Genomic DNA, 72,089 nt, shown 5'->3' with positions numbered 1-72,089 from the left:
ATTGAGTTGTATTAAGGAAATGAAAGGGTGATAGAAAGAAAGTATCTAAGTTATTGTATGTTTTATTAAAAGAAAAATAGTATTTACATAAAATTAAGTTTTGTTTACGTTTTGAAATATTTTCAAGTTAAAGCTAAAATACTCAAATTATCTCAATTCCAATGTTGTTATCCTCAGCCATCAGGAAAACCTTGGGCATGCTAAATTCTGCTGACTGTTCTGTAAAAGGTCTGATGCTCAGCAGGTATAATGGGACCTGTTGATCCTACTGAATTGGGTTGACACAGATTTTATTGCTAAAATAGCAGGAAATTCCTTTGAAGGTTAAATTGTTTTGAGAAATGGTAGGAAAATCAAATTTTGTGGAATAACTTATTGTCAAAGTGAAAATTAATAACTAGTCATCATCACTTAATTAATGAATGGAATAGTACTGATATAGTAATAGCACTCAAAGTAATTGAAAAGGATGAAATATATCATATAGCATTTTAGTCTGTCTTGAGCAATCAAACCAAATATAATTATAATATAAATATTTTAATTTTGAGTGCTAAATTATCTACAGATAGTTCAGTATATCTCATGGAAATTTCTTTATAAATTTCAGTGCTGTTGTCTGGATTACAGAAACAGGTTCATTTGAAAACAAACATACTTAAATGTCATTTTTTCAGTTGTTTTTAAAAATTTTAAATGCTATATTTATAAGTTAAGTTTAACTGAAATCTATCTTATTAATGTTTCATAGAAACAAGGACATTTTAATCATCACAGTAAAGAACTTCATATTCATTAGTTATATTATATTCCCTGCAAATTTATTATTTTATTTTTTTTAGGATATGGAGCCAAAAGACAAAGGATTTTTAGAAGCCCTTCTAAGAAGGATAAAGAAGTTGATTCAGTTTGTACCTAACTATTAATACAAAGCTTGTTTGTTGTGCTTTTGTTTTGTACGTTTCATTGTCTTTGATCTTTCAAATAGACATTTTACAAAAGTGGTCAGTCACCTATTGTATTTTCAAATGTATCCATACCATTTCAAGGGTTTTGGGTGTGATACATTGCATTTAATAAATGCATTGGTCTGTTTTCCAAGTATACATAAGATGTACTAGTGTTAATGATTTTTTATTTTTTTCCTGTGTATAAAACTGTTAATAATAAAGAGATACTTAATAAGAACTTTTTACTTTCTCCTCCTTTATTATATTCTAAGGCTAATCTTTTCAATTTTTTAATGTATAGATGGCTCATGAAAAACATTCCGTTATTTTAGTTAATCACAGGAATAACTGCTTCATCCCATGGCCCATAAATATTTTCCTTGTATCTTTGCCAGCTTACAAATAAGATCGGACAAATCACATTAATAAACAATATAGCTCCAATAAACATAACTGTCATTAGAAATGAAATACTATACAAACCAACAATACACAGTACAACCATGATGGCCGGGATAACTGGTTTGCTACCAATCTTAGAAAAAAATATTGGGCAAAGCACGAATGATTCTACTGCTGTTGTCAAAATAACAAATGTATCGAATGGTGTTGGAAGTCTTGAAGCCAAACACAGAGATCCAAAAGTAGTAGCATTAATTGATAAAGAACTAGAAACGATAAGAACTTTAACACCATAGTCAAAAAATATGAGATGAACAGTCATCATAAATACAGTCATTGCATATATTGTATCAGTGCTAATAGTAGCGGTGAGGGTTTGCAGAACAGGAGATAGAAGCCATCCCAAAAACAAATAGAACACAATATCATATAAATGTCTTAAACTTGGGGCTTCAATTGAAATATAAATTAAATAACCACACAGTGTTAACAAACTAGTTGCTGTAAACACAGCTTCAGCAGAATACCACCCATTGTACATATAAACAAAACTAAAAATGAAAAAAATCACTAAACAAAATTCCTGTGTGACTAAACTTGCTCCAACAAACGCTTTTCTGTATGTTACCTCTTGGAAATGGACGTTTTTTTCCATTCCTTCTAGGAAAGATGAATCAGTATAATTATCTGGATAGTCTTGGTTCTCATACAGTATTTTTCTCCAAGGTTTATTTAGGTTCACCATGGTAGTTTCAAGTTTTTATTATTTAAAACTAAAATATCACATATTAATACGTCGATGTTCCCCATTCATTGTCCGCCATAGTTACAATTGACCTTTTCACACACACACTGCTTCACTTCTTACATCTCTAGCAACTCGTAACGTAAGTTGGTTTTAATCAAACTAACTGTTTCTTAACTAAGATTTGAATTATACAATAGTTAGTATCGAGGTTAGTCAGTGACTAATTATGCATAACCTAAACTTAATTACAGGACGGGTCTCGATCATGTCGAAAGGAAACTGAGCAACGATGAAATTTTGGACTTAAAAATTCCGTAAATGGAGCACTCAGTAACTTCAGGACAGAAATCACCATTTTCAACTGGAGAATCAACTTCTGGATCCTTAGATCAAACTAAAGTAAAATATTGCAAGATAGAAAGCAAGGACAGTTTCGTTTCTGATACCATCAAGGGAAAAAAGAAATCAAGAAGGAGAACAGTATCTTATAGGAAAAGCAAACCCAGTCCTGTTTTAAAGGTTGATGAAGAGACCAATGCAACTAGCACGAGCGAAAATACCACTAATACCCCAGAAGAGCTAGACTTCTTCAGTCAAACTAGCCATAGCCAGAATGGCAGCAATTCTTCTTTAGGAGATGATAATTGGTTAAATCACATTATCCTTTCACATATTTTAAATACAAAAAAGCTGGCAAGTAAATACAATCTTATATTACAAGTTAGTTGATGAATTGCTAAGATTCAATTTAATGTTTTAGGAGCTGATGGAAAATGAAGAAGTGATTAATGCGTTGACGAATAAAATATGAATAAGGTTTCAATTAAAACAAAATAGAATGTCCAGTAATACTACGAAACAGCTTTGAATTAACAGTTATTGTATATACGATTATCAGAGCGCTCTAGGGACCACAACGCTGAGTTAGTTGTGTTGCCTAATCCAGATGTGTCCCGAGGAACGCCATATGTTGAAGACAAACACCATAACGATTGTATATACTGTTGATTGTGTGTAAACTTTTGTGAATGGTTCTTGCGTGTATGATCTGGTGCATACGCCGCCACGGTCGAACTAAATGAAGCCAGAAAGCTGTTTAACCATTGTTTTATTTGATTTTATCAAAAAAAATTGTTGAATTTTAAACTAGCTATCATGTAGAGAAATAATGTTTATTTTGTTGTTAGTGTTTTATTTGGAAGTTTGCTAAGGTAAGTCTGTTTTCGTCACAAATTAGTGAAATTCAGCTTTTCAGAATAGTGTTAATTAGATCAAAATAAAGTCTTAGCATTTTATAGCTACCTTTAGGCTCTTATTTCCAGTTTATTATGTCTTTTAAACTTTTCATCTAATTATATTGTAGAGACATTATAAATGAAAATGGATCCAATGTTTCATACATACAATGGTGTTCCTCAAGAATCAAAGCTTGCCACCTATATGGTATGACCCTGAATTTTTTTATTTCTAGTATTTGTGTTTGTTTATGTTGTAACATATGTCTTTTATTTTAATTATTAGTAGTATTCCTGTAGGTTCACAAAGTACTTTTGTGTAATTTTTTTTGGTTTATTCTTTAATAGTTGGTTAGTTATTTTTTATGTTACCTTATTAAATTAAAAGTTTAGAAACTTCTCTAAAGTATTAATTAACTGCATGGGTATTATTCTTTATATGGTTGCTAGAGAAGTAATGATTCTGGTATTTTTTGTATGTGATTGTAGAATCATAGTACCTAGTTGATTATTTGTTAGAAAATTTCTTATTCCCGATTTTGTTTTGTAATTTCAGAAAAGGCAAACAGAAGGCCCTCCAATTACAAATTCTTTAAACAAAACTTTATCTAACTTATCATTGAGTGATACACTACCAGTGACCTTAAAGAAGGTATTCTTTCAATTTTATTTTGTAACATTTTCAAAGTATATATAGGCTAGGTTGTGTGGTTATCTTTTTCTCTTCAGATTTGTTTCTCACCATTATTAATTTGTGATGTACTTTTAAAATATAGCTGTTTAGCATATTCTGTACTATTTCAGTTTTATTTGCCATAGTTGTAAATGTATCAATACCTTTGTAAGACTGATTAGTATTATTACCGTTATACCTTTTTAAGACTTCAAGTACTGTTAAGGCTTCGTATAACTCTGATATATAATAATTAACCAAGCTTAGGTTATTATAAATTTCTTTTTCATATGTTTTGATTTATTTGGATAAGCATTTGAATCATGCCGAATCTGTTAAGGTAATTTGAAATATGCTGGGATAGGGTAATTGTTTAGAATATCTACTTCTGACCCGCAACACACCAAAACATGAAAGCAGTAATTAATATTGATCATGTTTATATATTGCTAAGATTAAGTTAATATATTGCTAGGATTAACTGTAAATGTAATTTTAATTATACTGTTGCTCTACTATTGTATTATCGATTTTTAAAAATTTAAGTCTGCTATTTCTGATGTTCCATCCTGAGCTAGATTCAACTGATGTTTTAGGGTTGGGAGTGTCTAAAATTGTAATATTGAATGGATATAATTGATTGAGAGTGTTAAAAATCATGGTCTAATTTTTAATAATTAAATGATTGATATATTAACTGTTGACCACAATCAGGACTTATCTTCTTAACATTAAGATTTCATTTTATTTCCTTCATCATCCTCTAATATCTAGTGATTATGAATATGTTATCCCATCAAAATTCTAACACCTCCTTACCCAATTACAACAATTTGCCTGGAGATACAAAAAACTCCTTTATTTCATTACAAAAATGATAAGGATGTGTTATGTTTTTTATCTCAGTTCCAGTGTCTGTAGCTTATTGGCATGGTACTTAAATGATTTTTATTGGTTTTATATTCTACTAAATTTAAAAAATACATCATTATGACCGAAGAACCATTACCAATTGGTGATTTCATATTTTGGTCTATTGTGGGTATGGGTTTAGAATTTTTAACGACTACCATAGGTAATTGGAAGGTTTCAATTTGATTATTTGAATTTATGTATAAATATTATAGTATTATGATTTATACAGTTTTCTTACTATTATATTACTTGTCAAAACTAATAGCAATCAATATATATTCATCAACCTCTACATGAAGTTTTATATTATATAAATACAAAATCATTTTATAAGAGAAAAAACTTATTATTTCTATATTTTCTTATTTTAACTATTTGATCCTTGGAATGCACCTAGGAAATTACCGAGACTATAATGTAAATTTGATGGAACTAATCAACTTCATTGGCCATAGCAAATACTAGAGAAGATTGTTTTTGTTATTAACATCATTTCAAAAAAAATATATATATGAACACCTAGGATTTTTATTATTATTTGATATGGAGTAGAGATATTAATTAGTAAAATACTAAATGTAACCAAACCTCATTAATTAGTTATCAAGTCTGAATTGGTAAATTTACTATTATATCATCCATTTAGATTGTTTTTTTTTTAGTAATTTGGCAGCTTACATTTAAAAAAATAAATAAAAATACCTACTAGTCTTAAAACTTTGGGTACCGAGAATGGATAACTATGTTAGTAGGTCTAATTAAATCAAATCTAATATTTGGCCATTGATGGGGTTTTGGAGGGAGAAGGGGAAATACATAACAAAGAATCATTCATGGTTTAAGTTTTGAACCTTAGAGTTTTATAAGCCATTTGATTAATTTTTTTTTTACATATTCATTATAACCAATCCAAAGTGACTGACCTTTAAAAATGCAATGTCTATTATTTTGCTTGATCTACTATCCATTTTGTCTGCTGCTAGTATCCTATTGCTTAGGAGTAAGCTTAAGATACTAGTGCTAGCTACTATAATAGCCACTAACATAGATAACCCCTGCTGCTTTCTTTGCAAGCGAGAGGTTTTCCTCATCTTGAAAACCATTGAGATCCTTCATTAAGCAATCTTTCCAGATTTCTGAATTTAGTTTCAGGGTTTCTTATCTTTGTTTAAAATATATACACTTTTGTGGTCCAGCATCTCAAGCTTGAGTATCTTCTCAATTAAAAGCTCAAGATTTACAATTGTTCCAAGTTTTAAACTTATGATATACCATACCTTACTTATTGTTTGTATTCCTTTTATTTAGTATTTATTATTACTTTCACTAATGTCCCTTGAGGACTACTCTTGATAATTTATTGTATTTATATTTATACATTAGTTTTCCAAGAAGTAGTAATCATTAATTTTTGCTACCCATTTATAACCCATGTTATTAGTTATACAATTTAAAAGCGATATAATTTTATTTTAAACATCTTTTTAGTATTATAAAATCCCTAAAACTGGTTGTTAATCTAGCAAAAATTTGCTGGAAATCCAGGACAAAAGCCCATGCATTCATTATTCCAATGGATCCATTATTCAAATTTTCTTCATAAAGTTAGGTATTTGTTTTGGTTTAAGTTAATATATTTCTCTTTCTTTAATTGTTTTTTTATTTATTTGAGATTTAATTTCCTTATAAACTCCACTTAAGCAGGAAGGCCTCTTGTTAATCTATACATTATCAGCCTACTCTAGCTAGAGAGAAAAAGTCATGATTTATTCTGTGATTCTGCCATATGAATTGTATAATAGATGATTAACAAAGATCAGACTAATGTAAATATCACATCTCGCCTCAACTTGTTAAACCAAGACAAATTGAGAGATGGCATTTAAACAGATGATCAGTGTATCAGAAAAATATAAATTTAAACATATATTAAAAACATTATTATGGTTATATATATATATATATATATATATATTACTTTATAACAATAACTAGTCACATATTATGCTTATCGTTTTATGCAATGGTGTAAAGTAACCTACTCTACCTCTTCCACAGTATTGGATATCAGTTTATTTTATTATCGATTACTTTGTCCATTTTATCAAATAAATTTATAGATGTATAGAAAGCTTTCTTTCAGCTAACAAAGCTTTTTTTTTTACAGGAGTTTTTCTTCTACTCCCTTTATTTATTTTACTGAATTATGTTTATAAAAAAAAAATTAAGTCATATGATTAAAAATACATAAATTAAAAAACCTAAGCAGCATTTTTATTTTATGTTTTTTACCACAAAAATGTTTAGAACCTTAATATTCGTATTGAAAATGAAAAACATTTTTGTCCTCAGAATTGAAAATTTCCAATCACACATTGAGGAACAAAATTGGCTCTATGTCTGTAGTGAATCTTTCTGTTAATCCAATTGTTATGAAATTTTGAGCGATTATGTTAGTATTTTGTTGATCCTATATCAGTTTTATTCTTATATTTATTATTATTATATTGCATCCTCTACTTTTGCTTACCTGTGCACAAACATATTTTTCTTGGTCCATCTTTAGTTCTGATACAAATTTGGAGGAAAGTTGGGAATTGATGTCAAGATGATTCAGTATAAATTTTATCTAATGCCATCCTCTACTTTCACTTATCCTTGCAAAAAATAGTTTCCTAATGGCCACACTTATATTTCAATAATGGTATATCCTGTGGATTTTATTCATACTTTAACTTTTACTTGAAATTTAAGAAATTATGTGTGCCCAATTAAAATTAGAAAAATAAATTAAAATCAGCAGAGTAGTAGTAAAGTAGAGGATTCAGACAGTGATTTCTTTTTGTTCTATCACTAATGTTTAGAAATCCTAATAAATTAAAGAACTTATAAGACCTGTAAAAGGCAAATTATGAAGTGGGGAACTTGGGAAGTGGACCAGCATATATTTTAACTCTTTAGGTTCTATACGAAGAGAAGATGGTTGGGGGTGCAGTCAAAATAAAACACAAACAAGTTGATGTAACTTATTTAATCGTGCCGTTTCGGCTAGAGTTTCTACCCTTCATCAGGGCTAAGAACAGAACAAGATAACAATCAATGAATATAGAAAATAAAATATAAACAGAATGACATAAAGTGAATAATTTTACAGAATGGAATTAATAAAATGAAGTGATGAGAGAAGTGGAAAATAAAATGTATTCATAGGTAATTGAATAAGTAGGTAAAATAAAATAAATAAGGAAATAAAATAAAAGTGAAGTTATATAATGAAAAGAAATATGAATATATTAGTTATTAATAATTTAAAAATTAAAATATGGAAAGAAAATATATATAACCTTAATAATTGATAAAGAGGGAAGATATAAGTAAAGTTTAACAAAATAAATGAATAGAGAGAAAAAAAATTATTTTGAAAACAACAATAATGATATATGGTGAACATAGCTAATAACGTGGGTAAGGAAAATTGAGAAATGAAGGGGTGGTAAAATAAATATAGGGAAAAAAGAAATAGAATAAAACGAACCTGTTAGCTTGAAATCTAACCGCCAAGTGGTATTCCGAGAACAGCCAAACTCCGAATTAAAAAAGACACTACAAGAGTGACTTAAGTGTTTTTAAGAGGAAACGTTATGCGTGGGTAAAAAATTTAGGTTCTATAATTTTTTTGGGAAAGATTACCAGTAATTCTTTAGGTTAAAATGCTAGCATATTTCCAATATTGTTCTTTTGTTTGTTACATTCAGAGCAGAATGTAAATTTTATTAAATTGTTATACTTATTTATTTATTTCTTACTGTTGCAAAGAGAAATGTTAAAAGTACTTTTCTGAAAACTGTTAAAATTTGAGTTTGTCATCTGTCAGTTGTTCGGCTCATTTGAAAAATTAATAAATTAAAGTATTACTATTTTGAATAATTTAGATAGAAGTATCTGTTCTCAAGTGAGCGAAGATTAATTTCAATTTAATGTAGATTGGTAAGTGAAAATTGTCCAATGCACACACTGCACCAAACTGGCATCTTTCTCCTAATATACCCTTTCCCCTTATATACCATTTCCCCTAATATACTCTATATAATTTGAATATACCCTTTCTTACTATAATTTGTTAGAGAGCTTCATTATTCCAAGTTCACAAGAATAGGCCAAATCACTTACCCAATAACAACATTTTCATGGAAGTTCGAATGTGCCTCTTTATGGACAGCTGTAGTACTTAAGTGGTAAATCATTCAGGATCTACTCTTCCCTTTGCAGGGTTTCGTTAGGGCTAAAAAAGAAAGCAACCCTTAAACGATGTAAACACAAGTAAAAAAGTAAATGAAAAATTAAAATGGTATATAATGAAACATAAAAATTCAATAAGAATAATAAAAGTTGTATAGTTATTATTAAAGACCACACCTGGACCATTTTCCATTTATTATTACACACAGTCAATCAGTGATCTTCCAGTAATAATATTTTCTTTATGTTTATAGATTGTGAGTTATCATGAATTTTTAGTTAAGTTTATTACATTATTGTTGCTAAAATAATTATCTATTTATTTTTTTTATTGATTGATAAATTATGGTCAAATTTGTATTTAAACATAAGTATAAAAAAATTAAGGTAAGTGACTGTAACATAACTAGTCTCAAAGAGGATAGGTCACAATTATTTTATGATATATTTTGTCTTATCCAATCCATCATATTATGATACCTTCCTTTACAAAATCCTCAATTTCTTTGATTTGGTTTCCATTGTTCCCTCATTCCAAGATAGATCTGAAGTTTAAACATTTTGCCATTGAATATGTTTCAATTCCTATCCTTAAAAAGTTATTTTCTTCATTTCTTTGCTGATAGGCGCATTGCTTCTGTCATGTTTAATATTATTGTTGACTATTGATACATGCAAATCTTATAATAGGTATTGAATTTTATACTGCTTGTTTATTTGTATCTAGTATACATATAACTAATTTCATTTCTGTATACCGTGAAATTTCTCCAGCTTCTCTCTCTGATTGATTAAATATGTCACTGTCAATATGCTGTAAATTGGTAAACATAAATTGTCATTCAGGCGTTGCTTGATTAAATACTTTTATTTAAATATTGTTTGAGGGTTGGTTGTTGGTGTTGAATTAGGTTTGTTCTCTTTTTCAGACAGGAGCTAGTGAATTTATTCCTAGAAGCTCACCTGCTCTTCATTTTTCTAATTCCACATCCCCACTCACAGTTACTGCTCAGTTAAAAAATTCATCACCGACTCCGACAGTTCCTACTTATCAAGTATGTTTTAATATTAGCTTAAGTATATATTTAAGTGCATCACTGTATTTTTAAATATGGTGGTATACTAGCCTCCACATTATTTGTAATATATCATGAATAACATTATTTATATCTAAATATTATAAGTATTTGAAACAATTTAAAATTATAATAAAATAAATTTTTTGTTAAATCTAAAATCTTAAAAGTTTCCTGTACATAATACATTTATGGTTAAGTTAAATGGTTTGATATTTTAATGGAGCTTAGTAAGTGTTGAGTAATAGCACTTGAAACTGACAAACTGATTGTTTCTTATATGTATGATAGAATTTTAGTATAGCTTATTATATTTTTTATAGGCTTCAGGATTTTAACTAATAACTTAGTCACTGATGTTTTTATAATTGTTAATTAATATGAAGAGAATTCTTCTATATACAATAAACTATTCTTAGTGTGATGTTGCTGTATAAGTACCGTAATGACCATTTACCTACAAATGAGCTGCCATTGATTTTGTATTAGACTCACTGATTAAAATTTAAACTATTGACTTTTAAATCCCCATTACCTATTGTCAACCATTTATGCCTGAGTGTTTGCAAAAATTTTATTCGAGATTTTAAATGATATTGGAAAATAATGTGTAATATTTTTTTTTTTTTTTCAATATTTAAATTCATTTCATTTTTGGTATAACTAGAGGTATGCAGTAAAACACCCAACATGTGCATAATTCTGCAGTAAAAGCTCAAATTGTATATAAAACACCGAAATCCTTAAAGAATCAATTCTATTGTTTAATTTATAATATTAATACATTCAAAGCTAACCTAACCTTGTTTGAATCAAATCGGTAAAACATACAAGGCACTTTAAAATTTTTCTTTCTAACAAAATTCTTTTTCTTTTTTTTTTATTTCAACTATAATTTAATATAACATGTTTACGTTAAAACTTACGTTTTAAATTGTGTATTTACATATGAATATACCATTAACTAAAAAACTAATAATAAGTCAATTTAGAAAAGCTTTAAAAAATTTGATTAAACATTTATATGCATTAGGGTGTCCCATAAGATTTGTCCTTTTTTTGATGCAAAATCAATAGAGTATCTGTTGTTTAAGGATGATTTATTGTGTTATATATGAACCACTCTGCTCTATTACCTTCTCTTCCTTCCAGGAAAACTTATTATGACCTCTTTCCAAAGTTGTTGAGACTTAAACTACCTTACTTTATTATTTACACTACAAATTAAATAAGGAAAAAAATAATAAAATGTATATACATTGACATGCATACACATATATCAGTATAATATGGGAAATTCAGTTCAAGTTTTAAATTTTATGCTATATAAATCAAAACTTTGTCCAAAAAGAGTAAAATGTGCAATTTTATACAAATTAAAATTAGCGTTATTTGAATGTTTATTATGATTTGAATTTCTGTCAAGGTTTGATAGAATTTGAAGCTAGGGAAAAAAAGATGCAATTGCATGAAAATCTAATCTCTAGTTATAACTTTTGATTGTTAGTAACAGTAACTGTTGATAACATTAGTTTCTTTTGAAAGTGTTGACCTCAATTAAATGAAAACTATGTTTAACAAAACCTCTATTTGACAAATGTTTTCCCTGAAATTATTTATTTTGGGGTTCTTTTACACTGTAATAAATTAATTATTATTTTCTGTTATGTTTGTTGTGGCATGTTTTTATTGAGTCAAATCAATAATTTAAAAATGTGCATGTCTGATTCGTAACTTAGTCATTCTACACTATCTCTTGTGATGTTAGGTCCCTGGACAACATAGATAAAAATTCTTGTAATTACTGGAAGTTACTCTTCTATATTGGGGTACGTTTGTATAACCAGAAGTATCGTAACTGATCAAAAAAAAAATATATATATTAATATTGTTTTATTATAATATATTTGAATATATTGTAATGGTTGAAAGTATGTTGACTTATACAGTATAAATAATTCAAGGGGTTTTGGAGGATTCGGTCTGGAAAAAAACAAATATGCTGGTACATTAAAAATATTTCATTGTGTGTCAACATTTTAGCCTGAATGGGGTAAGCAATGCACCAACTAAACCTGATTCGCCAATGCACTTTTAATTGCTTGCAATGTCCTTTTAATTAATCCCATTTATCAGTGAAATTATTCAGAAGGGTCGGGTTATTTCATAATATTTTTTAGATTGCTAAAGAATTAACTTTCAGAGAAGTAATCCTTTTGTTGATTGTTTATGTGGTTATAGTAATGATAGCTTAATGTTTTTCTTTACTACCAACTCTCTAGTGAGTGCCTCAGTATTCATGGACAGGTTCTTTATACCAGCTGAATGGAAAGCCTCTTGCATATCTGGAGATAATGCTGCAGCTATAGATTTTTTGGGGGGAGAGAGATATGAATAGCACCTGCTCTGAACCACTCTCTGACAATACTTTTTCCCTTATTTTAAGTTATTAATCTATTTCCAAATATATAAAATTATGTGTATTCTTAATGATATTTTAAGGATTTTTTTTTATTAGGTAATAGAGACCATTAATTTAAAGTCATTAAATTTTAAGTTGCGTATTTTTTTATTTTTTTTATTGTAGAAAGATAGTCTGGAGTGGCGGTCAAGAAAGGTACAAAAATAGCAGAAAACTACTTATTAGTTTCTTTTTATTTATCTGTTCTTTTTATACATTTTTTAACCACTACTCTACAATCCTACAATCAATTACAAAGGATCAGTCATTAATCTTCATATTTTTTTAATGTATTTATTTATCACTTGTTAAAGTGTATTGTTGTTTGAAGGAATACGTAGGAGGAACAACATATTTTTATGCACCTCCTGAGGCTGTTTCTAACGATGAGGAAGTAGTAAGCAATGCAGCTGTCACATTATATCCTGGGACGCCTGCTCACGCTAAGACAGCCATGGCACATCTTGCTCCTAATGCTGATACTTCATATTACATTTCTAATCAATTGAGGTTGGAAATTCAGCATAAGAATAATCTGACTTTAATGCAACCAGATCCTAATTTATGTCCTGGTAAATGGTTATTTCTCTTCATTTCCCTCTATCTATAATATGTAATTGTTTTTGATAATGTAATGTAATGAATCAACGAGCTAAGAGTTTTCTTCACATTTCGTTGTTCAAGGAAAAATAAAAATAACTTTATTACTGTTTAATCTTTTTTTTTCTTTTTTTTTTTTTTAATTGAGGCATAATAGGATTCACAATTACAGCATGTTCCTGGAATTATTTTCTGGCATATTTTTTTGTACAAAGTCCTGTAGAAGATAGTAAAAGATTTAAATCCTTGGTGGTATTGAAATAAGTCAAAATTGACTTCTAAATCTTTATTACATATGTACACATGTACTTCTATGTGGATTATTAATTCAAAAAGACCTAATTCAATTACATAATTTTCACAATGTTTCAAATAAATTTAGATTGTTCAGGTTTTTTTCTTTTTCCTTACTCCTAACAAATTGATTTTGACCCTGAAAAGTACTGTATATGCCATAATATATGATGAGATATTTTTCAAGAACATTTTATCGAAAATAGATACTCGCTTATATTCAGAATTGCTGTATATTCGGGATTTTACCAGGTATTGTGTGGGCTTATTTTATAAAGGCATCTATAAAAAAAAACTTATTATTGAAGAAAGACAATAACGTTTCTATATATTTTTAAAAATTTATTTTAAATAACAGTATATTATTAAAATTTAATTTGTAAAAAGTTTGGTAAAATTTAGTAGTTATTTACATAACAAAATTGGACTTGGCTGGTTTTGTAACCCAGCAATCATCAGAGCAACTATTTTTAACCTTAATTAAATGCGAAATAAATATTAAACAAACCTAACAGCTGCTATATTTAACTTCATAGTTCCATTTAAAAAATTGTGGGTTTTCTAATGTATTGATTAATCATGGTGGGTATTCATTCATCATTTTATCATAACAGGAAATATTCAATAATAAGTGTATTGAGATTTTTTTTGGGGGTGCAAGTGGTGCAAATACTTGACTGTGATTGACTCCAATGGACTTGGCCATGCTTGTAACTAAGCACCTGTGAAGTTAGTTATTTTTGTAAAGAAGTTATGTACTTGGAATGTATTGTTTATGCGTTTCTTTTCTTTTTTTTTTTTTAATGTAAGAGTTTTAGTATTGTAGAGAGGATGAAATCACCTGACAGGAGCAATTTCTATCTTTCTACATACCAAGATTTTTACATATAGAATTTCCTCAATGAACCTTTTTGTTCGATGTATAGAGTGGTTCAACTGTTTAAATAAAAGTGTATTCTATTTTTCAAATCACTTCATACTTAATTTATCATTGCTGTATTTAGCCTGTACATTAAGAATAGTTGAATTTTGTCAAAAATAAACTATGTTTTTATTTGAATTTTTTAAAAAAGTTTGTCATTAGAAATTTATAATGGATAAAACCATCAAGTACAATCTTCTAAACTTCTTAAGATTGTAACAAATTATTTTTTACTTGTTACAAATGTTCATATTATTGGATGAAAGCATATTTTTTTTATTTTCACATATGAAATTTTATTATATATTTCTGTTTTTTTTTTTCAGATCTACCTTTAGAAGTAGACAATTACCATGAACTAGTCCCACTGGAACCTCTACCCGCTGTACCAAAAGCTCATTTAATTATACCATATCAAACCTCTACTTACAAAGCTACTCATATCAAGACTGGTATGAGGTATTGTCTTCGACGGGTACATGGTAATTTATTTTATCTGTTCTACATCTTATTAATAAAATAAATTAGTTAGTGGATTTTAAAATTTCTTCTGATATATAGTAAATATAATATAATCTAGACCATAAGTTAATCATCTGACTTCACAAAATAATCAGGGCTCTGATTAATTTATCAAGATTAGTATTATTAATATATCAAGATTCATTTTAAAATGTCTGGTATCTCATGGTCCTAATAATAATTAGATATTCCTTTTAAAAAAAGCAATCCTTCCCTACTGGACCCGCCCCACTAAGACCCCCAGGGAGGGATGGTTCTATTTCACTTTTAGTACATTACCTTAAAATGGGAAGAGGAAACTTTAAGAGAGTTAAATCGAGCCATATTTAAAAAGCACCTGTAATTGAAAAACATATTTAATTAATTATTATAAAAGATCATACATTTAATGCACTCTGTTTTAAGATATTTTTTTTTTTTAAATTGCAAGTTGGTGGCTGTATATTGTTTTATTATAAATTCTTAAAAAAAAAAAAATTAATCATTTCAAAATATTGTCGAGGTCAGGTTTTGTCGACCGAGATTAATATTTTTATTTCTTAAGAAACATGACTTTGTTAACTCTTATGGTAAAATAATTTCGAATTAAATTTATTGGGCTTCTAAATAAATTATATTTCCAGTTTTGTCTCCCTATGGTGTATTATCATATAACTTTTTGTAACCCAATAATGCCTGGTAATTATCAACCAATTAATAATGAAGTTATTTTAGTGAACCTACTTCTATAGCTATGAAGTTGTCTTTATTATTATTTCCTAAATAGATCAACATTTGTAGTTACTATTCCATTTCTGTAAATATTAGTGTGATGTGAAGCCTTTCTAAATAACGCAAACAGAATTTTTTTTAATCAGATTATTTAGTTCCTAAAATAACTGCATTCAAACTATCAACATCTTCAGGGACCATAGAGATGCTATAGTTAAAATTTGGTAATGATTGGTTCAATAGTTTTAGTTATAAGTGTTTATTTTACATGCATAATGTGATATCCAATGGTTGTTTGACGACTCTAAAAAATGAAATATTACAGGTTTCAGATTGGCCAATTCGAAATGTATGGTATTAGTCGATATGTGGAAAAAATTAAATCATTCCAACATAGTTCAGCTGCGTGAAGTTTTCACAACAAAGGCCTTTGGTGACCAGTGTAAGTATTTGAGAAAGTAACAATATTGTTCATTTTAGTTTTAATATTATTCATGTACCATTACAAGTAATATTTTTATAGATTAATATTTCATTGAATAACTTAAAAGATTTTAAGCATAAAGCACCAATGTTTTGTTACAGTATGATACTCTATGAAAATTTAGCCATAATCTGTTGTACATTGTTACCAGAATGGCTTATGAAATAGTTTGCTAAGATTTTGTTTGTTGAAAATTCCTCTGCTAGACTGAGAAATCGTTCTTTTCATTTGTATTGTATCATTCAAATACCTTTTGATCCTCGATTTCCCTTAATATTAATGGCTTGTGAGAACTTATATCGAGCTATTAGATCTTTTGTTTCATATTTTCAAACTGTTTGGAATTTTGTAAATTTACTGGTTTGATGATTTTTAATGAGTCCTGCTTATACTGTTAATTTTATTCATTCATCCCTATGTTCTGAACACAGAATGTTTTAATAGATTTTGATGTTTGTGGAATTAATTTATTTCAGCTTGAGTATTGTTCTACTAGTTCTTTTATCCTTTAATGTCTCGTTTACATTTTTATGGTATTAATTATATATTAAAATACAGTGGTTGTCTGGTGAATAAGGTAGCTATTTATTATGGCATGTCAACGATTTGTTATAGATAAATTTCATGAGGTCTTTTACTAATGTTATAGCCATGGTGTTTGTTTATGACTATCATCCAGACTCTGAAACTCTTTTGGCTCGTCACTTTTCATCCCCTGAAGCAGTAAATGGATATACAGATTCATTTTCGTCTAATCCCAATGCACCCAGACCTTATTCTCATAGCAAAAATTCTCTTCTCAGGCAACAGCACACGTAAGTGCAATTTATAAAATAGTATGATTCTTTAGTTATGGTAGTATATTATCAATAATAGCATGACAAATCTAATTAAATATTATATATTTAGTAATGTTAATCAATGGTTTACTATAACCTATTTAATTTACATGAACATTTTTATTATGAAAGTAAGATGAATTACTATTGTTTGACCTATAATGATTTGTTTTATCTATAGTAATTTGTAGTATAAGTAAAATATTTGTAGACTGATAATGAGTAAAAAATTCATTACCTCATATTTTCTGTGTATCTATCAACTTATTCTTCCAGTTTTCCTAGTTATCTTTTATCAAAATTTTATTAATTTTTTTCTAAGGATATGGTTTAGTTTTTAATGAATAAACAATATTCTCTCATTTTCTTTTTCCTTACCTTGCCTGAGCTTCTTCAAAAGTAGTTTTTGAAGACTTGGAACTCTTCATCTGTTTATATCCTTATTCTTGAGTAGACCTATTTTTATGCTGTGTTTTTAAGTTATTAAAGTTAAAATAATTGCTCTAAATTTGATTAATTCCCTAAGAAATGTGTTTACACTTACAAAATTAATTATACATGCACTATCATAATTATGTATACTTATAAAATTATAGTGGCACTTTAATTGGTCCATCCATATTTATAATGAATAAAACTTTTTTTTAAGGTTCTATGAATACATCTTGGAAGATCTCCCTTCCTCTATATATAAAGTCTTAAAAAAGTGACCATCATTGATTTAAAACATGTTTCATACCATCTGACTTAATACATACTTCTAGAATTCTTGAATGCTTTGAGCTCGAAACTAACAGATAAGAAAGAATTAATAAATATATAAAAGTAATAGATTCAGGATCGGCACCTAAGATTTTATTGTTGGACCTTTAAATTCCTATAAGCATTGAAGTGGGCCTGTAGTCTGTGAATGTGTACAAATATTATAATGGCAGTGTGGAAAAGTGAGCTAACTGTGTTTAGGTTTACAGTTATGCTTATTTATATCAAGAATGTCATTAAAGTATTTTTGGACAGGGCCTCATTCTAATCTCTCGTTCTAATTTTTCACAAAGCTTTGGTTTTTGATAGATTCTTTTAAAATAGGATTAATTTATTTTTAAAATCTCAGAGAAGATATTAAGTTGAGTTAAGTCAACATAGATTATTGATTTTGCTTATTTTCCATTGATGAAAAATCCTCTATTAAACTATTCATGTATTCATGAATTTATTCTTAAAATGCCTTATAGGCTATGAAGAGCAGAGCAAACAATTTTTCTTCTAAGTAATATATAGACTTAAAAGAAAAATTGTTTGCTGTCTAAGCCTTCTAAGTAATATATGGACTTAGATGGCGGGACTGGACAAAACATGTTACAATTTCAACAGTAGAATAGAAAAAATCTTTTGTTACCAATTATTTTTTAGAAGAGGTAAAAAGAATTTGGTTTTTAACTTAATTACTTGAAGCTTTCATATAGCTTGCCAGGTCGAACTGTTTTGTTTAGTGTTCAATGTAAGATCTGAAGGCCCCGGTTGTTAAGTTTTTCCTCTATGGGTTTTCTTATGTGGATGCTCTGTCCTTAACAATGTAGTCAGTATTAGAAGTTTTGTGATGTATTTTGTCATTTGGTTAGCCTTAATAAATTATTTACTAAACATGTTTTAGCCCAGTCTTCCCTGAATCCTGATGCTGTTTTTAGATAGTCTATTTCAGAAGGGGTTTTGAAAGTAGAAAAAAAAATTATACAAATTAAAGTGATGTATTGAAATAAAGAAAATAATTATGTCAGGGAAGTAGGCTGAAAATGTATACAATAGTTAGTTGTTAGTTAATTTTAAAAATGAAATTGTAAATCTTATTTCTGAGATGATTTGAAAATGAAACTGAATCTTATTTCGTATAAATGGGAGATCACAGTCCTGCTGTGAGATGTGCACTGGTTGAAAATCATGCAGAGCTTTACTTGTGAGTGTCATAAACCCAAAACTGAGATGGGTTCCCTGAGATGTCCCGCTATGCTATGAAGAAGATATGTGGCCACCTCTGAGCTGCATGGTTCTTATATCAAATTTAGAATTGTTTGTCATGCCGGATGTTGCTTTTACAAAGGTTTGAAACTTAGGTGTGTCATCCTATCAAGTCAGCAGGTCAGAACTGGCTGGGTATTAGCCTCAGGTGGGGGTCCCCACCGTGCTTGATAAGTTGAGCCTGGGCCTGTTGGTCTTTATACCAGATTGGGTTTCCTGGTCCTCAGGACTATAGATTTATCTCTCTGTCTCAGTGCTTTCACAAAATAATAATACTTAATGCTTATGAACTGAACTAAGGGTTTACATTTATAAGGATTGATACTTTGCAGAGACCTAAAGAAAAAAATCATTGAATCTTTTGAGTTTGCCTAAATGAATTTAAATTGAATGATTTCTCTTTTTCTTCAATATCTTACATTAATTTTATTCATATTCAGAATAAAGTAGTTCTGTTTTCATAACTTGAATAAAAATATAAAAGTGTTTTATTTTGTTGGTACGTGAATTCTATTAGTTAGGTGATAAATTTAATCAGCTATTGTTGATAATATATCCCTTAATTAATAGAATCACATACTTGTAACTGTGTGTTAGCTCAGTTAGTTGATGATTGTTCCGGAACGGTGGTAGGAGCAGTATGCTTCCTGAGACTACTATCTGGTCGTACGTGATCCAGCTGACAGGGGCTTTGGCTGTTGTTCATGCTGCGAATTTAGCTGTTCGAGTGATAGATCCGTCTAAAGTACTACTCACTGGAAGATTGAGGTTGCAGCTATCTTCAACTGGTATACTTGATCTTCTGACGTTTGATTCGTCCTCTAACAACCCTCTGTCACTCATACCACATTACCAGGTATTTTATTTCTATATAATTGGTATTATTGTTAAAACTGTTTCAACTAGTGTTTTTTTATAATTGGACTTAAATATTCATTAAAATTTAAGTATAGGGTGTTGGAATGAAAAATGAGGATTTCTTATAAGTTTGTAATGGACAGCTGTTTTTGTTTCTTAGATTTTGGTAAGTTTGTTAACAAGTATTATAATTATTTAGTAAAATGTGTTGTCTAACCTGTTTAATAATTTTTAAACAGAAGGTTTAGTGCTTAATATTGTTCATTCAAAGTGGTGTAAAACTCATCATTAGTTATCAGTGGTGGATCTAGTAATTTTCTGAGGGTTGCGCACCTGGGTGCCTGATGAAATGCCTACAACTAAGTAAAGGATAGTTGACTCCCCCACTACTCATAAATATATAAAATATTTTCTATTGTTAAAGTGGCCTGTTTTCATGGTCCTCTTTTAAAACTAAGTTCAGACAGGACCGCTGGACCGACCCCTGGTAGTAGTAGATGTGCTGTAGGAAAATTTGCAATTCCATTGGAACGTGTAACTGGTAAAAAATGTAGATATAATTAAATATATGTTAAATAACTTAAATTTTGAAATACAGTTTATTTTTCTGTTAAGGAAATGATAATAAAAGTGCTTGTTATATATGTATTAGGAAGCCGTTTTCAAGAAAACAATTTTTTTCACCATCCAGGAGGAGGGGATTCCACGCCCTAAAAAGATAATTCTATTTTATTTCTGAGTTTCTTATAATATATATTTATATTTTTTTCTCACTTTTGCACTTATTTGAATAAAATTAATGCAAGTATGTATAATTAATTTTAGTAACAAATTGTTTAGTTGATAATACATATTATTTGCAGCAAGAAGATTTAACAGCTTTGGGAAAGCTTATTCTTGCATTGGCCTGCCGTTCTCTGATAGCTGTTCAAAGGGACAACCTACAGACGTCACTGGATCTCATGTCAAGAACGTATAGTGCTGACCTAAGGAATGTTATATTGTGAGTAGTTTACTTTTTATTTTAGGCTCTTCCATAATTTTTACTTTTACTAATTATTGGTTGACCTGTATCTTTTGTTATTAACAATTTTTTTAGGTTTATTACTTCTGTAGTCAGTTCTTCAGTTGACCTTTACTTTTTGTTATTAACAGTTTTCTTAGGTTTATTTCTTCTCCAGTCAGTCCGTAACTAAGTTTGTTTAATATTTTTATTAAGTACAGTGGACTCCTGTTATAATGTGATCAGTTACATCACGGATTTAGATAAAATATGGATTTGTTAATATCCTGTTTAATTTAAAAATTGTGATGAAATAATATTGAGCTGAAGGATTTGTGGTTTAGTACAGGGTAAGGAAGTACTGCTTCAAGACCTATGGTTGTGGAAGGATATAAGGATGATACTTATAATTCACCTTATATCTTTTTTAATAATAAATCCTATATCATACTACAATAAATAAAATAAACCCTCTTGAGATGGAGTGGTGGGTTGGTTTGTATTTCAATAAGCTCGGTGGTGTCCAAAAACTCATATTTCATCACTTCTCTTCCATCTTCAAAATTCTGAGTCTCTGCAATTATAACTTTGAACTATTGTCTTTTGATGAACTTTCTTAGTTATTTTCAGTTAATTTTTATGATAAAAGACTTACTTGATTCTTCATTAATTAAATTAATAATTATTTCTAGACTGGTTCAGATTACAATTGCAATAAATTGATTGTTTTTTAATTGTATGTTCTTATAGGTTAAGGAATTAAATTAAAGGAAGTAAATGTGCTATACAAATAATTTAGCGTGTTCTAACCTCAAATGATTTTTACTTTTCATATCTCCGTGTTTCTTCGTTTTACTGATGATAATAAAATACACTCCCTTTTATATTTCTTTATTACCAGATCTAGATGGGAGGATTGCGTTAAGACTGATTTAGTAGATTGGGGTGGGGTTTATTGGGAGAGTCAAAGGATAGATGTGTGTAGAGAACAATTGGTGGTATCAGCATCAAACCTTTGGATCCACCAAGCTTTCATTATTATTATTAATTCCATATCGGCCTGTTGGGTTTTACATGGTTATTATAACAAATTTTCTTGTAATAAACTAAAAATAGGTCCACTGTACTGCAATGTGTGTAGCATTTAACTATCTATTTGGATTGATAAATTATTGTGTTTGTATATATATATATTTGAACAATAGGATATATTCAATGAAAAATTAACATGCTATTTATTTAGTAAAATACACATATATGTACAGTAATCCCATAACATTTTCATGACAGCTGTTCATTTGCAGACAGTTTTGAACTATCATCATTCACATGTACCTAACTTGGTTATTAACTAATTTTTAAAATATATATTTATTATACTAAATTGACATATTCAGACAATTATTAGTACTATCTGCAAATAATGGATTGCATACAATTTTGTTCATTTTAAGTTATGTTTTTCAAATCCATTTTTTCTCACTTTCTTTGACTTGAAATCCATGAAATTTTAGTTAACCAACTAATCATCGATGCAAAAATAAGTAAAATCCAAAGGAAGTTCTGGTAAAAATTATTGTTAAAATTTTTGGTCTCATATTATACAAAAGAGAAAACAAGATTTGGTGCATACATCGCACAACTTACACTTACCAATCTACTTAAAGTTAAAATTAATCCTTAAATCCTTTAATAAGTGGAAGTAAAAAAAAGATTTAAATAATTATTTTAGATGTAGAACAGCGTAACTTGTTTATCATATTAGAGGTTTTGACTATTTTGATTTGTAATGGTGTTGATAAATTTATTAGATTTTAAGAGGATATGTGTTATAGGATGGTCTTTACTTACAACCGATAATCTTAAAAAAAAAAAAAATAAGGTAAAACTTTTTTTTTCTGTAAGCATTCTTATTGTTTAGTTTCAATTTAAATTTTTTATTGCAGGTAAACAATTTTTTTTAAAGTTATTAGAAAAGTCTTAAAACTTAATTATAAAACATTCGTAATGATGCTTTATGTGTGATTAGTCAACTTTTAAAGGAAAACTGAAGCAGCATTCTATTCTTCTCCTTCACTGTAGTGTGTGTATTAAACGGTTTGTTCAGCCAATCTGAAATCACGAAATATTTCCCGACTTCATCAAGAAAATAAACTTTTTCTATATTTTAATAAATAAAGTTAATTAAATATTTAGATTACTTCAAATTAATTTTTAACAAGATTTTAATATATTTTTTATTTAAAGCAAAGTTTTACAGAACCCTTACCCATTCTTTAGTCAGGAAGATTACATTGAGATTTTTGACCCCATGAATCTTTAGGGATTATTGTATTTACTTCGTGAATTACTGGGATGTATATAAGTTTTATTTCATTACTTTTTTTTAAGCTTAAGTGTTTTATAAGTTGCAAAGTATTTTATTAATAAATAGCATCAGATTTAGTTGTTTCATGTGTAATCCTAGTAAAGAAATAAATTCAGGTATGGTTTGGGATCAACCAAGAAAAATATTACTACTTTTTCTTCTACCTCAATGTTCCTGTTTTTCTCATTTCATATATTTATGATATAAGGGGAGCAAAACTTAAAAAATAAAATAAAATATTTCTAAATAATGGAAGATCGATGATTGATGCTGTGTGATAATAAAAGGAAGATAGTCCGAGTGCAGTCAGATAAAATCTCAAATACTCCTAATTTATTATGAGCCAATATTTCGCCCAATGTTGCTGGGCTTTATCAGGGCTAAAAAAAAATACAAACACGTATAAAAAATAAATGTCTATTAAGAATTTAAAAAATAAATAAAAACTGCACAGTGAAGCTTAAAATAAAATAAGAATTAACAAAAGGTTTTAGATAATTAAGGAAAACTGAAAGAAAAACAGATAAAAAAGAAATATAAAATACAGGCATTCAAGAGATGGGAAAAGGGAATAAGAGTAAAATCAACTAATTAATATAATAAGAGTAAAATACTCGTTATTTCCCTTTTCCAGCTTTTGTATACCTGTATTTTTATATTTCTTTTTTGTCTGTTATTTCCGTTTTCTTTAATTGTCTAAAACTTTTTGTTATTATTTAATTTTAAGCTTCACTGTACAAGTTTTATTTATTTTTTTTTTTTTTATTAAATTCTCAATTGACATTGTTCATTTATTTCTACCCCATTTAAGTGTTAGTATCTTTTTTTAGCCATGATGAAGGCCTGTAACGTGGGGTGAAAGGTTGGTTCACAATAAATAGTTTTATCGACTATTTGAGTTTTTCTTTGACCACGTCTGGTCTATCTTCGTTTTATTTCTGAATAAATTGTTCATAAAGCCTTTGCATCCAGTATTATTTGTTTTAGTGGTCATTAAAGAAAGCAGGGCATGAAATTGTTACTAATTCCTATTTTATTTTAAAATATTTATTCAGTTGTGTGTTTCAAATACAGTACTACTAAATCATCTTCATTGATCTCAAGTATCCTTTTTTGTATAATCTTCATTTCTAAGAAGGGTCAGTATAGTTTGGACTCACTCCCCCTTTGGTTAGCATTTATTTCTTAGTGGTCGCATAAAATGATTCCCTTTTTCTGGTTTGGATTGGACTTAAAGTCACTATTCGTGACAAGCTAAGAGAACATAATAGACCTACTTGTCAGATCAATTTCTATCAATATTAGTACAATTACAAGTAGGTACAACTCCCTTCTTATAAATGAAAATATCCCATGAGGGTATCATATTTTGCATAAAATATTAAATTAAATATGTTCAAAATATTTACATGCAACTACAAAGATTACTACTGGAACCTTACTAATGGAAATAAATGTTTACTAGCTTCTAAAGGGATTTTAATTTGTCAGTCAAACTTATTAGGACTCACCTAACATTCTTATCAATACTGAATTAGAGAAGAGAAGACTAAGAAAAGAGTGAATTTTGTTATGGCTATTGATTTTGAAAAAATATGTATATATAATAACTGTAAAAAAATAAAAACAATGTGAGCAATGATTATGATGATTACTCTGACCATCCTTTTTCTTTAAAAGTTAATATCTCAAATAATTACGTATAAAGAGTAAAGCTATTGAATTTATAGACATTGTTCTTATAAAAATAATTTATTAATAATATCCTCTAAAAAAAATGCTCAAAATAGTTGATAATTAAAATTTGATCTAGTAAAATTAAACATTATAACAACATTACAAGACAATTAAAAAAAATACAATGAAATCCAAAAACATATTAACCTAGAGATTAATTATTCATGAAAGCAAAATAGTTAAACCATAACAGAATTTTTTCAAGATGGTAATAATAATAAAAAATTACATATGTTGTATTTAACATGACAAGAACAGGGCCTTGATGTAAGGTAAAAAATAGACATTTTAAAAAAATGCAATATGTACTGGTACTGACAAAAGAAATGAAAATTTTTTTTTAGGAATATGATCATGTTGTATAAATTAGTCCTGTAAATGAACACTCAAAAAGAGGTTACTCCAAGAAATGGAAGGTAGTGTAACAGACGTAGTGTTAATAATTTAGAGATAATAATTCTACATCACAAAATGACAAAGGAAAGAAAACTTAAATATTAATTACTTTTTTGTTAATTACCTCTATGGTTTACATTCCTGTTAATAATAAATTGAACTGTAATAAGAAAGAAACATTAAAAAATAAAACTATATTTTTTTAATTGTAGGTACCTTCTTACCACAAAGCAGGTTAGAAGTGTTGTGGACCTTATGCCAATGATTGGAGCGAGATATTATTCACAATTGGATACAGTTCAGTATCATAACGATATTCTTCAGAGTGAACTTGCTAAGGAAATGGAAAATGGCCGTATCTGCCGACTTCTAGTTAAGCTGGGAACTATTAATGAGAGGCCAGAGTTAGTATATCTCCCAGTTTTCTTTTTATTTTCAAGATTGTTTTATTTTATTTTTCTTCAAACACAATAAAAGTTATTGGCCCAATATTATCGAAGATACACACAATTTTTATATTGGACTTTAAACCCAATTAGGAAAGTCACGTGAGTAGATATACCAGATATTGTATTTTTGGTTATTTACTAACATAATAAATTTATTCGATAAGTTTAAGTGTTTCCCTGGATTGTAATGCAGCAAAATTTCATCCCTCATGGATTTTTATTCCAATAAGTAGCCTTTGCTAGATCAATGAGAGTTCCATAATAGTCAATATTAACCGTCATAATAGTGGTCTCCTTCAATAAGACGACTAATACCTTTAATATATGATTTTCTTTCAAACTTATCCTCAGTCGGCAAATTGTTGAACTCATATTGCTGTCATTTTCATCCTTCAGAGAATGATGAAATTGAGAGAATGAAACACTTTTGACGGTGTTAACTGTAAAAGATTGTTTTAATTAAACTGCACACAATCTGCAAAATATTGGCAAGATGGATGCCTTATCACATCTAAAACTTTATTATTAAGTGTTACAAAGCTGGATTACTCCCTTCTTACTTTCATAGATCTCTACTGTTCTACCTAGATCTAAGTTACCCCACTCTTTTGTTGGGTTGCCAGCTCAACATTCTCGTTTATATTTGAATTATGATATGTAATTATATGGTTTATATTGATATTTAAAATAATTTTAAGGTTAAATATGGATCCTTCATGGTCTGAAACTGGAGATAGGTACATGCTCAAACTCTTTCGAGATCATATTTTTCATCAGGTCACTGAAGATGGTCGGCCATTTTTGGATATGGCACATGTAATTCATTGCCTCAATAAACTTGATGCTGGTACTCATGAAAAGGTAAAATATATATATATTTTTTAATTGGTTATATAATACATACAATATTCTTCAGGAATTAATTTTATTTCAGAGCTTTTATGAAGAGACAATATCAAAACTTGTTAATTGATAAAATTACATTGAAGCCAAGCAGTATATTTTAATTAATTATTTTATTAAATTACAGTAAAAATTAATATTTTTTCTTTGCAAATTAGGTGTTATGTCAACTTTTGGTTATTTTGTAATCATTTGTAACATATAACTGAAATCTGACTTTAACTGAAATAATTGATTTGTACCTAATTACCAAATTTGTTTTCAGTGTGAATTCCTTGTCAAAATTAGGGTAAAACCTCATTTTTATATCTCTTATGTGTTTATAATATGGAAAGTTTAAAAGATTAATTAATTTGTAATCATCTCACTTAATATGGTATTTAATAAATATTCAATAATTTCTTGAAGAATAATTTCAAAATTGATGGATTAAGATAAATCCCATCACCTTTAACCTTCATTGCAAACCTATGACTTCCTACCTACATTATCTTTTAATAATACTCCTACTCTACTTATTCCAGTTGAACAGATCCACTACCTAGGATTATATCCGGACAAATGACCAACTTGTTACGGTTGTATTAGCTAAATCAAACACTGGCGATATCTATGTAGATAACGGGGTGATGTTGAGTAGGGCAACCATATGAGTGGAGGGAGATAGCAGGACAGTGACCGGCGAGGGACCAAGGAAAGCAGGTGTGGATTGCTACTTTCTTCAGTGTGTTCTGGATCATGTGAGTTGGCAGGTGTCATCTTTATACTTCTGGGGAAGGTGAGGCAGCAGCCGAAAAGGAGACATCGAACTAATCTTTTTTCTAAATTTTTATTTTATGTTTTTTTTTTTATGTGTGTGTGTAAGAGTTTAATTTAGTTAATCAGGTTGAGCTAGGACAGCAAAGTTAAGGTGAAGTCAACCTATAAGTTTTGTTGATTTTACTGTTGTTTATTTTTAATTGGTAAGATATTTTTTTTTTTTCCTTTTCCATTCTGTGCATTTATTTCTTTTTATTATTAAACCTTTGTTCATAGAATTCAGTTATTATTTCCTATGCATATACTTTTAATTTACTAGTGTTTTTTGTTGTTCACTTGATATTACTATAATTCCACAGGTGGGAAGGTATCACCCCTATTTCCTGATGTATTACAGCCAGTGGTCATAGTCCAGTAATTGTCCATTCTGTGGTATATTGCAGATATATTGGGGTTTTCGGTATTATTCCTGGGTTTTCGTTATTTCCAAGGAAAAATAACATTGTGCCTAATGAGCGATTGATTCTTTATTTATTTACTCCCTTTTTCGATTATATCTGCTACATTAATTCACCACCTTCTCCACTGAGTGGTAATCAAAGTTTTACTGTATAACCATAACTGTTTTATATATATATATATATATATATATATATATATTTGTTTTATATTTTGTACTTAATGCAATTTTCACTAATTAAAATTTTATTTTCAAATAATCATCAAATAAACTTTTTTTATTACAGGTCTGCCTAATGTCAAGAGACGAACAAAGTGTCCTCGTGGTCACATATGCAGAGCTAAAAGCCTGTTTAGACCAGTCATTTGCTGAGATTGTTGCAAGTACTCACAAAAGCTCTCTTGAGTAAGAGATTAATAGGTCACAAATAAACTATTAATAATTTTTAATCCCAACTGTTTTGGAGGATTTGGAATAAGATAATCATTGCATTCCAAGAACATTTCCTCTTGTAAGTGCTAAAAAAAAAAAAAAAGAAAAAAGAAACATAACACATAATGAAAGAAATACTTGATTTTAATGTGATTTTGAGTACTTACTTATTTTATTTATTTTCAATTGTGTTGTTTTAATTCTAAGATATAATTTTTAAAATGTGTTCTCCCTTTGTTGGAAATAATTGCATTTTAGGAATTTAAAGTATTTGATGGTCGCAGAGGACAGTAATGAGGTTTAGTGAAAGCCAATGACAATAACGTTGATCATGGCCTAAGTGATTGTTTATGTGCTTTTGTTTACAACTGACATTGGTGCTTTGACCCGGGGCTCTACTAGCTGCTGAAGTTGTTCTGGACGACTGCTAACCAACCTAATTTTAGATTGTTTATTTAAAATTTTGTTCTGGTCATCAGCTTATTACATATCTTATTGAAATTTTAGTACAACAAATTATTGTTAATTTCTTTTTCTCTTTTAGTTTATTGCTTTAAGTTGGCGGAAGCAACTTAACTAGGTGTATAAAATTAATAATAGATTACTTTATTTAGTTTTTGAATTTGCTGGTTGTGAAGTCATAAATAAAGGAACATTTGTTAAAAATTGTAAAAATATTATTTATGGAAGTCTAAGTAAGAAAGTACTATTATTTTTTATATTTGAACAAAATTATTAGATAAGAAATCGTTTAAATTTGAAATGATATATTTCTATTCTATGTGTAATAAAGTTTAATTTGAAGATATTCCATCCGATTAAGGCTGCAGTGTTTTTTTAAATGTTTTCTTCTTTTGAGCATAAATAGATTGTCATATTTTTTGGTGCTTTTCTCGCTGTATGGTTTCATTTATTGTGTATATTCGTACCTATGTGATTTTAAATGTGGCACAAAAATGTAATAAAACTTTTAATTTAATATCTTGTAAAAAGGTGAAACTTTGTACTGTAATTTTGTTCTTATTGAAAATTTTCATTTTCTATCAATTTGGACTTCTATATTGGTTAAGGAGAGCTGTTTTATTTTTAAAACTTCCTTTTATACATTCCTTTCTTTGATGAATGGAGCTGAATGTCATTGTTTTATTATTGATAATTATTAAGACTTGAAAGGGTAATAATTTTGAGCTTAATATGTTATACCTAAATATTCCTACAGTTGTATTTGTATGATGAATTTCCTTGAATGTTGTACATGAAGAATAACACATGATTTATTGAAATGTCCAAGGGATGTTGATGTTGGTTGACAAATTATTTATTTTAGGAACTGATTCATAAATATCTTTTTATTAATGATTTAATTTAATTTATAACATTGCCATGACGATTTTGTAATGATTAAGTGATATTATTTTTAAACTCAATAATTTTAGGATATGGATGGCCTCTTCATTAATTTTATTAGTGCGTGTCTTTTCAAATGTTAATTTGAAATATACTTGTTTTTATATTCTATTTTATTTTTCAAACAAACATAATTTCGATGGTTACTATAGCATTATTTTTATAACCTGATTAAAACTCATTAGAAATTTTTAAAGCCATCAATCCCATAGCTCAACTTTATTACCTCACATGTTATTGATAGTCAATCTTACATATAATAGTTCTTGTAAATTTATGTATAAAGTATCTTAATAAAGTATTTTATGATTATAGATTATTTTCTTTTATTACGTAGAAACACTTTAAATTGCAAAACTTTTATTTTAACATAAAAATGTACTAATTATATTTTTAAGGTGCTAAATAAGAAACAAGGCATGTACGAAATTGGTTCCCAACATTGATACAAACAATTTCTATTAATTTGTAATCAAGGCTCAGGTTTTTAGACAATTGTATTTTTTAGACAGCTAATCAAAAATCTTAATGAATCAATGTGCCCAGATGCAGGTAGCCAACTTTTATCTTGCATATTTGATGATAAATACATATGTTTGCATATTTTGGAGTATAAATTTTATAAAAAAAAAAAGAATGATAAATTAAAATACAAAAATGAAGATGAGATTACAGATTATAATCAAAAGATTTATTCATTCAACAATGACAAACGCTGTCTTCAGTAATTCACTTCTATCAATAGACATGTACTTTTCATTTTCCAGGGTTCCATATCTCCTTCATGCCCCTTTTTTATATTACACTCTCTCCCCTTCAAGTTTAGATTGTTGCTTGCTTTCCTTACCAGTCTTAATTTGTATTTTATATCATCCTAGATATTCTGTTTCGTATTAGCTATTTCGGTTACTAATGTAGTTAATTTTAGTTATCTGATTATATATTTGAGGGTTTTTGTATATATTTATTTTTTTACTGCATATTATATGGCATGTTCTGGGTTGAGGCATCATCATGTCAGGGATTCGACTACTCTGGTAACTTAAAATTATGATGACTGATTATCAGTGGATATTGAAATCTGAAATTTTATTTCCAGATGCACACTGTTGTTAAGAAATGTGAAAAATTGTTTGCAATTTATGCCTGCTGGACACATCTTATCTAATGGGTAGCCAATATGAATGTGTCTATAAAAAAAAATTACTCTATTATATTGGAAATTTGAATGAGATGAGCTGGAAAAGGTTTAGAAAACAAAATATGGACTACATTTCACTGTTATGATCCAGAGAAAATCAAATTACTATTCCAAAAACTGGGACACCCTGCTACTCATTTAGTTTCTGGAAATAATACTACAGATTTCTATTGGGTATATGAACTACTACTTAGCAGAGTAGCTCAGTAATAATACTAATTCCAAGAACCAGGGTTTGAATTCTGCTATGAAATGATTATTCTGTTACTGTAGCCATGAGTCAACCCTCCAGAAAGTTTGATGATTCTGATAAAATCACCACCTTTCACTTCTGTTGATCTAGCTTGTACTTTGTAAGGAAGTACTGACCCTTCCTGGGTTGTAGAACTAATTTTAATTACGTTTGCGCACGCCTAAGTGAAGTTAGTGGCTGGAAATTTCTAAAATTAGGACAATGTCTCATTTGACATTAATCCTCAATGGATTAGTGTCAAATGAGCTCAACAGATTAATATATTAGTGCATGCGTAAACAAAAGGTATATTCTAGAATTGGAACAATACTCATTTGACAATAGTCCTTAACGTTCAATCGGACCCCGTTTTCGAAATATAAGTTTGTCAAGAAAAATCTATTTGCTCATGCTTAAACGAAAGTAGTTGATGGTATTTCATGCAGTTGGTACTGGATCATTTTTGTCCTAATTCTCTCCTTTCTAACTTATTTTGCCATGATAAAATAATCCTGAAATGTCTAAATGAAAGTAGTTGAATTTGCACCACAAAGTACCAAGCCGCACAATCTCAAAAAATTTCATCAAAATCGGATCAACGGTTCGACTGATTATGCCCCTACACAAATTTGTTCCTCGATGGCATAAAAAAGTGAAATTTTTTGATTCCATCGACAAAATTTACAGTATTATTTTTATCAAATCTTAATGTTTGTATATGCTATTTTTACGTAGTAGTTTCCTTTCTAAATATAAGTATTTTTTCTACAATAAGTAACATTGTATTCATTTTCCGAAATTCTGTTTTACCGTATTGTATGGTACTTCATGCATTATTGATGATTATTTTTAGGGCTTGGTACCAAATCTAATACTTTTTACCGCAATTCATTTTAAGAATGATAAGTTTGGAAGTATCGAAATTGTGGAAATTTGTAATAAATTACACTAAAATGAAGTGTTTTGTTTTAATTCTAATTTTCATAAAATTAATCTATATACATTCATACTTAGAACATGTTTTTAACAATAGTGAATGAGTTTCAATTTTTTTAAAAATATTTTATAATACCATATAAATAAGGAAATTTAAAAATGATCTAAATTATGATCTTTTGTCGTTCTATAACCTTAAAGCCATTACATTTTTCTTTTAAATGAACAAAAATAAGTTAGTAATAAATTATAAAACATTTTAGGGAGATCCCCTACATTTATGTAAAGTAAATACAATGTTCGTCAACGTTCGTAAAAAATTGCATGGCTTTCGTGTCATAAGAGAAAAATGGAAAATATATATATATATATATATATGTTTTTGAGAATTACGTCGTTATTAGAAAGTTCAATTGGAAATGGAAGACTGGCTTATGTAACAAAAGATTAAATGTTCTTGAACGATCGGTTTGAAAGTTCTAGAATATAACAGATTTTTTAAAGTTTTTGTCCCACTGTGTGCTGGTTTGATAGGTTCAATATTTATTTTGTGGTAAATACACGGAATAAATTTTAAACTTCCCACTCTAGCTAGATTAGGTTGGTATGAATAAAGTGTCTGGCAGTTCAAGAAATAAGATTTCACAAAGAAGGGAGACATTAACACACTAAGTTTCTTAATTTTTCTTTTTCTTAAAATAAAATAAATGTTGCAACATAAAATTAACACAGAGCTATTCTATTACACACACACTAAGGGACTCGCACTTAATCCTGGAAAACGTTGAATTGCTAACGTTGAACATACATCTAGCAAATTTTGAAACGCAAAAGTTCAATGAGAATCAAAGTTGGTCTTTGTTCTGACTTAAGTAGAACTAAAAGTTTCTTGTGTAAGTATAAAATGAAATTAATTTGTAAGAAAAGAAAATATTTGTCGCTTGCCAATGGGAGGCAGGAAAAAAAGTTCTACTCCATGCTCCAGAGGGGGGGGGGAGCACTGATTAGGTTGATAGGGGAAGGTTCAAGGAATAAGGGTGAAGGATCACATCTTGGTAAGCAAGAGAACGAAACTATTGTGACTGGTCGAGTGTATTATTGTACAATAAGTATTTTTTAAGTTTACATTACACCCGGAAAACAGCTCGGTATCTAAATCAAGAGCCAGTCCACAACTTTGCCATGACTGCCCTGAATGCATACGTTGTCGTCTGCTTGGGTATAAACTAGGTCCTTTAAGGTTGTTCTTTATTTAAGTAATCACGGGTTCTACTCTTTACAAAACTTTGCCAAAGTTGAGAAACTAGACTCCAACCCTTGAAAAGATTTAACTAGAAGAAGAAGGTATGCTCAGGCCGTACTAATACTCATTAGTACTCATTGGCGTAAAAAATAAAATAAAATCTATGGCTTATTTTGTTGAAGTGAGATGTAAAAATTTATTTTTTATTGTATACATGTTATATATATATATATGGCATACGAAATATATAAGCCGTTTGCAACGGTTTGGTAACAGTCGGCAAACAAAGATATAATTTGTATTTTGTGTATATATGTATACCTACCTATGTATTATATTATTGTATTTTGCATTTAAATGAAAAATAAAGGTTTTGAAAATAAAAAAAATTGGTAACAGTCGGAAGGTTGCTAGCTATTGTTGTGTGTGTACTTAATTCTCACAACAGTAAGAACGTTTTGTGTTACTTAACCGTGATTAATAAAACAGTAAGAATAGTAAAAACATTTTATTTGTATCCTCCATCCTCGCGTTCAACATATTTGACAGCAGTGCTAATTACATTTCCACTGTGTTTTTGAATGAACAGGTTAAGATATCTAAATTTGTCATCAAAAATTTAATTGAAAAAACTGTATTTTTCATAAGGTTAGTGGAAATAACTTCGCACTGCTGTGAAGTAAGCCATCGAAATAATGTTTTATCATAATTAATAAATGTGACTGATAAAATTTCAATTAATAATGGGTAATGCCCTGTTCTTTCCTAAGGAAAAATTAAACCAAATAGAGGGGACTCAATCAAGTCCACCTTACCCAGTTTAGTATTTATTTACCACGTTGAGTTTAATAGGAATTTTGACATTTATGTAATTTTCTTTCAAAATATTGATTTAATCGCAAGTATGTACGAACTGAATATATAGTATTAGAACTTTTTCAGTAATTTGGTTCATGATGATAATGAAAATACATTAAGGCTTTCTCAAGAAAATCGTGTCATAATCAAGAAATCGGACGTTAGGATGGTAACTGTAATGTGAACTGAGAAAAGTCTTTGCCCACTAGTACTCACTCCTTTCAGGTTATCCATGAGGCCTACCTTTCCTGGCAGCTTACGTTTTTCAATAACATTCTTCCTCAAAGAATTCACATTTACTGGGTGAAAATTGACATGTAATGCACTGTTATTCTTGTACACCATCGTCTTCATTTGTATCATAACACTTTATTTGACAATCAAATCTTTTGTAGAAAAACATGTTGTACCACCACTTGAAAAACGTCAGGTCGGTTGTCCACTGGGAGTGGAAAGATGCGAAATCAATTATACCGAATTCACCCAAAAACGCACGAACTATCCGAAGACGTGCCTGGATGGGGGACCGCGTACATTAGGTCCGTTTTGTTCGTCGGTTTTCGTCCGAAGAGGACTAATCACATGGATTTAGTTCCGAACTAGTGCGAAAAAGAGAGTGCCGAGTGGACTGTGAAAAGGTAATTTAGAAGAAACGTCAAGATGTGTCCTTTTTCGTTTGAAAATAGAAGAAGTGGTGGCTATCTTCAATTTGAAGATCATACCGTAAACGAGAAAATTTACCGAACTCATTTCATTTTGCGTATATGTGATTGACCCACATTGCCCGTCTTTATCGATATCGCTCAGCTCGGAAAGCAACTAACTGTAAAGCGACGAATACGTGCGAACGCCGTCCGTACGAAATCGTGCGTATGCCTATCGTCCATTGCCTCAATATTCGTATGGATTCGTAGTAGACGAGAGGGCTCTTCGGAACGGTTGTCTGAAGAAAAGTTTTTCATTTTGGAATTATCACCTTTGATTCATCAACGTATCAGGCACAGGTGATATCGATGAAGACGGGAAATGTGGTTGAATCACATTAACGCAAAAAGAAATGAATTAGATGAATTTTCTATTTTTGTGGCATGATGTTCAAATCGACGATGACCAATTTAATTTAGCTGGTAAGTTCATTTCAGTCGAAACCTTCCATAGTTGTACGTTCGGCATGTGATAGAGATATTTTCTTTCTTGAACTAGCATAATCAACTTTTAACAAAACATTTGTCATTCTCTTTTTTCACACTTGTTCGCAACTAAATCCCAGCAGAACGGGGTCGTCAGTTTGCACTTCACACCTGTTTGGGCGAAAACTGGCGAACGATACGGGCCCAGTAGACGAGTAGACTTCGTACGTTTTTGTGCAAATTCGGATGAATTCATTTCGCAACTTTTCGCAGTTTTCCACTCCCTGTGTACGAAAGGCCTTACTGTCTTCAAGAATATAATGCGACTTTGTTGAAATGAAAAACTTAGAATTGTTAAATGGTAATATTTCGAATTATGAATGTGTTATGGTTTTTTTCGTAACATCTATTTCTCAATGTATTCTATATTTTCTGAATGTATAACAAAAAATAGATTTTACCCCTTAGGCTTGGCGAACCTATTGGTTGTGCTAGGCACTTACTGTTTGTTGAAATGGGAAAAGATCTCGATAATGTTAGCTTCTGAATGCTATATTAGACTAGCAAACCACTGGTAGGTGTTTTGTCGGAAAAATGTAGCAGTTGAATAAGAGATTGTTTCCCCAAAAATGATAATAATATAGGCAAAGCCAACTCTGAAGGTGTCTTGATACGTTTGCCAAAGTATGACAAATTCGCGCATGTGCAAGCTTCAGGATGAGCTATTTGGTTAGGCTGATACAAGCTGACCTGAATTTGAGGCTGACTCGTTGAATATCGATTATGGGCACAAATCAAAGAGCGCTTGTGCTGCATCTACACGTTTGTGTTCAGTTGGCATTGTTCTAGAACTGCATTTAGAGAAATATTTGTGCTCTTCTAGATTTAATAAACTAAACAAATTTCTGAGCTTTCCGGTTTAATAATTAATTCTAGCTTAAGATAGTATATTTTAAAATTCTATCGATTCGGTGTAAATAGTTCGTTTCGAATCTTGCAAATTAACTTTAGGTAGTTTATTTGTTATTTTTAACAACATATATACATTTATGAAGACATCATATATTTAGGTAATTAAATAAATAAATATTTGATAAAATTAATAGAACGAAAATTGAATTAATTGGCTATATAGTAATATTTTTATGATTATTTATCTTCTACCACCTACTAGGCCGATATTTAGGTATCCTTTCATTTCGCCTATCAATATTTTGTTCCTTCTTACGACGAAAATTGATTGTAATAGCTGACAAAAGTCAAAAGAACACACAATCACGTGGATAAAGACTTTTGTCATTTTCTTTGCTTATCAAGTATATGTACAAGTCTTGAATTTGCAGCAAATGGCAAACGTGTAGATACAAAGTAAGGTTCGATGGTGACGTTACCAATTCCTGTCTTCGTACATAAGTCCAGTGATGGCCGTCCAACCCCAAGCTAAGAGATCAATTTTGACGCAATCCTTTCACCAATACTTCGGTCTACCACTTGGACGTTTGCCCGTCGATTCATAGCAAACACCCCCAAAAAGTTGTATGTCACAAAAATTGTGTTTCACGGGTGAGACCTATGTTGTGTTTAGAATGTTTCAATTAAAACGTGAATGATTACAGCAAATTAGTAGTTTACGGATATGTCCTAATATTTGTCCAATCAGGTTTTCTGGTTTTCAAGTAGTAGTTAGTAAACTGTACTGTTATCTTGTAATATTAATTATTTTAACAGGACCTACACCTAAGTCTTAAATTTTATCAATTTCAGTAAACTTTAATTTTAGGGTTCCAACATGGTTGCTTTTAAAATGCAGATGTTTCAGAGAAAATAAGCTGTTGAATGCTAAAACGAAAATTGATATTGTATGACTATTTTCACACGAAAATCCAATTTTCGGCAAAATAGGACCAACTTGTAAAATATAGGTGTGTAAAGGAAAATACACAACAGTAACTGAAAGTAGCGATTGGAATTTCATAAAATTGATGAGGTACCATCAAGATGCTAACCCTTACAAACCTTGAAATGTTCAGCAAAATGAATATTAACGGCAATAGTCCATCATATCAATGGCGTAGCAAGAAGTCCCATGGCCTCAGGGACGAAATCTTGAATGTGTCATGGGCCAGCTTCTTTATATTGTATATTATAATTCTCTTAATTTTTTATTATCTGTTAACGAAAAAAAACCTTACTACTTCTTATTGCCTTTATCGGACAACCCGCCCATTGTCTAGTCCATCTACAAATTATTATTAAAGAACTTAGATGTTACCATCCTTTAGGTTCACTTTTAAATTTACATTATTCAAAATTAACGTTGGTTTACAATAAATAGTTCTCTTTTACTATTTTGATACCCTTATTGACTGCCACCCGGGCTATCCTCCTACTACATTCAAAATCCTATTTACACATTGATATACTACTCATTATTGATAATAATTTGAAAAGCCAATTATTTTCACATTTTTATATAATTACGTAAATATTAAATATAATTAAACTATCTTAAACTTTAATTTAATTATTCCGTAGGTATGCAAAGATGTTTACATTAATAAATTAATTAGGATTGCTTGTTTTATGATTTAACAAATAGGTTATTTTTTGTCGATTACAGAACTGTTTTGCCTAATTTATTTATTAACACGAGGCTTACCAGATAGGAGACGACTTTACGAAGGAGCTGGAATAGGGACCTCTTAAATTGATTTTTAAATTTCTATTTTAATGGAGAGGCATCATCGGATGACCTTACCTCCATGCCTTCATGAGATTTTTTTTTATTATTATTTTTTTTTTTTTTTCTCTACATCTCATTCGCTGGTTGTGAAAATATTTTAGTATAGGTATATTAGTTAATACTCACAATGTAATTCAGATATAAGCCACTCACTATTTTTCATTGTCTGTCATAATGTTCAATTTGTAGATTCAATTTATTTATTTAATTTTTCAATTTTTTAGACACTACTTGCATATCTTATATTATAGATATCTTCTTACCTACATGATATATTTCATCTGTCACTGTTTTCAATTTACTACCATACAATTCCAGGAATATCAATCAATTAAAATTTTGTACTATTCAATATATCAGTTATCAATTTTTTATCATTTATGATTTAATTCAATATTTGGTATAATTCTAAATTTGTTTGTATACAATTCCTTTTCAATTGTATGTTACTCTAAATGTTGTTATTATCTCTTTTGTTCTATAGCCCTGATGAAGATCTGAAACTCAGGTCGAAACGTCGGCATAAAGTAAATAAATATGGTTTTGTTTATTTATGTTGTTCTTTGCTGACCCCACCCCCCGACAAACTTCTCCAATCATTAATCTACGGTCAACTATCTACACCTCATTATGAAAATACTTTTACAGTTGTGAATAAACTAAATAAAGTAAACAAATAAAATTATTTATTTTTATTACCTCAGAACAATGATAGTAGATACAATTTATTGAGGAAATAAAATAACTCGATAGAATTGAATTTATTAGTTTAAAAAAAAATCACTAGTTTCGCTAGTGGGGCCAAACAACCACCGGTTGATTGGACAGTAGCCAACTGGGTGTGTCTCGTTGTGTGTTTGTGTTGGTCTGGTTACTATTAGAGAAAGGTGTGTAATGAAAATTTTGATATGTGTATATGATTTTATTGATTAGTTGTTATATAAATCATTATTTACTTTTATGATCTTATTTATTTATCTCTAGGTAAATCTTTATTTCTACTGATATACTACACTGAGTCTCTTTTTAAATAATTATGTTGGAATTGGTTGTTTATTTTTAACTGTGGAGTTAGTTGTTAGTTACTTTTAGTATTTATTTTATTTTAAAAGTTTTATGTCTATTCCTGTGCACAATATAGCTTGATTAGTCATTAGCCTAATTATTCCTAACCATCATCTGTCCAATTATGCCACACCTTCATTTATTTAGTTTTCTTAATACCATTTAGAATTTGTAGCTACATTGTAATCATTCTAGTAATTCTTATTAGTGGTTATATACTGTATATCGAGAGTTAGGTAAAGGATAAATTAAAGAGCTCTTCATTGAATTCAGCTGTGATGAGCTTCCATCAAAATTATCTGTTTATTTTGCCCAAAAGTTGTTTAATTCCTGTTGACTTATATCAATACTTTCCTTGAATAGTGTCATATCTAACAAATAAAAAGTTATTTTATGATTTTATTCTGAAATATATGTGTTTCAAAGATATTACCCTAGACAGGGATTTCTTTCTATACTGTGGTCCCTTTATAGACTGATCCAAAGCTATTGGTCATAAAATAACCACGATCGGATTGTCATAAAGTAACCACAATCGATAGTACAATTTATAGGATTTGTCAGTTGTGCCACTATTCAAGCAAATCAGCAATATCACATTTGTGTACTTTGCATGGAACTTAATACTCTTTACTTGAATAATCTATTAATACTTAGACTATTCCAACCTTTAAGCCATTAGTTTTTGCACTGAGTCCAAACAACTCGCCAATCAATGTTATGCTTAGTCAGGCATCATCAGGATAGAAAATCACAATATCATTTATGCATAGAATAGAATGCAGCAAATTTAACATTGCCTGTCCAAAAAGACAAGTAAGTCTGGTATGTTCTATGTATTAAAGTGGTATCATAGAGTTTAAATCTCTTGGGGTGATGTGCTTTATTTTGTTTTATGTATATGCAATATTTTTATTTTATTAGTGAAATGTCAACTGGAAATTTGTTGATTGCTTAGAGACTACAGGCTTTTGAATCATCTATTTATTTTTACTAGTTTTTGTGTCTCTTACAATTTTTTCTCTTTTTTATTACTTAGTTAATCTAATTTGTTTGTTTATTTAATACTATTTCACTATGGTATTGCTCTTTTTTTTATGCATTATGAACAGGAGTGAATGGACTAGCTGTTTACCTCGTAGGTCCCTAGTTCTAGTTAGATCTTACATAGGCAATAATTATCTCCAATAATTTGTTATCTATCATCTATCATGTAAATGATGCAGTTGGTCGTTAAACATGATAACTGAAAAAATATAAACTTCACAATGTTAAAGTGTTTGTTAATTACTATGTTTTATCTTAAGCCTGAAGTCCTTTATCATAATTCAAAACCAGACTATTCTTTTTTTAAATACTAATTTCCTAAGAATATTATATAAGATCTCAGAAATCATCCCTAAAAAATTTGTTGAAGGCTAAAACTTTAATTAAAATACTAAGTAAGGGTATCCACGTGTGCATTATAAATGTGGATTACTGATTGTTTCTTGATTTTGTTTAACGCTATATCATTTTATTTATTTATTTGTTATTTTCTTTTTTAGTTGTTCTATGTGACACTGAGAATGTCCCATGTTCTTGATGATCCTTACGAATTCAAGAAAAATCCTTTATATAGTAAAAGAGAATTTGGAGATTTTACTGCCTTTTATATAACTATTACAATTTGTACTATACTTGGTTTTGCTTTGATTCTTCTCAACGTTTTCTTTTGCTGGTGTTCGAAACATAAACATTATTGGCAAGATAGTAACACAGGTAAAACAATGTTCATTATATAGCTAAGATTATTTTATTTATTTCTTGAATAGTACTATGTTACTAAGGCTTTAGCCCCATAACCTCTTCATTGGCTTTATAGTCATTGGGACAAAGTAGGGTTGGTGAGATAAGGTTTGGAGAACATTAAACCATTTGAAGCAGCTGTGTATGTTGAAGGTCTAGTTCTGGGCTGAAACCATAGTTCAGTAGTACTACAGTGGCACATTATTATTATCACACAACAGCTGCAATATGGTGGTGTAATCAGTAATTCACCAGACGTCGCGATGATGGGTTCTGGAGTACTTTCTCGACGTTCCAATGACTTCCTAAATTTTATCTTCCCCTTGCTCCTTACTAAAAAAAAAAAAAAAAGTGATTCCCTACCACTATTTAATGTTATTAACTATTATGTCCACATACAATGTCGAATCAGAGATAAGATCATGTTTCTATTATATGGCTGTAGGCTTTGATCGATCAGAGTTTAATTGAATAAAAATGGATTATTTTGACAATTTGACAGAGATAAGATAATATATTATGTACCTGTAATAATTATGAGAATTAAAATACATTTGTTAACTTCTCAACTTCATATGACTATGAAAAAAGTATCATTTTTACAGTTTAGTTTTATTAATTGTCTATTATCTTGATAGTGGCTTTTTTTTTTTTTTTTGTATTGTCATGGCATTATTACCTTGGTTTTTACTGTTCTAACATTAATTTAATGTTTAGTAATCAACTGTTTCCCTTCACCAAAGGTATGTAATGTAACCTGAATAATGAAATACATCAATAGCTTGTCAAAACTGTCTGTATTGCTCATAAGTCACTTCAGGTCAGGTGCCATGTTGACGCTTCTATATTACCATTCCACGTAATTGTTATTTACTTAGTTTTGGCTTTTGTTTTTTAAATTTTCAATAATTTTAAATCAACTGTACAGAACACAGTTACAATAACATTTTCAATGTGAACTTATATATGTGAATTCATTTATTTATTTTTAGGTAATAGGTGGATTTCATCTGTTTGGACGAGAACTCCATACAAACAGCCACCTTTAGATTTAAGTGAATTTGAATTGCAAGGGATTGAAGTCCACGAGGTATTTGAGGCAAGAGTAGGGCATCAACAGCAGGAAGAATATTTAGAGCTTCATAAAAGAGAAAGTGATTTATAATGGGCATTCAGATATTTTGGCCTCCCTTGGCCGTGTTGGTCCTTTTAGTCGGTGTTGTTATCATGCTTATTCTCCGATATGGCGGTAGATTTCTTCATTTAAGGCACGGTCCTAGACCAGAACGAAGTGACTGGTCTGATGCTGCCTATGAGCAAAGGGTGTCATATGCTTGACTATCAAAATAATTTTCTGTTTAGATAGATAAAATTTGATTTGGTTTTAATGTATTGGGAAAAGTTGTAGTTCATTTAGTAAATTTTTATTGATGTAGTAAATTTTAAGATAATTTGTTTATTTTTCTATTAAATTGCACCTTTTGTTTTCACTGTTTTATTAGCTATAGTGTGAATAGTTTAAAAAATACATATATCAACATATAAATTCAATAAATGCATTCACTGAATGATTTATAAAGGAGTTAGCTCTGCCGAGAGGAACAACTGATATTAATAAGTAACTAACTATATACATATATAAAATAAAAAAAGGTTTTAATATTGATTGTTTTTGTCATATATTATGGCTAGACATGAATGAATCTCATAAATTTATCTTTGTTTATTGGATTTTTATTATTTAGTAGTCTGATCAGATTTGACTGTTATATTCATTCAATATTTCATTATATTTTATTTTTAAGGTTTATATCTTTTTAAGAAAATATTTGTTACTTAGATTAACATTTGAACTGTTCGAATGCATAAAAACAAAATAATATGTTTATAAAATAGACTGTAATGTGTAACTAATCCGTCCATTGCACAACTATATTGTATATGTAGTTTAAGTTTAACTCAACATTTTTATATTTTGTTACTAATATATATTTATGATTTTTTATCACAAATAAAGTTTGTATCCTTTTGATTTATAAGATTTTTAAATGCTACGTTACTAAAATTAATAATAAGGCATTATAAATTTAGGTAATGTATTGGCTGTATAATACAGTTTTTTTATTTTTTATACTAAAAATTTTTAAAAATTATATTATAAACGGATGTTTAAAAAATGCAATGCTTTATGAAATGTAAGTTTTTATATTATAAAGTTTTTTATCGATACTCTCTTATTTAAAACTTATTCCTTCCTAATTTTGGACCTTTAAAATTCCTAACTTCATAAATTTATATAACATGACACAGTAAGTGTCGGACAATACAAATGAATGCATTAATTTAAGTTCAGTCACTGAACGGACTACTAAAACTTCATTGCAGTTCTCTATGACTGATTGTGTCCAACCGCCATTATGTTTGAGGAAGATGAAGAGCTCAGTAGTTACTGTTCTACAATTCATCCTTTGCTGAAAGAAAGAAAAAAGGAAAAATTTGGTCAGTTTTCTTCAATTTGATGAATGAAAAAGTAGTTATAAAGCATTTCCATGCTTAGCGGACAAAACTTAAAATTTCAATAAGAAAACAAAATATTTTTAAAATTATTTTATGTTAAAGGCAATTGTTACACTATTCCTATGTTAGGCATTTTTTCTTTCTGATTTTTTGAAAAAGACATTTAAATTCTGTCAATAAAATAGAGTTTGATTTAAAGGAAAGCTACTTCAGTTTACTTACTGTTATGCAAAAGAGAGAAATACCTTAAATGTTCAATGACTTTTTTAATGTTTGTTATTTTCAAATATAACTCACATGAATATTAAATTAAAAGTGTGAATCTGATGGATTGGACAGAATCTGAAACTTTCCTCACTGTACAACAGGACCATGTCTGAAACATTTTGTTTCAGTCATAATATTCTTTTCGAGAATGTCTAAATGTCTTTGTCCTTCGTGTGACATGTTTGTTTTGTTTATGCTATATATACATCCTTCGTATTTATACATATATATTAAAACGTATTTGTCTGCATGTTTACATGCTGTGTTGTGTAGTATAATTTTAAATCCACCTTAACTATATTTGTGTGGTTAAAACTTCTGGGACCTTTTATTTTTCAATTTGGCAGCAGTAATAAACTATCATTGGTGTTAAGAAAAGATATGGGATAAATATGGAAATTTATCAACCGGTGAAATTCTTTCTCAGTAAGGATGTAGACTAAGATGTATTTTAGCCCTGTCTTCAATGCGATGCAGGTTGTGACCTCATGTTAAGCACCAAGCTTGGTTCGAAAACCCTCAAGGTTTGTTAGAAATTTTGTGGCTCAGAAGTAAACTACAGGTCACTGTTTTGTTGGCTTAAGGTAGGCTTTTATTGATATGGTCCACCATATTTTCTTTCATAGAGCTCACCATGGCTGTCGACTTGTGTATTGAACATCCATTATATCAGACCTAAATTTAATCAGGAGGGTAAAAATACACATAGCAGATGGGTTGGGGGAGAGGTGAGGGGGTTCTGATGTTAAAAAGCTGCATAATGTCTGTATATAATGTTAACCATAGATTTGTTAAAGATTTTATATCTTTTTTAGGAATAACATATATTATTTTGGTTAGTTCAATAAGCAAGCCAATCAGGTGACTCGAAGCAAACCTATCCTCTTGGTCAATGGTTCCTGACCTTTTCTTTTGGTAGAGGAACCGTTTTTGTAGAAGGAAAATGGCAGAACACCTACATTAACATAGAATGCAAATAAATTGAAGAAAAAAAAGATTAATTTCTTAATTATTGAATTATTATCATTCTTAATCATGGAACTCCTGTTGGGAAGCACTGTTCCAGGTTGACACCAACCTTTCTCTGTTGTGTGAGGTTCAGATTCCATGAGAGTGATGTATCTCAAGATACCCTGTGAAACTTCTTTATAGAGTATCATTGTTGCTTTGTTTCCGAGGCTCCTTAACCACCTTTACGTAGCAGCCCATTCATAGCTTGAGCTATGTTAAGTTTCTTTTTCAATTTTATATTCCATCCTTCCTTGCCTTTTAGGTAATTTAGTTGTTAGCAACAGTGGAAGTTATACAGGCAACTGTACCACTATTATAAGTAATCTGTTATTTACAGTTTTTCTTAGCTATGCATATTACTTACTCATTTTAGTCCTCGATTTAACCATCCTCTTCTCAGTTTCCTCTTGCTGGCAGCATCAAGAAATGGAAGTGGATTAGATGTACATTTTCTTCCACTCATTTCAGCTTAAGTGGGGTAATACATAAAGTAACCTATGATGGCAATGTTACATTAACATCTTTTAGAAATTCATAGACATTTTTCAGTCTATCAACTTCACCAGGCTTAGTATAATGTGTTATAATTTTTTTTTGGTTTTAAATTATACTTTCTGTATATTGGAAGAAGATAGTTGATCGTATGAAGTAGGTTGGGGAAGATAGACCGGGTGGCTGTCAACAATGGTACAAAATAATAAAAAAATAACTATTTAATGTAAAATTTTGCTCCAATGAAACCTCTTAGTCCAAAACCTTTTAGCAACATTAAATTTTTTTTTTACTATTTCATACCTTAATTGACCACCACAATATATAGGGTGTTTTTTTGAGCCCGATAGAACTTGAAATTGTAAAAAATAACACAAAAAATTAAATTGTAATCAAAATTTTTTTTTATTCGAAAGATCAATACGTGACATTAACATTTGAAAATGATTTCGGGCATATGGGCACCGCGGCTGTTCTTGACGAAGCGCATTCTGGACGTCCAATTTTGGCCGTATGTCACGAATAACACGAACAATGCTGGCCTCCAAGGCGTCAATTGTTGCTGGTTTATCAGCATAAACCAGTGACTTCACGTAGCCCCACAGGAAATAATCGAGAGGTGTCAAATCGCACGACCATATGCGGCAATTTTGCTTATTAACAAACCCGTTAAGCTAAAAATGCGCCTCATCGCTGAACACAATTTTACAGAATGCGCTTCGTCAAGAACAGCCGCGGTGCCCATATGCCCGAAATCATTTTCAAATGTTAATGTCACGGATTGATCTTTCGAATAAAAAAAAATTTTTGATTACAATTTAATTTTTTGTGTTATTTTTTACAATTTCAAGTTCTATCGGGCTTAAAAAAACACCCTGTACTTTTTACTAATATCTTCCTACAATATACTTTTTCTACAATAATTCTATTCAAGATGTGATAAGGCAAGCTCCTAAAAAATAAAAAATGATAGAATGACACCTTGTTTATTGGAACATTTAATGAACAACAATTACATGCATTAAATGATTAACAATGTATTTTGAATAGGAATCAATGATGTCAATATGTTGTAATCTATATTAATACTACACATTGGGTTGAATTCATTTTTAATTACTAACACTGGAAGGTATAAATTTAAAACATTATTCAGATAAATTACTCTCAATGTATGTACTTGAATCCATATTTAAATTGTTTGCAAAACATCAAGTGACACCTACTAAAAATTTTGATAGTTATTTATACAAAAATACTGAAATATGCCTAAAAAAATTTAAATTATAATTGTAGTTCACAACCACATTTTAAAATAAACTATGGAATTACACATATATTTTTAAAAATGTTCTTTTAGATTTATCAAACAATAAAAAAAGCTGCTAATAACATTCTTGATTAGTTTAATTTAACATTTTATTACAACAAAACACTTCAGTCATACTATTATCCGGAGGCCAAAATGCAGTTAATTAAAACCTAGTCTAATCAAAATCTACTTAAATACAAAATTATCACATTGGCTATTTAGGGAGGGTTGTCTGTCGAAATTGAGCAACTAGGGCTGTTACCCTGTATATTACATTCCCGCTACATACTTTTTAATTTATGGGTACAGCACATCACCATAAAATTTAAAATAACAATTATCTATCAGTAATCAATGATTTAATATCAACAAATACAGTTTCTCTCTCTCATATTCATCTATTGATTATAAATATAATTTAGTATTAAAAAAATTAATAATTAAGTGGATTCCAATGACAGCACAGGAATTTTGAAAATATACAAGGTGAAGTTTATTAATATTTGAAAGTAAAAAAATATGCCAAAGTGAAATGTTTTTATTAGAAAAGTATAAGTCATACCCGTAATTCCAGCGTCCTAGTTTGTGTGTGTTATACCATCTACCAAACATCAAAATTTCAAGTCCATCTAAACATTAAATAAAAAACAACATTTTGCTAAGTTAAATATGATTTTAAAAAATATCAGTAGTTAATATTTGTAAATGTTCAGTTGGGATTCCAATTGTCTACTGGCCTTTACTCAGTTGGATTCTAATACTTATTTATAAGTGTATTGTGATAAAAGGAAGTCATCAATTCAACTTTGACTGATAAATATCTAATTCATATTATATGTAATTAACAATTATTAGCTTTGTGAATGATTTAGCTTTTTACATTATAAATTAAGCGTTTACCTCTAATTTTTTATCTCCCTTTCAAGAAATATAGTGAGAAATATCTTCCATTAATAACTCATTATTTTTAGTTATTGAACCAAGAGGTAATATTATAAAAAAAAAAAAAAAAGAACTATGGAATGATAAGTTTAGTTAAGAATTGAGGCGTAAAGGCTTTGTCCCTTTTGTATATTCTCATCTCAATCGTAAACCAAATTTTCTTATTTATTGACAGGAATGTAATTTTTAGATTTTTTAAAGAGAAGATTGATAAAATAGTGTTTAATGTTGGGGGGGGAGAGGGGCAAAATATTCTAATGAGGTAGAATTACATTACATCCTCAGTGGTATATGGATACTCTTTTATTTCTTTTAACATCATTTATTGAATTATAAGTATCTTTGCCAGTTCTCTTATCATAATAATAAGTGAATTAATTCATTAACTCAATCATAATAAGTGAATTGATTCATCTCTTATTTGTGGAAACTTTATACTAAACCTATTTTTTGGATTATTGTAGTACAATACATGTTCAATGAAAAATTGAACTCTATCAACTTTGATTTTAGCTATAACTATCACTTTGAAAATGTTTACAGTGTTCCAGAGAAATATATTATTGGAGGAACTTTCAGATAGCTTATGTTTAAATTACATTAATAACAGAAATAACTGCAACAGATGTAATTCTATCATGTTCATTATCAATTATTTTACACTAATAATTTCGGATAAGCAATATTCATCGCTTCCGTAGCACCATGGTAATATCTAAATTAGCTGAGTATCTATTCAATTAAATGATTTACTACTATATTCCAATTACATCCTGTGAACAATTGGAAAAATACTAGTTTTATAAACACATATGCATATAATAATAAGTATAAACACAGTGACATGTTTGATATAAATTTATAATACATGGAATCCACTTTTAAATATAAAAATAATAAATTAGGATAACATTGATGTTATTTGACTTCCTAACTACTCATTTAATGACAAATCTAGAATGGCATAATTTTACCATATATTTACAAAAAGTTCTACACAATGTTTTCTAAAAACTTAGAAATATCTAAAATATTTAAAACTGACATAGTTTCCTTAATAATCTCTTCTTTAAATCAAGAAGTTTGAGTGGAAAACAAAAGGATCTTACCATATTACACTATGTTATCTACATAAACCTTTTCCAATAATACTGGAAAAGTCTGATAACATCATTTGTAAACAAAAAAAAAATATTCACATTGTAATTGAGAGAAACACACCCACTTATTTAAATTGAATTCAGTGCAATGACTACCTACTGCTTGAATTTTTATGGCTCAGTTTTATAAAATTCAACAATAGTTACATTTATTGAGGAAGTTATGAATTGATTAAACTAGTTTATTGAACGTCATTTTACATATATTGACAATAACTATGTAAAATGTATTTTTTTAAAGTATAAATTAGTGAAAAAAAAGATATTGTTTATGTTTAAAACTAATATGAAGAGTTTTTAGTTTTTAAAATAAGTCTCATTGATAAAAAAAAAAACTTATTGAAGAAAAAACTGAAATAAGTGAATTTAGAACAAACAACATGAATTATTACATAATATAATTGTCGTACAAATATATATCTATCAAAGTTAACTATTTAACAAACGTATAGCGATAATATTTACTTCATAGATACATACACAATATTTCTTTATATGAAGGGCCTTAGTATGGAACACCTTGTAAAGTTATTAATGGTTTGAAAATTTTACTTAATGAACAAAAAAAAAAATTAAAGGTTTGCCATAACTCAGGAAATTCATCTAAGATTTTAAACAGGTTGCTTAAAATAAGAAAGATTAAATTGTTGTAGAAAAAATATTCAGCATTAAAATATTATTGATTAAATTAAATATTTTTTATTTATGAAAATATAAAGAATGTAGAATTGCTATGAAAAATAGGAATAGAATGAACTGATAATTTTTTCTCTTTTCAACTTCACCAAAATATAATAAAAGCTAAACTTTGGCACTAATAATAAATTATCCTTCATTAATATATGATTATCACAAGTTAATACTGAAATTCATCAATCTCTGCATGAAAATCAGCATATCAAACTGACTTAAGATGGAAACAATCAAAATACCATAACAATAAAAGTTCAAAAATTATATGAAATAATTTTTGTAACCATTAAAAAAAAAAAAACTGAATTAACCATCTGCCAAAGGTGGAGTTATCCAGCCATATTTATCATGGGTCTTAACTAAACTTCGGAATGATTCTTCAGCTGAGCGTCGGTTAAACTCCTTACTTGAACTTTTTGTTTTTTTCGATATTCGCCCCTATAATAGAAAAAAAATAAATAGCATGAAATCACATAGAAATCCAATAAACAAGTATATTAAGTAGCTCTTAAAAAGTTTACATAAACTATCATTTTAAATTCTCTTTAAATCCTGAAGTGTTTGAGCTATTTTAAACTTCAGGATTTTTTCATTTCTTACTTACCTGGTTTGATGATGTCAGGAAATTAGAATGAACAACATGAAATAATGCAGAGATATATTAATGAATAAGACAAAAATATGTATTCGATGAAATTCAGTTTATCAACAAATTAAAGAGTTCTAACAAGGAAATAGATTTGAAAGTGGATAAGAAATGGTTCTGATATGTCATCTATTTTATTAATAAATAATAATTGGTGTTTTAAGGGTTTTTAATTTTCCCAGAAATTATTATATAGACGAAAAGTTAACATTTCATTATTACATATTTGACTAAGTAAACATTGAAAAACCATTAATTACTGTAAATATTTTTCTTTCAGCTGCTTATTTACTAATGCATTACTTAATTACTAATTAAAATTTGTTCCCTGTAAGTATTTTTTGAGTATTAACAGAGGATTGAGTACTGTATTTAGTGTTTTGAAAATTAAGAAGAGAATGAAATAAAAAGTATACGCCCCCAAAATTTTAAAATATGTTTCAAACTATTGAAGTTAAGATAAAGTTTAGTTAGCATTTGTTATAGTAAAATATCAAAAATAAAAACTTATTTAGAAAAAAATAAAAAGATCCTAACCTGGCCTTTGACGATGCTAGCAGCAAACTGCATAACAATGGCTTCAACGGTATATCCACTAGCCCAGCCTCTAGGGGTGAGAAGCTCCATGCAGATAGCTCCCCCTTCCATGACAAAGCCCTTCTCTATCCTTGGAGAGACGACTCTCATGAATGGAGGCACAAATGGATAATTTTCTGGGAATGTGAGCTGCAATGAAATGTGGTTGACTCCGTGTTCCCTCATATCTGCGGCCAAATCGCTTTCACTATCCACGCTATACAGTCGAACATGCCAGTCATATAAATTATCATTAATCAGTTCAACTGTAAAAGGAGGATCTTTTGTCTGACTTTTCTTAATGTCATGTAGTTCTTTCATTAATCGCCGACTACGAACAGACTTTGGAAATCCTATATCAGAGGTACCACTTTCAGAAGCTGAAAAATTTAAACATAAATGCATATTAAAACTTGCAAGTAAAACAAAATGGGTTCAACATTTACATTAAATTAAAATTGATTATGATAATGTCACTAATGTATACATTCATTGGTTGTAAAGGTAAGTCATAAATTAATGTAGTATTTGTTCTCATAGCTGAGATCTAAAATTCTAATTGAGTCCTGAGTTAAAAAAAGATGTTAGTAAAAATAATTTAGTTGGTATAGTATGGTTCTGCCGAGAGTTTTAAAAAGTTATAATATAAAAAAAAATAACTTTTATAGGAGAGCCAATTGAATTTCCAATTTGGAGCCAATTAGTTTCCAATAAATCAGCATTTATCCTGATTCTTTTACATTAAACTTAAAGAAATTGAAGATCATTAAATTTCATTCGAATGAAACAATACTTAATTTGTTCTTCAGAAGAACTGGTATTTTTAACATTTATTCTTTTTACCATCCTCAACATCCCATTCATTCATACATATCAACATAAATTATGAAATATTATTTTTATAATATGTGGCATATTAAAAAGAGGAATGAGAATTTTTTAAAAGGTGTACCCTCTCATACTATTAAAGGAGCTCTTATGTTACCATTAATAATGAAATAACTTATAAATTGCCCTGTAATAAAAAAAAGTAGTTAAAATAGTTTATAAACATTTGCTTGTTTATAAAATATTACTAATGATCCTTTATGGTTATGTATGTCAAAATCAATCAATAATTCATTACTTAATCAATACTATTTAGAGATATAGAAAATATTATAAAAAAATGTGTTGTCAAAATGGAGAATTGATTAAAATTTATATATTTTGGTCAATAGTGGATCTTGAAGAAAAGAGTAGAATGGAGAGAGTAAGCAGCTATGAAAAGTGTAGCAAATAAGGCAGCTCTTAAGAGCACCAAGGGCGTCGTAGAGAAGTAGGAGTCGATTTAAGCAAACCTTACTTAAGAACGTAACTATGGCGTTACTTTGTCGATGAACTAAATGACTGAAAATTGTATTTATTCCCACAGTATATTTAATTTATATTTCCAATTGAATGAAAAATGTTTAGGATATAATTATTATATAAATGGGGAAAATTTCTATTTAGCTCAACATAAAAGCTGAGCACAAAGGGTGTACTAAACTTCCCTCTTTTTGTTTTCACTTTGAAGGAGAGTAGAGTATGCCACTCTGCCCCCTCTTTACTCAATGTTAACAGCAGCAGAAATATTGACTGAGTGGAGGCTAAAAAATTATTTTCCTTTCTTTCATTTTAATAAATGCTAGTAAATAATTAATTACTGAATTGAACAAAGTATTTGCCTCATCTATGGAATCAATATAGCTTCTGCTTTGAACTCCAAGTTACTGTACGGCTGTTCCAACATACTAGCTCAGTCTCAAGAAATTTGTAGGTAATTAAAAGCTATTTACTTAACAGCCTGTTCAGTAGGCTGAATTATTTATTGCATTCTCGTGTAAGGTTTTTATGCAGGTAAGTCTTTCATCAAGAAGCAAATTATTTTATAGTAATACTATTTCATTTTGTCTTTTCTTTTATTGGTATATAATTTTCTTTTCACTTATTTTTAGTTTAACCCTATCTTAATTTACCTTTTTGTATCTTATTATCTTACTATTTCAAAATGTTCTTAGTTGTTTTTATATCTTTTTAGCCCTGATGAAGCTCAACAAATTGGGGCGAAATGTTGGAAAATGTTGGAAGTTTTTTTTTTGTTGACCGCAACCCAGACCATTTTCTTCATATTTGAAATTATACGGTCAATTATTTATTTTTATATATCACTCTACTGTTTTGACTGTAGCTCAATAATAAATTTCTTAATTTTTTTTTTTTAACAACTGACATTTGATTAAAAACTAATACAGTGGACCATATAAGACTGGATTTATGAAAGAAAAATCAAAAGCAGATAACAGATATTTTGAAAATAAAGTTTAAGATTTAATATAAAAAGATATACTTAAAATATTCAATAATTAATTACTTTGAGGTGGGGACTTCTTAAACAATGTATTGACTTTGCCTTGGCCAGAAGAAGCCTCGGGTTGTTTCATTTCAGCAGGGGTCACCATATGATGGCGCATAAGGTGTCTTCCTCCAGATCCATTTCCTTGGCCAACTGCTCCATCTTTATCCTTTTCACCATTCCTATCAGGTAGATAAAAGTAACAATTATAAAATTTCATCTCAAGTATTATTAATAAAACAATGAAACTATTAAATTGTTATTTAGTGTTAAGAGTAAATGTTTACTGAAGGATAGTTACTTTATTTTATTTATTTATTTTTTTGAGGGGCAGGATTTAAATAAATTGACAGTGAACCAGTCAATAAAAGTTTAGTGAATCGGAGTACTTAATGCCAATAACTGAAGGTTTCAGCAGAATATTTTTCTACTAGTAAGACAGTAAGATTGTAAGCCTGTTAAGTAATAATATGAGGCATCAAGAATTGTAAGGATTAACATATTATGAAATGGATTGAATAGACAGGTATGTTAGTTTGATATTTTCTTTAGAACAGAAACTTAGTTACAAATGTTCTACAATTCAAGAGCAAAAAAAAATGTATGAGTAAATTGATTTTGTGACATGAGAAGAGATGAAAGTGTTTGGAGGGGAGGGGCATCCCTGATCAATTTTAGCGGGAAAAGTTATTTTATTGTAACCAAAGAGGAAGAAGAGCTTAAACTAGGTTCAAAAATCTACAACAAAACTAAAAACGACTAAAAATATTGTTAACAGTAGTTAACAATCCCGGCGGTGCCGTGTAACTTAAGTGAGCTCCTGTTAACATATTCTTTCCTATTCCAATTAAAAAAAAAAAATTGACTTAAGAATGGCTGTTTTAATATTATTATTGGAAATTTATATGATCATCTTCCTTTTTTTTTTCGATCCCTCTAAAACAGAAAATAAACAGGTAATTAGTGAATGCTTTACTGTGAAAAAAGGAATAAATCGTGTTGGGTATTACCTTTTACTACCTTTGTATTTTAAGGTTACCTGTAATGTTTATTTGTTACTTGTAAAATATTCATTCTGAATGGTACTGTTTTTAAAATCCGGAGGTGAGGGGCCTCCTCAAAACTTATCGTTTCTCGGGTTATTGGCTAAGATCAAAGTGTAGATCATTATCAATACAATATTAATATGTTACACCTACTTTCCAGAAGTTTCACTTCTATCTGCCAGTCCTAAGAATGACAAATAGTATTACTTGCACAAGAGATATCTCTGGGCCTTTAAACGCCATCAAGAGATGCTACGTATAACGTATAAGATGTCAACTTTTAGCTCATCAAAAATTGAAGAATTTACAAGAAATAGTACATATATCAAGATGGTAAAAGACCAGAAGATAGTGTCACTCACTACATCATATATTTTTGTTTTATGTGTTCTGTTATTAATTATACTTCAATCTTTGAATTTATAGAAGTTTTAAATTTCACTGAATCTGATCATGCATTAAGTTATTCGTTACTGTATGTGATGTGACAAACAAGTATCTTAGCGTTATCTTCATAAATTATAAATTCTTAGTAATTAATCCCTAGAGTTTAAGTTCCCAGGAATTTCACATCCCTAATCAACAAAGATAAATTGTAAATAGGGTTATATATAATTTTCTTAGTTTTTTAAGTGATGTATATAATTGCAATTGTTTTTAATAAATAACTAAATAGGAGGTAAGAAAAAAAAATCCCTAATCATCGGGTATTATGATCGACCAGAAGACGTGAGATACCAAATAAAATTACTTATAATCCTTAAAATGGAAATGTAGGTGCATTTCATGAGACAACCTTTATAGCTACAGTACCGCCGTGGCTTCAGTTCAGCGCATACAGTAAAAGGAGCAGTCATTCTTCGTATTTAAACCAATGGTTGAGTCGCGTTACTCCCGGGCTAAAAAATGCATGGCGGAAATCCTTGGGACGGAGATACATGGAAAGAGCTAACTTTTGAGAACTTATTAGCATTAGTACTTTCTGTTCCTGATCTATTGTCGCTTTGTTCCGTATTAAAAACAAAAGCATTATGTCTTTGGTATTTAAGCTTTTCATACAACCAGAGGTTCGGTTATTTAATCAAAAGAGGAATGATTTTTCGTCAGAGATCAATAGAATGAGCCAACTGATGAGGTAGTACGAGTAAGCTGGTCTAGGCTGGTGCACCGCTGTAGGAGCCACGTGGACAGATGCGGACCTGGAGGGCTGGACCTAAAGGACGGATGCAGGGGACAAGATGCAGCTTTATCAGTAAGGTGCTCAACCGAGCGCTGGGTTGTAACAAAATAAACTAAAAAAATTGTAGAACGGAACCCCCGTAACATTATTATATAATTGTATAATAAGAATATAAAAAATAAATTGTTGATTTTTGGTAGCAGTATCATGCGCAAGCCCAGCGCACTACCCTATCGCTACCGTGAGGAAGGAGGATAAAAAAAAGTTAAAATGTTCAGTCTCAACCATAAGCGAAAGTTTTCCATTAAATGGACATTTAACGTTAAAAGAGGAGATATTTGATTAGAACTATTCCAATACTGATAATGTTCCCTTGGTCAATGGCAACTGGTGGAATCTTTTCTGAAAATCAAGCAACTATTTTAACCACAATGTACATATTTCGTTATTTAGTGTTTCTTCAAGCTTATACTATTATGAATGAAAAATTAGAAATCATGAGTGTTTTAAATTTAATAAAATAATATATAATCTATTTGAAAAGAGAAGTTTTAAAACTTATTACTCACCGAAAGAGACGATGGAAAACTGACACAACTTTCCCCATGGAGCGTGAATTCATTTCTGAGATCTTCAAAGAATAGATTAGAGACCCTCAGCCAATGGGGTCTTCTATCCTACAGGAAAAATTTAAATAATAAATTGCTTGTTTGTACAAAAAACATTACCCAATAACACCATGTAATAAATATTTCTAGATTTAATTCACAGCATTGAAAAACAAATGATTATATTATTGCTATGTATTCATAATTCGTTAAAATATTTTATTGCCGGTCTTGTTAAAAAACGGCGAATTCAACAAATTAGGATATCAAAAACATTTTTTGATTGTCACCTTTTTACTTGATACTCATTGTTACAAATTAAATTAAATAGATTAAAAACAATTAGGAATGTACCAGGTTCTCAAAAATATGAATATATCGTAGGTTTTCATCCCCAAAGAATAGTTAAGTACAAAATATACTCTTCTGAAAGATGTTGGAATCGCCTTTTTTTTTTTTTTTTTTTTTCCAGAACATCTGTTAATAAATACAGTACTTCTGTCAAATTATTTTAACAAATATTTACACAGCATAAAGCAGATATTAAAAAAATAATTAAAAAAAATGTTTCTAAAACTAGTACAAAATTATTCAAATAACAAAAACCTAACAACAGAACTTCCAGAAATGTTGGTTTTCTAGAATTATTACACAGCGATTTTTTTGTTACTTCCAACTTATAAATCTATTTACTAGTAGTTCTAACTTTTTAATGACTAATTTAAAAAAAATGTTCAGTCATTTAAAAGGATTGAACTTCGACAAATATTTTTAGTTACTAGTAGGCTTCTAAGGCATTGATAAAGACCAATATGAGGCTGCACTTGAGGAACGGGTTGTGCTCAAGATAGGTTAAAAAATTAAAAGTTAGTGTCGTCATTGTCTTAATAAACTACAGCGTAGCATCCTGATTCTCTGACCAATAGGGTATTATCAAGGAGGTTTTATGAATAGAAAAGCGATGTAACAACAAAAAGAAAAGCCTAATCAAAAATTATGTACCCAGGGATATCGTCATAGGGTGGGATGGTGGGGTAAGCAGGTTGAACTAATTTAAAATTGCTAAATCTATGGTAAAACAGTACCCGAAGAGGTTAGTATACTCAAAATTGGTTAGTTTAGAGAGGTTAGTTTTCCGAAAATGTGTAGTAAAAGGACAAATTTCAGGGAATATTCCAAAGGCTTGCGTTAAGTTGGGATATTCGGTCAAATTGCGGGGAAATTTTAGATTCCCCCTCATATCCTCTTTCAATAAGTAGGAGCAGCTTCCGAGAATTGACGAATGGGTTATTTGATAAGTAACAAATCATTTGTTCATTGTGGATCTAAAGTATGTGGTTTACCCTCAGCATTCCAAGATTAATACCCTCGTTGTTGGGCTAACCAGACCCAAATGAACTTCCAACTGTAGTAATTGAAACAGCATTATTGACATATACTATGGTAAAGGAAATGTTAAGAATCAGTTGATTTTGTTATCAGTTCTTTAGGAGAATAGACAAGAACATAACCAAGGAATCTTCAGCTCATGGATTTAATTATAGTTGATTAAATACTGAATTCAAGGTTTGCATTGACTAAATCAGTGCATTTTATGCTACTTTAATTTAAATATTTCACTATAGTGGTATATTTTTTTAATCGGATATTTGTTCCATTGAGAAAATATGACGTAACGTTGTCATAATCTGATAAAGTAAAAGCCATAGCTAAAAGCGAAGCCAACCAACGGTCAGTCCATTTGTGCTAGGAATCAGTTGTGGGCAGGAGTGGACGAACTATTAAAGATAGAGAAGGAAAATAGTTCAAGTATCTTGAAAATTTTTAAATGAAATGAGAACTGAAACAATTTTTGGAATTTATTTGTTAGTATATCAGAAGATAAAAATTATTTGGTTTTATAATAATTGTTTTTCGACTAGCTAGTTATTAACGTCAGAGTAGATGATATACGAGATAATAAAAAACTATAATTTATATTGTACTCTTATTTTCCATGAAATTCTCAAAAAATATAATTAAATGTGAAAAATACGTACATCAATGAATAACCAACAGGCAGGGATTACTTTCTTACATAAAATATTTTAAAATACAAAAGCATTTTTATCCTTTAAGATATATCCTAAAGTAAAGTAGGTAAAAAAAAAAGTAAATACGGATTAAACAAAATATGTGGTTTGTTGCAGAAATGGCAACAATTTCGGTTTAGGCAAAATAAAGGCCGCACAAAATTTAAGGTAGGTATATGCCTGTTATTTACTTGTGTCTTAAAATAAATACAGATAAAACAAAATATATGGTTACAAGTAGAAATGAGAACAATTTCGACGATATAGATATAGAAGGAAACACATTTGAACAGGAAGGGAGGTTTAAGTATTTAGAGCCAAAGGTAACAGGAAAAAATATATTGATGAGAAAATAAAAGCGAAATTAAAAGCTGGAAAAGCTTTTATTTATTGATTTCGAAATCACTTAGCTTGCGCCTTCAGTCTAGAAACACAAAACTTAGAATTAACAAAACTATTCTTCATCTTTCTGTCATTTAGGAATGCGAAAGGTGGTCTCTTATATTTAGGCAGGAACAGACCGAAGCGTAGGATTTTTAGTTTCATTGGACAATTGCATGTAGACAGCAGTCGGCGGAATCAACAAAGAACCTTCGGGTTCGCTAAGCCTATATACCATTTAACATGAAGTTCACACTCGCTAGTTTTTAATTTGTACAACTTGTGTTTAGTTGGTGTACTTGTTAAGTGTAAAACCGTGACGTAAGGTTTAGACAGGAACGTTAATTTTTAATCTGATCTGTGATCTTGTAATTCTTTCCGTTACCTTTTGGGCAACATTCTGTGTTTTTGGGAATCGTGCCTCAGCCTCCGACTAATAATTATGTAATCGCTATGCTGTACAACGAGATATAAGCGCAAAGGTGAAGGCATTCAATATCGCCTGGGTTGGCCTTGCCGAAGCTCCATCAAGACAGAAGAGAACGTATCGATTGTATTACTGACTGGTCAGCGGGATGCTTCGTAGTAAACCAGTGAGTTCTCTTCGCTTGTCGAGATATAAGAAAAATTAAAAGGAGTCAATTATTACTCGGTATAAATACAGTATGATCTTAAAGACCCACTCTCATCAAGAAATTTATCAACGTTCCCTTCCACGGTCGCTTGAGAGCTCTATATTTGCCAAATAAATCTTCTTTAATGTTCATCAATATTGAAATCGCATCTTGTTCCATCGAAGAAACTTCTCAGGAGAAATTTATTACGTTAAATCATTTGTCTGAGGCAACGGTTTCCAACCCTTTGTACCTTAGTTCCCTTATTTTTACTAAAATCTTGCTTAGCTTCCCTAAGTAGCAATCTGAGTGCATAAATACTTTCCTGATATTGTAAATTATTTGATATACTATGGCTAAACATACATTCAAAGTAATTTTTTAATGATTAACCTTATGTGAATTAGGAGGAGATGGTCAGAATTAAGGTCAAGATGAACTAAGGACAAAAATATTTTTTAACTCTTTATTGATTCCCAACCACTCGATCCACAACGTAGAATCAAATAAAAAATTTCATTGTTCATTGTTGTACATCTCCACCGATCACATTTCTGAATAAGACTTATATTGTGGATCGAAACGTCGGCCATCAATAAATCGTTGAAGACTATTTGTGGTTTTCTTTACCGCAACTCTGACCATTTCCTACTTATATATCAAAAATATTTGTGGAGTATATGGATCAGAATAGCTTCCTCACTGTCTTTATTTTCTTATTTCCTTTTTTGAAAGTTGTTTTTCCTAAAATTATCCTATATTCCTGTATATTTCTATTGGGTCAGAAATTAACGCATTTAAATGTTAATCATTTGTCTTTTGAGAATAAAATTCACGACGAGAAGACTTTGTTGAAACAACGCTACATATGCTTAAGGCTTATGAAAATGAAGTATTGCTTACAGTATTCGGTCCGAAGTAGGATGAGTTAATCGGAGAATTTATAAGGCTACAAAACACTGAATTGCGTGAGCTGTATTCAGTAAATGTAATTCAGATGACAGTATTGGGGTGAAAAAGTTGGGCTTGTAAACTTGTGGGGTTTAGAAGCGAATTTTTCTAAAAATTTAATAATCACTAATCCGGCTGATAAACGTCGACCGATTTAGTAGATTTGGGTTTGGACGAAAATCACTGGATCGGTGCGTGTGGACAGCAATTGGTGGTACCTTGGGGTTCGCTAAGCCTTTTATTATTATCAAATTTAAGACTACGAGGCATCGTCTGATGTTCCGGCAATAGTGTATTTAGCAGTAGATTTAAGCATTCATTTGTGGGTTGCACGTAACAGCTTTGCTGATCTATTTTATGCCGATTTGATCATTGTTTCTTTGTATTCGAATTCGTCGTATTTTATTTCTGTAACATCAGCACGTTTCACATTGGGGCTAAAGGGAAATCGTGGGTCTCTTAAGTAAAAAAGAAACATTACTACTTGCACCGTAGAGTTAACATTCGCATTTTCTGGTAGGCGACAAAAAGGAGCATATGAAACACTTGAATACGCAATGACACAATGTAAGTGAGGTAAGGAACGGTACGCCATCCAGGTCGGAGAGTGCGGGAAAGTGGGGCACCGAAGGAGGAGGCGCAATGGCCAACTGGGTTATTGAGTTCTAATGTCACCCATTCACCGTCTAGTCTCTAATCTCTCTGGTATCTATCTTGTGTTTAAGCCTCTTCCCTGCTTCAGAGTTCGCTCTCACCCATCTTTTAAAGACTGAACTACTAACGATGAGAATATTGGTTCCCATTTAGGTTGTTTGTTATACAATGAACCTTAATCTCGAATGAATCTTTTTTGAAGTTTCATGACAAGAAAATGCATCCATAGATAGAAACGAACCAGGTGGTGGAAGTTAATTCATTTTCCTATTACTTGTTATATATGTACAGAATTAATTATCCGAAATATACTATTGTTAAAGAAATAACTCATTTAAATAACTTTAATGAACATTAACCGAATTAACAAAAATAAGAGTAGGTCATGGATGCTGTATAACATTTTGATTAGTAGGGAATATCGAAGAAGTTAGTTAATCTAGTACGGATGTTCATTATCAAAACGTTAAATCAAGTTCGAATCGGTAATCATTATTATCAGAAGTTAGAGGTTCGGTTGGGCTTAAACAATGCGATTCTCAATCACTTGTCTTTTTTAATATAGTAATACGTTATTCAAAGTGCGATGCATACCGAAGAGTTTAACTTTAGGTGGGTCAGGAAGAGGAAACTGTAGAACTAAATAATGTTCCATACAAAAGTTTATCAATGTAGTTGATTGATAAACTCTTGTAAGGAACTAGGTTTAGAAATAAATACGGATAAAACACATTCGAAGAGGTAGGGATGTTTAAGTATTAAGGTTCTACGAATAAAAGAAAAAACATTAAATTGATGAGAAAATAAAAGAGAGGTTAAAGGTTGGAAATGCTAGTTATTTTTAATTTCGAAATTGTTTACCCCGGCCTTCTGTCTAGAAACGTAAAAGTTAGAATTTATAAAACTATTATCCTTCCCACTGTTCTTTACAGATGTGAAACGCGGCCTTTTACATAAAGTGAAAAATGGAAATAATGTAAGTATAACGTAGAACATTACGTACAATGTTCTGACCAAAAAAGGATGAGTTAACGGGAGAATTTAGAAGGGTGAATTGAGGGAACTGTACTAGGTAAATATAATTCAGGTAATAAAATAAAATATAATTACGGCTAATAATATGGGCATGGAAGTTTGAAGGACTTAGTAACGAAGGGATGCCTAAAAGTTAATAAACACTGAACCAACAGGTAAACGTCTGAGGGTAGAACGAATCTTATGTGGTAAGATTGTGTTAAAGATTAACAGGATTGTCTTAAGACTGCTTTAATAGATTTGAGTTTGGAGTGTCACTGGGCAGATGTATGTAGAGAACGTTTGGTGGTATCGGCAACGATCCTTCGGGTTGGGTTCTCTTAGCCATTATTATTAAGGGTTGTAACCTACACACACAACCTGTGTTTAAAGTACTAGTACTAGTAATGGTGGGAGGGGGATAAGTCCGGCAAGTGTGGCTAGTGGTCCTTTTTGCCAACCCCTGACGGCTACCTAGGTTGCCGTCGCGTACTAACCAAGTCAAGATTAATTCTTCGGGACCGCCGAAAAATGAATGTTTAACTGCCCCAGGTGGGAATTGAACCCACAACGTTCCGAACCGAGCGCACTGGGTCCGGAATATCGAAGTAGTTATAAATCTAAAAGCCCCAACCCGCACGGCCGCCAGTTCCCTTGTGTTTAAAGTAAATAGTATTCAAATGGTAATGCAATATATGTTATTGAATCGAACTGATTTAGACAAAGAAAATTACATACAAATTTTTGAAACACTCATTTTAAAGGTTAATAAAAAAAAAATTTTCTATCTTATTCAGGATTAACTTCCGATGCCAGCAGTGTACCAAACCGGTATACAGTGCGCAATAGCAAAAAAAGTGTTTGGTTTTTTTTATAATCTGTAGCGCTAAAACGGCTCAAACTGTTGTGATAAATCTTATACTTTAAGAAATCTAAATTTTTATAAATAGAATAAAGTTCTCTACAAAATAAAAATAATATCGTCTATAAAGGATCAAATTGAGAAGAGGTACGGAATAGATCATTATATCTACATTATTAAAACTATTTTGCGCCAAGTTCCCAAGGAAACCGGTTCATTTTTTTACTAGTTTTCAGAATAAAATCTGTTTTTTTCCGGAACACTGCAGATACCCGTTTGAATGACGATTAAATTGTCTTATGAGTTAAATTAGTATAGGAGTAATTTTATTAAACCAATCTAGAAAAGATATATAGTGGCCACATCTAATACTTTGTTTTTCAAATAACTCCGAACAAGGCTGTAAGCTTTATAATATGAAAATATAGTTTAACAATTAATATCGAACTTCCATTTAATTTAAAAATCTGAAATTGATTTTTTTTTAAAATAAATTAAAAAAAATTTGCATCTGCTTAAGATTTCTTGGTTATTTGTATACACACAAAGTCTTGACGTTGTTATTTAGTTCCGGATTTAAACCTTTGGAGGAATGATATGTTTTTCTTAAACAATTGTATGAATCAACATTTTTTAAGTTGTTTATGAAATTAAACAGCATAATCTAGAGAGATAGAACAGGATATGATCTTATACCGACGATTTTTAAACAAATATACACATCTGACCTTACCATGCGAAGTAAACAACTAATCAAACTTCATCAAAGAATTTGCGACCGATTTGAGGAAATAAAAAAAATATTTCCCTGCAAAATAAAGTTGTTTGCCTTGCCGTACCCCCACTCTAGGCGGTCTTCCTCATGGTGTTTTGCTTCCCGCTTTCTTCCAGGATGTTTCTCAAAGAAAGTTCTTTTTTTTCGACTTCAACAAAAAAAGTGGCCAATCAAAGTTGAATTTAATAAGGTTATACCTATATTTCATATCGTTATAATTTTAAAAACTCGATGAGAAAAAGATATATATGAATATAATATGATTATTTGAATAAGAAACCAAGTATAAATAATTTTTTTTATAACCAGAGAGAGAGAATTGGTTTTAGAATTTGAACGTTCAACTACCATACAAACCTATTTTATTATATAACCACTAAGAATATAGCTTTTGAAATACAAATATTTAATGATTTATTTTTATAACGCTTTTTATAAAGTACAAGTGATATGGGAATATAGCGGTTTCTTTCTCTGCTTTTTAACGGTCCTCATTATTAGAACTGTTGAACGTTATACATAAATTTCAAACACTAATAATCATTTCAAAGAAAAACATGAAAAGAGGGACCTGAGAGGGCAGACATTGGTAGAATACGTAACTATAGTTAGAACAAACGGTTGAATGGAAGGCTACTTACATAAACGAACGTCCCTAGAAAGTAGTACAGTCTGCATGCTCTGGATGGAGCAAGTCATGGCCGCATAATAACTACCTTTACACTAAAGTCCAACATCTTTTTGTTTCAAGTTCTGTGATGAAGTATTATTTGTTAGCCATGATTATTGCGATAGGCAACACAGCTGTGATTGGTCGAGTCAAGCGGGGACCAAAGAGGTCACGATGAAAAGTCTTGGAGAAATTCCGAAATTTTGCTCGTTTGTGTCTTTTAGATTTATAACAAATTCCAATTTTGTGACTGTTTCTTTGAAAATAATTACAATAAATTTCAAACAATGAGTCTTTTTCGGTTTTTCTACCACAGCAATAAAATAAAGGATTTTATTTCACCACCCTATACTACACTTTTTTTTTAATAATTACTTTATTTATTGATAAATATTATTAAAATCTGCCACAAACTTGGGTGATGAGTAATATTGGTAATTGAACACATTCATACCAAAAATAAAATAAAATAGATAAAAATAAAAGTAAATAAATAAAATCTCTATACGTTATAAAAAGAAAAAGATATAAATAATATGGACATAATCGAATATTGTAAAATAAATTAGGAGGGTGGTCTGAAAAGTTTCCGACCACAACGTGAAGATGGCGGCACTCGTGAATAAAAGCAAGTGAATTTTGTTGTTCATCTGTTGTCTGTTACCCACCAAAGTTTCAGCCATCTTGGACTCGCAGTGTTTAAGTAACAGTGGTTTTGTGAAAATGGAAATAATCGAGTATAGAACTGTCACTAAATATTTGTTTTTGAAAGGCAATAGGCCTACGCAAATTAAAGATGAGTTGGATTCTGTGTATCATCATTTACCACAGTGAAAGTTTGGGCAGCTGAATTTAAACGTGGCCGTAAGAACTTGGGAGACGATGAACGTTCGGGACGTCCAAAAACTGCAACTACCGACGAAAACATCACCCAAATGGAGAGTTCACCAAATGGGGCAAGAAGACCGTCGATTTAAAGTGAGAGAGATAGCAGAGGTTATGAACATGTCAAAAGAACGTGTTTGTTACATTAAATGAACATTTAGATATGAAAAAGCTTGAAGTATGTTGGTACGTTGGGTGAAGTATGTAGAGTTACAAGGAGACTATGTTGAAAGATTTCAGAAAAAATGTCTTGTATTTTTGTTAGATCGGAAACTTTTTAGACCACCCTCGTACATACAATAGTTACAATTTCGACATGAGGATCCCCGAGTCTACTCTATCTCCCACGTGTGAGGGGTAGAGCAGGGCTCTTTGAGATCCCAGAGCAGCCCTCTCACAGCGTCACTGGTAATGAGCCAGTGTAGGCTGATTAATTGCAATATAACCGCAATCACTCTACATGAACGTAGCATTTGGTCAGAACTCCAATTGTCGATTTTTTAATTAACAAAAGGTCTCTAGGTCACTGCCGTTTCAACCTTCGAGGTGGATTGTAAGGACGGGTGAAACTGGGTAAGGATTGAACTAAAAGAGTAGGATGATTCGAAAGGTTTATATGAAATTTTGAGAATTTGGTTGGTATGAGGTCAAGGACAAAAGGTCATGGTGTAGTTTTCTGTTGGAAACGTAATAGAGTTCATTGACTATGGTTTTAAGGATTTTGGACTGAAGAAAGGATTGGTATCGCTGGAAATTTTTGGAGTATTGAGGATCTGACAAGCCAAAAAATGAATATTTTCACTATGAAAACTGGGTATTATTCGAATACATTCAAATACTCATTTTATAATAAATTAAAGACTTTTTTGATTCTTATGATTATTTTTTAGCCACTCCGTTTTGAAGCTAGAATGATTATAAAGAGGTCTAGGGAGAAAAGTTAAAATTTCTAATCAGCACCTCAAGAAGAAAAGTATGAGCAGTTTTCAGAATATCTTTCTGATCCTCATTTGACACCACTCTATTCAACAAGGAGCCCCTAAAGTAGAGGTATCCAACTATTGGAATCGAAAGTTTATCCACTCCTCTAATGGTCGTTCCATCCTTCCAGATCGAAACTTCATCTCCTCATCTGAATTCTCTCACTTCCCGGAGACTGAGAATCTGACCTTGGGCATTGGAGAATAGGTGCGAGTTTGGAATGCGTCAACATCTGGGAAGTATCTCAATATCACAAGCCACGAAAACAAGATGGAACAAGATACTGATCAGACCATTCCTTGCGCAAGGGTCAAATAAATGAGCCTTACCGAGCGGGATGAAGGGGTGATGAAAGGGTCTATTATTTGAGAGAAAATCTATAAACGAATTAACGCCCAGTGAACAACAGATCAATACGGAGATGGCGCACGAACAGTATCCTTCCTTCTTAACGAGCCAGATGCAGTAAAAATTGTCAACCTCAGTAGGTCGCAAAGGATGAGATTTCCAAAAATCTCATTGACGACAAACTTGAAGATTTTATGATCCAGTTCGATTGAATTGAAGGGCGGATACAATTTACTGCTTAAACTGGGAAAAGCTGCTTGCGGATTCTAGATCCTAGTTAAGGGGATGTCGCGCCTATTAAGCGTGTTGGTGATTATAATTGTTATTAGGGCTACAACAAAAGGTTAGCCCGATATCACCAATCTTTTGTATCGATGAGAGGAAATATAAAGATTTATTAAGAGCGATTGTCAATTAAGAAGTGTAAATATCGGGTTGAATGATAACTGATAAACTTTTACAAAGTACACGGCCGTCGCGGTTTCAACTATCTTTTTAAAATCTCATGAAAGGTTTTTACGACGCCACTGTAACAAGGCACCTCGGTTTAACTAGAATAGATTACGATTGCTGTAAGCAGTAGTTATTCAAGGTGAGCTATTATTTATTACCTATCTTATCTCTGACGAATTATGAATTTTAATATGAAAGGCGGTAGTTTAAAACTTAAAATGATGAAATATGTCTTCCTAAAAACGTAAAAGTACAGATATTTCATACTTTATTTAAGTTGAGTGCTAAAAGTAAATTGGATCTCATAAGCTGCCGTAAGTTTGCCAGTTGAGAGAGAAGCATCGGGAAGTTCCGGAGTCCTGCTCTTTCCTCCCCAAGGGGGGGGGGGGGGAGGGGAATGCTCGGTCCAGAGATCCCCACGCTGAATATAAATAGGAATGATTATGTTTAACGTGTTATTTTACTTGTAATCATTTAATTTATATGTTTGTAAATATGGTGTGAATGAGCTCTATGATCTATATTACCATTGTTTAAAAATATGACAGAATATAATATTACAAAAAAAAAAAAAAAGTGTATTCAGTCCTGAAAAGGTAATTAACAAGGAGTAATTGCTTTGTTCTTACCGAAGGTTTTATTGCATAAACATATTCTTTTGTTTTGATTAAATTGATAATTGACTTGCCATAGAATGTGTAACATCTTCAATGGCATTACTCACAAAGCTCTAAAATCTAAAATATTTTAACATCTCAATTTGAGTAGATGCACAACGCGAACAGGCAACAGAAGGAAGTGATTTTATGATGGAAACTAGGAAACCTCTATTTGGGTCAGAGAGGTTGTTTATGTTTCGCTTTCATAATGGCTACCTTACCATCGTCACGTACTCAGCTCTTCCTAGCGACTAGTTCGTAGCTTGCGAGGCCAACGTGCCATAAGGTAGTCTATTAGCTACAAAGAGGTAGGAGTAACCGGCAGCTTTCTCTGTAATCCATCTTACTTATCGATTAATTTTCTTTAGATAAGCACCGCACCTTTATTACGCTAGATATATTTGAGCTAGTCGGAAAAAAATAGTAAATCTATTATTTTTTTATAAAAATTAATTTCGATGTTTTCTAGCCATAATATTAAAAACTTAGGGACTGGATTAAAATCCTTCTAGAAGAGAGATCATAACGACAAAAATAAAATAAAGGAGTATTTCTCTACCAACTCAGTCTTTGATATCCCAAAATTAGACCCAGGTTTATCTTGTCTTTTAAAACTCCCTCCTGACTTAAGTTAGAAGTGTTGATTCAAATACCTTTATAAAGGTATATTCATGTTAAACCAATGATTAGAAAGGATTAAAATTGTTTTGATTATAGAATTTAATTATAGTATAGAGAACAAACAAAGTATGACAAAAATATTCATAACAAAGGGAATCTTTTAATGTCTCACATTGCCTTAATTTAGAAATAAAAACACAATGGTTCCTAATACATATATATTTTCTTCTAGGACGTTTAGGAGTACTTTATGTCCTTTTTATAATTTACTATTTTTTTAGAATCAGTACATTTACAATTGTAAACAATTAATTAGTTTCATTTCTAATAATTAATGATAGAAAAAAACATTCAATAAATATTTTAGCATCATTTTTTACTTATTTAAACTCTAGCTATTGACCATACTAAAACGTTATAAATTTAAATTTTATTATATCGATGACTTAATTCACAGTGTTGCTTAGTACATTTTTACTAATTTTAGGAAAAGTATAATTAAAGGTTTCCTTTTTTAGAAAAATTACAATTTTTCACCTATTTTTGTTTTCTGAACATAGTTAGGTATAAAATATAAATCTTTACAGTAAAAAAAATAATTAAAAGTTGTAATTTTCTTAAAAGAGAGAACCTTTAATTGTATTTTAGTAAGCACTTTTAGCACCACCGTATGAAGTAAGCCATTGTATGTATTCAGATAATTTGGACTCATCCATATACAATATATATATATATATACAATATATATACTAGGGCATATACAATAAGTAAAAAATGATGTTAAAATACTCATTTATTTATTTTTTGACAATTTTTTATCTATAAATGATTAGAAATGAAATTAATTGATTATTTACAATTGTAAATGTGCTCATTAAAAAAAATAGTAAATTATAAAATCTGAAGAAAAGGAAACAGTCTCCCGAAACGTCCTAGCAGAAAAATATATGGACTAGGAAGGTCTGTGTTTTAGTTCTTAATTTATGACCTTAAGGAAATATGAGACTTTAAAAAAATTATAAAAGGTGAAGGTCAGATCGTATTGATGGATGACCTATTCAGATAGGTCAGTTCGTATTCAATAGAAAAAAAAATGTATTATTTATATAGTCATTAATGGATCTTGAATAAAAATCTAAATTCTTCCAGGAAACAGTTAGCATGGGAAAAATAAATACACAAATTTCTTTTTGTTGTACATTGTAATTCTTAGTAATAATAGAGATTTTCATTATAAATCCGTTAATAACAAAAATATAATTTAAAACTTTGTAAACTTACTAAACCCCTCCCCCCCCCCGTCCCTTTATTTATTTCGTGGTGGTCTCGGGAAACGAATCTTGTCACTTCCACAGATTCAGGTCGGCAACCTCTGTCAAGGGTTGACATAAAAGACCTGAAAGACCACTTCCGGACTTGTGCCAATCAATACAGTAACAGCAACTTCGGGACGCTATTAGTTATAGGCAACAGGTCGGTATTTTTAATGAAGCTGTGTGTGGCTCATTAACAGTGGCGTAGCCAAACCAAATGTTCTAGGGGCTGTAGGGCAGGTGCCTGGGGGTACCGATACTCTTTCCATCTCCTTCCTTCCCGGAAATATCTGTTTAAATTTCAGATTTAAGTTTGATTTTAATCAAAGTTTAGTATTCATTAGATTAAGTATTTGCAAGCATCTGTTGAAAAACAATAATGTTTCCATATTTTTTTTTTACTCTTACTTACATTTATATGGAATATAAATATAAGGGGAAGTATTACAATCATGCGAAATTTTGAATTCGAGTATTGAACAAAAATAAACGATCTGAGTTCTACCGAATCCAATTAACCTAGACTCGCATAATGGACTGTTTCTGTGTGTGAACAGCCAAAGTAAAAGTCGTACTCAATTTAAACTGGATACTTAAGACGAATACATGCCTGTGATTTATTTGTGTCTTGAAATAAATACGGATAGAACAAAATATGTGGTTAACAGTAGAAATGAAAGCAATTTCGACGATATAGGTAAAAGAGGAAATACATTTGAACACGTAGATAGCTTTAAGTATTTCGGTTCTTCGCAAAATAAAAAAAATAAAAATTGTTGAGGAAACAAAAGCGAGGTTGAAGGCTGGAAATGTTTGTTATTTTTCAATATTGAAACTGCTTAGATCGCGCCTTCTATCCAAAAACTTAAAAGCTAGAATACACAAAACTACTATCCTCCCAACTGTTATTTATGAATGCGAGACGTGGTCCCTTACACTTAAGGATGAACAACACCTTAAGGTTTTCGAAAATAAAGTATTGCGCAAAATAATCGGGACTAATCTATTATAAAATAATAGAGGGAACAGCACTCGATAAATATAATTCAGGCGTATTAGGTTTTAGGGCTTAGTAACGAGTGGATCCTTAAAATGTTGATTAATTCTAAACGTCGGAGGAGTAGACCGAAACGTCATGGTAGGATTGTGTTTAACTGAGCGATTGGTGGTATCGGTATTGAACCTTCGGGTTAGGTGGATTTTATCATTATTATATGCCTGTTAATTACAGCAACTTTTTCGATAATATCTACTAGTTGATTTTTTCTATTTTTACGAAAATATCTATAACGATTTTGATCAAACTCGGTATATCAATGAACAATGAAGCAAGCTTTCAATCAAGCCTTTTAAAAAATCTTTCTCTTAAGTACCTTTTATTTGAAAGAAATAAACAGTTATCATTGTTAGCATTGATAAACAATGGATAAATATATAATAATTAAGAATTTTATGAATAACTAAAGGAGTCTTTTACGATTGAATTACGAGTTCATTATCTTTTGTTAAACTGCTGTATTCTTGGCAGGAACTCGTTATTCTCTTTTCGAGGAGCTCTCAAATACTTATTGTCATTGCAACAGAAAAATACAAAATTCAGTTTGATATTTTACGACTACGGAGGTAAAAGAGAAAGTTTTGTGATGCGCGAACCGCACCGCATTTTTTATTTTAGTCTTACTCGAACAGGAATATAGCTGTCCATTGTTACCCCCTCTTGATTTCAATAACGATGACAAGGAAATCATATGCGGCACATTATAAATCACCGAATTTGTAAGAGTGGAACATGAACGAATTTATGGAATCTGTTTTTAAAATATATTTGAAAGTGTAATAATTAGGTATGCGTAAGGATACTTATTTAGATAAGACTCCGCTCATAAATACTCGTAGTTTATTCAGTAGGCATACGTATAGTGGACAAAGATGAATTTGTTATTTAAATGTTCAAGTTTTTTTGTTAAAAGATGTTATTTACAAGATTCATTAGACTACGTACTTGTGATTCCATGCCATAAGCTCGTAACTGTCGCTTAAATAACAAGGAATGCTTTTTAAATAGATAAATTATAAATCTACTTCATTAACCCTGTTTAATGTAAATTAAAAAATAAAAACCATATATAAGAACAGAAATTTTATGTTGGCACATCGTTTGAAAAACAATGCTTGTGACACTAAGCAAGAGGGTTGAATGTTTAATTGGGGTTAATTAATACTAAAAATGAAAAAAAACAAAAACCAACAACATGGAAGTGGATTGGAGATATGACTGCCAGTCTTGTTTTTCGATAAAAAGTACTTGCTTTGCGACATAAAAACAATTTAATAGACATAGACTTATAAATAGATCATCTAAATTATTCAAGGTTATTGATAATACAGAGACACAACCATCGGTGTCTTTCGCAAATGCGGAAAACTTGAGTTAGAAATAAAACATAATTACGTAGATTAAATTTGAATATGGTCAGGCCAAAATCAAAGTCAGCGATAAATTGGTAATAAAATATCACTGTTTCTGAATAAAACACCGATATTTCTTAAACATCTCTTCTCATGTTTCGCATGATAATATTTTATATTATTAATTATGCTATATAATTGACTGAAATAAATCATTCTTAATTTATCCTCCTTATCGTTTAATTGAAAATTGAACAACTATCAAATTCGTGAAAATTATAATATGAAATGTCTCGTAATGTCTAGAACATGATGTAATGAAATAGTAATATGTGCCAACTTATAACGTACTAAGAAATGCAATGGAATTGTAACATATGTCTACTCATAACGTGTTTGAACATGTAATAAAATTATAATATGTGTCTACTCATAACGTGTTTAGTCATGTAATGAAATTGTAATATGTGCCTACTTATAACGTGTTCAGATGTCATGACATTGTATTATGTGTCTATTCATTGTTATATGTGTCTACTGAAGTCATA

The 72,089-nt window shown here is 30.0% G+C and overlaps 5 protein-coding genes across 12 annotated transcripts in view; 3 read left to right on the top strand and 2 right to left on the bottom strand.

Annotated features, from left to right (window-relative positions):
* The window catches only part of LOC106689668 (nuclear pore complex protein Nup205), a gene marked incomplete in the record, with an annotated part of 37,146 nt that extends 36,142 nt beyond the window's left edge, over positions 1 to 1,004 (top strand). Inside the window, 1 exon segment of the mRNA XM_067049684.1 lies at positions 843 to 1,004. Coding sequence (XP_066905785.1) covers positions 843 to 926 — 84 coding nt within the window.
* On the bottom strand, positions 47 to 2,097 carry PIG-C (phosphatidylinositol glycan anchor biosynthesis class C). Its single transcript, XM_014434780.3, has one exon. It carries the CDS (start codon positions 2,095 to 2,097, stop codon positions 1,279 to 1,281), a length of 819 nt encoding a protein of 272 aa, XP_014290266.1. The 3' UTR covers positions 47 to 1,278.
* Positions 2,098 to 2,652: 555 nt separating this feature from the next.
* Positions 2,653 to 28,568, top strand: PAN3 (Poly(A) specific ribonuclease subunit PAN3). 4 transcript variants are annotated; one of them, XM_014434776.2, is made up of 14 exons: positions 2,653 to 2,793; positions 2,861 to 3,311; positions 3,464 to 3,543; positions 3,892 to 3,987; positions 10,092 to 10,217; positions 13,031 to 13,271; positions 14,842 to 14,997; positions 16,074 to 16,190; positions 16,882 to 17,047; positions 19,718 to 19,940; positions 20,806 to 20,945; positions 25,659 to 25,850; positions 26,594 to 26,756; positions 28,304 to 28,568. In XM_014434776.2, the coding sequence occupies exons 3-14, from the start codon at positions 3,475 to 3,477 to the stop codon at positions 28,424 to 28,426; spliced, it is 1,812 nt and encodes a 603-aa protein (XP_014290262.1). In that variant the 5' UTR covers positions 2,653 to 2,793; positions 2,861 to 3,311; positions 3,464 to 3,474; the 3' UTR covers positions 28,427 to 28,568. The 4 variants fall into 4 exon arrangements, with proteins under 4 accessions (XP_014290262.1, XP_014290265.1, XP_014290263.1 ...); XM_014434779.2 differs by lacking the exon at positions 10,092 to 10,217; XM_014434777.3 differs by lacking the exons at positions 2,653 to 2,793; positions 2,861 to 3,311; positions 3,464 to 3,543 and adding an exon at positions 3,742 to 3,810.
* A 10,413-nt stretch (positions 28,569 to 38,981) lies between these two features.
* Positions 38,982 to 43,281, top strand: wrm1 (wurmchen 1). The gene is made up of 3 exons (XM_014434794.2): positions 38,982 to 39,086; positions 40,812 to 41,025; positions 42,045 to 43,281. The coding sequence occupies exons 2-3, from the start codon at positions 40,833 to 40,835 to the stop codon at positions 42,215 to 42,217; spliced, it is 366 nt and encodes a 121-aa protein (XP_014290280.1). The 5' UTR covers positions 38,982 to 39,086; positions 40,812 to 40,832; the 3' UTR covers positions 42,218 to 43,281.
* Positions 43,282 to 43,347: 66 nt separating this feature from the next.
* LOC106689678 (ubiquitin-conjugating enzyme E2Q-like protein 1) lies at positions 43,348 to 63,982 on the bottom strand. 5 transcript variants are annotated; one of them, XM_067049683.1, is made up of 6 exons: positions 56,234 to 56,340; positions 55,841 to 55,948; positions 53,064 to 53,227; positions 50,630 to 51,048; positions 49,758 to 49,884; positions 43,348 to 43,523 (listed from the first exon to the last, which is right to left on the bottom strand). In XM_067049683.1, exons 2-6 carry the CDS (start codon positions 55,891 to 55,893, stop codon positions 43,507 to 43,509), a joined length of 780 nt encoding a protein of 259 aa, XP_066905784.1. In that variant the 5' UTR covers positions 55,894 to 55,948; positions 56,234 to 56,340; the 3' UTR covers positions 43,348 to 43,506. The 5 variants fall into 5 exon arrangements, with proteins under 5 accessions (XP_066905784.1, XP_066905782.1, XP_066905781.1 ...); XM_067049681.1 differs by lacking the exons at positions 43,348 to 43,523; positions 56,234 to 56,340 and adding exons at positions 44,679 to 44,791; positions 63,844 to 63,982; XM_067049680.1 differs by lacking the exon at positions 43,348 to 43,523 and adding an exon at positions 44,679 to 44,791.
* Positions 63,983 to 72,089: the final 8,107 nt, after the last annotated feature.

The sequence above is a fragment of the Halyomorpha halys genome, unplaced genomic scaffold, assembly GCF_000696795.3.
Source record: "Halyomorpha halys isolate HHAL.00 unplaced genomic scaffold, Hhal_1.1 Scaffold1425.1, whole genome shotgun sequence".
Lineage (NCBI taxonomy): Eukaryota > Metazoa > Arthropoda > Insecta > Hemiptera > Pentatomidae > Halyomorpha > Halyomorpha halys.
The sequence above is the reverse complement of the archived record's forward strand: the minus strand, read 5'-3'. Positions and strand labels throughout refer to the sequence as shown.

Bases quoted from the DNA above. Each gene is read 5' to 3' on its own strand.
- PIG-C (XM_014434780.3), bottom strand. From the start codon at position 2,097: ATGGTGAACCTAAATAAACCTTGGAGAAAAATACTGTATGAGAACCAA.
- PAN3 (XM_014434776.2), top strand. From the start codon at position 3,475: ATGAAAATGGATCCAATGTTTCATACATACAATGGTGTTCCTCAAGAA. The intron at 14,998-16,073 runs GTAATTTATTTT...GAAATATTACAG, and splicing joins TTGTCTTCGACGGGTACATG to GTTTCAGATTGGCCAATTCG. The intron at 16,191-16,881 runs GTAAGTATTTGA...CTAATGTTATAG, and splicing joins AAAGGCCTTTGGTGACCAGT to CCATGGTGTTTGTTTATGAC.
- wrm1 (XM_014434794.2), top strand. From the start codon at position 40,833: ATGTCCCATGTTCTTGATGATCCTTACGAATTCAAGAAAAATCCTTTA. The intron at 41,026-42,044 runs GTAAAACAATGT...ATTTATTTTTAG, and splicing joins TTGGCAAGATAGTAACACAG to GTAATAGGTGGATTTCATCT.
- LOC106689678 (XM_067049681.1), bottom strand. From the start codon at position 55,893: ATGAATTCACGCTCCATGGGGAAAGTTGTGTCAGTTTTCCATCGTCTC. The intron at 51,049-53,063 runs GTAATTAATTAT...TAAATTTTTCAG, and splicing joins TAAGAAGTCCCCACCTCAAA to CTTCTGAAAGTGGTACCTCT. The intron at 44,792-49,757 runs GTTAATTCAGTT...ATGTTAATGTAG, and splicing joins AACTCCACCTTTGGCAGATG to GTGTTCTGCCATTTTCCTTC.